The 72,089-nt window shown below is 34.5% G+C and overlaps 2 protein-coding genes and 3 pseudogenes across 4 annotated transcripts; 2 read left to right on the forward strand and 3 right to left on the reverse strand.

The window, feature by feature from the left end:
• Positions 1 to 5,141: 5,141 nt before the first annotated feature.
• LOC138336838 (uncharacterized) lies at positions 5,142 to 39,319 on the forward strand. 3 transcript variants are annotated; one of them, XM_069286432.1, is made up of 5 exons: positions 5,142 to 5,443; positions 13,404 to 13,531; positions 13,852 to 13,932; positions 18,048 to 18,161; positions 29,776 to 39,319. In XM_069286432.1, exon 5 carries the CDS (start codon positions 29,833 to 29,835, stop codon positions 30,919 to 30,921), a length of 1,089 nt encoding a protein of 362 aa, XP_069142533.1. In that variant the 5' UTR covers positions 5,142 to 5,443; positions 13,404 to 13,531; positions 13,852 to 13,932; positions 18,048 to 18,161; positions 29,776 to 29,832; the 3' UTR covers positions 30,922 to 39,319. The 3 variants fall into 3 exon arrangements, with proteins under 3 accessions (XP_069142533.1, XP_069142534.1, XP_069142532.1); XM_069286433.1 differs by lacking the exons at positions 5,142 to 5,443; positions 13,404 to 13,531; positions 13,852 to 13,932 and adding an exon at positions 17,691 to 17,763; XM_069286431.1 differs by lacking the exons at positions 5,142 to 5,443; positions 13,404 to 13,531; positions 13,852 to 13,932; positions 18,048 to 18,161 and adding an exon at positions 27,760 to 27,895.
• Positions 7,322 to 8,333, reverse strand: LOC138336893 (uncharacterized; annotated as a pseudogene).
• Positions 39,320 to 42,385: 3,066 nt separating the features above from the next.
• On the reverse strand, positions 42,386 to 46,553 carry LOC138305039 (uncharacterized; annotated as a pseudogene).
• Positions 46,554 to 48,908: 2,355 nt separating this feature from the next.
• LOC138336840 (uncharacterized) lies at positions 48,909 to 53,087 on the reverse strand (annotated as a pseudogene).
• Positions 53,088 to 58,730: 5,643 nt separating this feature from the next.
• LOC138336841 (uncharacterized) lies at positions 58,731 to 60,858 on the forward strand. Its single transcript, XM_069286434.1, has one exon. It carries the CDS (start codon positions 58,817 to 58,819, stop codon positions 60,026 to 60,028), a length of 1,212 nt encoding a protein of 403 aa, XP_069142535.1. The 5' UTR covers positions 58,731 to 58,816; the 3' UTR covers positions 60,029 to 60,858.
• Positions 60,859 to 72,089: the final 11,231 nt, after the last annotated feature.

A 72,089-nucleotide genomic window follows, 5' to 3' on the forward strand; every position in this document is an offset into this window, starting at 1 on the left:
TCCAGTGATATTGTTGTGTGTGACGTGTCGATGACTAGTGCGATGCGTACACTAGCAACAAGTGATATTGTTGTGTGTGACTGGTCGATGACTAGTACGATGTGTACATTAGCAACCAGTGATCATGTTGTGTGTGACTGGTCGATGACTAGTACGATATGTACACTAGCAACCAGTGATAACGTTGTGTGTGACTGGTCGATGACTAGTACGATATGTACACTAGCAACCAGTGATAATGTTGTGTGTGACTGGTCGATGACTAGTACGATATGTACACTAGCAACCAGTGATAATGTTGTGTGTGACTGGTCGATGACTAGTACGATATGTACACTAGCAACCAGTGATAATGTTGTGCGTGACTGGTCGATGACTAGTACGATGTGTACATTAGCAACCAGTGATAATGTTGTGTGTGACTGGTCGATGACTAGTACGATATGTACACTAGCAACCAGTGATAATGTTGTGTGTGACGTGTCCATGACTAGTACGATGTGTACACTGTCAACCAGTGATAATGTTGTGTGTGACGTTGACAAGTACGATGTGTACACTGTCACTGTCATCAGGCAAATGACCAGGTCAGCAGCGTAAGCATACAATAGTGTTAAAAGTGTAACTGTTGTCATTTATAGTATAGTATAGTACTCAATAGTGACGACATCGACATAGCAACATCGATCTTCGAGTTTTAATTTCAAACGCTGGTTGGTCATTTGTCTGAAAAAGGTAACTGTGTACACATCGCACTTCTAACCGTAACATCACATCTCCACTTGTTGTGTTACAACAACATTATAGAAACAGCATCGTACTAGTTACCGAAACATCACATCTCTACTTGATGTGTTCCAACAACATTATAGAAACAGCATCGTAATAGTTACCGAAATATCACATCTCCACTTGTTGTGTTACAACAACATTACAAAAACAGCATCGTACTTGTTACCGAAAAATCACATTTCCACTTTTTGTGTTACAAAAGTTTTACAGAAACAGCATCGTACTTGTTATCGAAACATCACATCTTCACTTGTTGTGTAACAACATTATAACAGAAACAGTACGTACTTGTTACCGAAACATCACATCTCCACTTGTTGTGTAGCAAATTTATTACAGAAACAGTACATGTACGTACTTGTTACCGAAACAACACATCTCCACTTGTTGTGTAACAACATTATTACAGAAACAGTACGTACTTGTTACCGAAACATCACATCTCCACTTGTTGTGTAACAAATTTATTACAGAAACAGTACATGTACGTACTTGTTACCGAAACATCACATCTCCACTTTTTGTGTAACAACATTAATATTGAAACAGTACGTACTTGTTACCGAAACATCACATCTCCACTTGTTGTGTTACAACGCCATTACAGAAACAGCATCTTACCAGTTACCGAAACATCACATCTCCACTTGTTGTGTTACGACATTATTACAGAAGCAGCATCTTACCAGTTACCGAAACATCACATCTCCACTTGTTGTTTTACAACAACATTATATAAACAGTATCGTACCAGTTACCGAAACATCACATCTCCACTTGTTGTGTTACAATATTATTACATAAACAGTACGTAATTGTTACCGAAACATCACATCTCCACTTGTTATGTTACAACATTATTACAGAAACAGTATGTACTTATTACATCTCATCTCCGCTTGTTGTGTTACAACAATATTACAAATACAAAATCGTACTAGCTACCGAAACATCACATCTCCACTTGTTGTGTAACAAATGTATTACAGAAACAGTACGTACTTGTTACCGAAACATCACATCTCCACTTGTTGTGTAACAAATTTATTACAGAAACGGTACGTACTTGTTACCGAAACATCACATCTCCACTTGTTGTGTTACAACACCATAATAGAAACAGTTCGTACCAGTTACCGAAACATCACATCTCCACTTGTTGTGTAACAACAATATTACAGAAACAGCATCGTACTTTTTACCGATACATCGCATCTTCATTTGTTGTATTACATCAGTATAGAAAGAGCATCATACTACTAACTGAAACATCACATCTCCACTTGTTGTGTTACAACGCCATTACAGAAACAGCATCTTACCAGTTACCGAAACATCACATCTCCACCTGTTGTGTTACTACATTATTACAGAAACAGCATCTTACCAGTTACCGAAACATCACATCTCCACCTGTTGTGTTACTACATTATTACAGAAGCAGCATCTTACCAGTTACCGAAACATCACATCTCCACTTGTTGTTTTACAACAACATTATATAAACAGTATCGTACCAGTTACCGAAACATTACATCTCCGCTTGTTGTGTTACAACATTATTACATAAACAGTACGTAATTTTTACCGAAACATCACATCTCCACTTGTTGTTTTACAACAACATTATATAAACAGTATCGTACCAGTTACCGAAACATTACATCTCCACTTGTTGTGTTACAACATTATTACATAAACAGTACGTAATTTTTACCGAAACATCACATCTCCACTTGTTGTGTTACAACATTATTACATAAACAGTATCGTACCAGTTACCGAAACATCACATCTCCACTTGTTGTATTACAACATTATTACAGAAACAGCATCATAATTGTTACCGAAATATCAAACCTCCACTTGTTGTGTTACATCATTATAGAAAGAACATCATACTGCTTACCGAAACATCACATCTCCACTTGTAGTGTTACAACGCCATAACAGAAACAGTATCTTACTTGTTACCGAAAATCACATCTCCACTTGTTGTGTTACAATATTATCACTTGTTGTGTTACAACATTATTACAGAAACAGAACGTACTTGTTACCGAAACATCACATCTCCACTTGTTGTGTTACAATATTATCACTTGTTGTGTTACAACATTATTACAGAAACAGTACGTACTTGTTACGTAAAACATCACATCTCCACTTGTTGTGTTACAACTTCATAATAGAAAAAGCATCATAGTAGTTAGCAACACACCACACCTCCACTTGTTGTGTTACGACATTATTACAGAAACAGCATCGTACTAGTTACCGAAATATCACATCTCCACTTGTTGTGTTACAACAACATTATAGAAACAGCATCGTACTAGTTACCGAAACATCACATCTCCACTTGTTGTGTTACAACTTCATAATAGAAAAAGCATCATAGTAGTTAGCAACACACCACACCTCCACTTGTTGTGTTACGACATTATTACAGAAACAGCATCGTACTAGTTACCGAAATATCACATCTCCACTTGTTGTGTTACAAAAACATTACAGAAACAGCATCATACTAGTTACCGAAACATCACATCTCCACTTGTTGTGTTACAACAACATTACAGAAACAGCATCGTACTTGTTACGTAAACATCATATCTCCACTTGTTGTTTTACAACAACATTATTACAGAAACAGCATCGTACTTGTTACGTAAACATCATATCTCCACTTGTTGTATTGCAACTTCATAACAGAAACAGCAACGTATTTGTTACGTAAACATCATATCTCCACTTGTTGTATTGCAACATCACATTACAGAAACAGCATCGTACTTGTTACCGAAACATCAAACCTCCACTTGTTGTGTTACATCATTATAGAAAGAACATCATACTGCTTACCGAAACATCACATCTCCACTTGTAGTGTTACAACGCCATAACAGAAACAGTATCTTACTTGTTACCGAAAATCACATCTCCACTTGTTGTGTTACAATATTATCACTTGTTGTGTTACAACATTATTACAGAAACAGAACGTACTTGTTACCGAAACATCACATCTCCACTTGTTATTATCACTTGTTGTGTTACAACATTATTACAGAAACATTACGTACTTGTTACGTAAACATCACATCTCCACTTGTTGTGTTACAACTTCATAACAGAAACAGCAACGTATTTGTTACGTAAACATTACATTTCCACTTGTTGTATTGCAACATCACATTACAGAAACAGCATCGTGCTTGTTACCGAAACATCAAACCTCCACTTGTTGTGTTACATCATTATAGAAAGAACATCATACTGCTTACCGAAACATCACATCTCCACTTGTAGTGTTACAACGCCATAACAGAAACAGTATCTTACTTGTTACCGAAAATCACATCTCCACTTGTTGTGTTACAATATTATCACTTGTTGTGTTACAACATTATTACAGAAACATTACGTACTTGTTACGTAAACATCACATCTCCACTTGTTGTGTTACAACTTCATAATAGAAAAAGCATCATAGTAGTTAGCAACACACCACACCTCCACTTGTTGTGTTACGACATTATTACAGAAACAGCATCATACTAGTTACCGAAATATCACATCTCCACTTGTTGTGTTACAACAACATTATAGAAACAGCATCGTACTAGTTACCGAAACATCGCATCTCCACTTGTTGTGTTACAAGTTCATAATAGAAAAAGCATCATAGTAGTTAGCAACACACCACACCTCCACTTGTTGTGTTACGACATTATTACAGAAACAGCATCGTACTAGTTACCGAAATATCACATCTCCACTTGTTGTGTTACAAAAACATTACAGAAACAGCATCATACTAGTTACCGAAACATCACATCTCCACTTGTTGTGTTACAACAACATTACAGAAACAGCATCGTACTTGTTACGTAAACATCATATCTCCACTTGTTGTTTTACAACAACATTATTACAGAAACAGCATCGTACTTGTTACGTAAACATCATATCTCCACTTGTTGTATTGCAACTTCATAACAGAAACAGCATGGAGAGATGTGAATATGTATGCAACACTTAATCATACCTTTTGTGATTAATAATTAGTTATCAGTTAATATCAGTTAATAATTTGATAATTTAAATGTTGTAAGATATGATAGATTATAAATAGTTGTAATGATGCGTACTATAATCATACAAAGTTAGAGCAAGGCTTTAATAATTTATCTGGAAATAGATTGCATGGAATGCTGATGAAACGCCACTTTGGCTTATGTCAGATACAAAAAGTTTTCCTCAAAAACAACTTTACACACATTTGGATTATTCAAAATTTCAATTGATGAAAGCAAAAACTAAGAAAACTTAAGTATAATTTATGCTTGCTCCACATAGGACTCAAAGACAATATAAAGATGGCCATTTATTAAAAAGAACCAAATTATTATATTCTTCAAAAATTTATCATGTGGAAATACAACATTTACAGTTTACATCCTGTGGTGGGGATTCCACAGAATTACGCCACACAGCGAGCTAGATGAAAACAAGTTCGCTGCCCCACCAAAGGAGGACAAAATGGCGCTGCTGATTTTTTTTTCTCGCATAGACTAACCAGCCAATCAGAGAGCAGCTAAACTGGCTACTGAAGGGGCCCTCAACAGGATATGTAGGCCCAATAAAGGTATACGAGATAAATAAATAAAATTATATAAAATAGTTGTGTCGCAGCATAAAATAAGCTATGCATATAGCTTGCATATATTGGAGAAAAACATTTTTTTTTGTAATTAAGCTTTTTTGTTGTTACATTCATTCTCCATGTTACAAAACAAAGTAAGAAGCAAAACAGTATACATGTACTAAAAGTTCAGGAATTTGTCATTTATAAATACATACATAAGCTATGTAAATTTAATTAGTATATTTTCTTCCACTTATCTCCAAAAAAATGGCCACAAAAGATTTTGATTTTTGGGTGTTAATTTCAACTTAATTGGATTGATCACGATTGAAAACAAAGGGTAGTAACTCTTCAAAATGATAATATAAATATGAAAATCGAGATTTTAAGTAACTGATTAACTCAGACACATAAAAGTATTAAATGAAGCCATATTCAGTATCCATAGAAATAGCTAAACAAGAATGACATAGAATATACAAGACAAACAACAAGTACACAACGTTATCATTTTCCTATAATGTCCAGTTCTGGTTTTCACAATTATTTCAAAAACCCCAAAAATATTGAGAATACTAATTAAATGGAAAAAACCCTGTTGTCTACTGCTTATCGTTAGCAAAAAAAATCAAATTAAGATGATTTTATTTGCAATAAAGGACACGAAGGTATGGTAGAAACATATACATGTATACAAGTACATAATTGTTATGTTTAACATAAGATGTCATGTATTCATATTTATATTACAGACAGCTCAGGCAGTTGAAAAAAGAACATTACAAAAATGTAAATGATAAAATGTAAATCTAATAATAAAAATCAAGCGTGACTTAGATAAAAGCCACTATATATCAAATTCAGATTGATAATTTACTGTATACGACGGAGGTAATTATTTGGACTAGAAACATAGATAACATAATTGTGCAGAAATTAGCAAGATTTCTGATAACTCTGATGTCACCACTTGCAAAAAGTGTATGCAGCTCGTACAAAAATGGGTATCTTGTAAAGTAAACATTGTTTCCTGTTCAGCATTGAAAGAGGGGACATACAATGATATTGGGACATTCATCTCCCACATTGTCGCCATTGCATAGTGGACAGATACTACTACTTTAAGGATGATACTTGTTCATACAAAAGACCCGTCTATGCTGCCAAGAAATATTATTCAAATAACTTTCAAATTCACATTTATACTTTATGCATCTATTATTTTTTATATAAATTCATTTAAGATATATGTATTATCTAAGCTAGCTGGTTTATTGTTTTTCAGACGCTTACAGCTTCCATCACCTTCTCCTTAATGAAATCACTATTGATAAATTCATTTTCAGACGAGTTCAGAATATGATTGACATCATCATCATCTGACCCCTGATCTAACTTCAGCTGGTAACTCTCTGGTCCACAAAGTTATTACTCGGGCAGCCGAACACGCATGGTTCTTACTCTAGTATACTATACACAGATTTTATGCGGAAGGCGAAGGTCGTTTTCAATACCCTCGTAATTTGGAAAGTTTGATCGGAGTTAAAATGGCGGAACGAGGCTGGCCATTTTCATTTATTTCGGAACATCCGGTTCGACCGTTTGTGAAAGTGATTATTTCAAGTGTAAATCCTGACTCAACTGCAGTTTTGAAACAAGCTTATACGGGCTATGTCAAGACTCGTTTGAAATAATATAAAATCATCATATCCGTCTTTTATTCACAAACGAACAACTAGAGCTCCAACCAGTCTAACCATATAAACGAAAACGGTCTTACTCTCGGAGTGAAGCATTCGGCTGACAGAGAGTTCGACATTTTTATAAATAACCTCATACATACTCGAGAGTTGCCAGCAACCCTGCTGAACCTCGAAAGCAACCCTGCTGGAACCGAATCGACCCTACTTAAACTAAAGTCCTGAATGAAGAACTCGAACGATGTGAAATCTATACACCTATTTATCGATCCGGACATTGACATGACTGCACGGAGAATACCAATATCACAAGGATGAAATGAAAATAAAAGTGTGACAAAATGACGAAATACAACAGACACAAATAAAAATATGGAAATAGATAATGCATATCTTGTTTTAAAAGTGCAGTATTATTTGTGTGCAAGGAGCGGACCAGGGAAATTATTGTGGATTGTATATCGAGAACATGGAACTAGCTCTTGTTTGGTCAGACAGTACATTTCAGTAGCATTAGTGTTTAAATAAGCGGACATTATTCCGAATCCACTGAGTGACAACATAAGAACATCACATTTTGCGAGAACAAAAAAGTCAACCACTACTTTTCTGTAGCCCTCGTCCAAATTACCCCCGGTTGTTTTCCAGTCGATATGAATGATTCGTCCTTCCACCTCTATCAGGTGGGGGAATAACTCCTTTGCTCGATTTCTGACAAATTGTGCGTCTGCTGCAATAAAGATGCTATAATTTCTGTTTTCAAATCTCTTTAGTAGATCCCAGATAAATTTAAGCTGTGATTTGTCCGTGTGTTTATCGTCTCCTGGTATGGTTTTACTTCCACCCATACGAATATGACCACAGGCAAGTTTTTTTGCATTTTCGACAATGTCATTAACTGCTTCAGTGATTAGTTTTGTTGGTTTGAAAAATTTATGAAAGAAGGTGGAATAAATATCAGCATTATGTAATTCGAACTCCTGAAATATAATTAATATAATTTTAATTAAATTCGTATATCCCCATTATCTCCCCTTCAGAAGGGAAGAATTGTATCGCCAGTCAAGGGAGTTATGACTGAGATAGTCAATTAAGTTTCCAGAAATTGTATATTTGAAAAGAAAATGCTTACTTAAAATCACGGAAATGACGTACGCACTGTACATACCGGACATCCGGTCTGACCACCCTCCGCAACCTCCCGCATGTTCCTTGTCACATTCGTAAACAATGTAGCCTTTTAAAGGGAAAGTTTTGGTGGGATTTACGCATGTTTCTGCCATAGTTTTCTTTACTGCAGTTTTGGAAGTTATCTTGGGTACAATGTGGAGAGATAAATCCTTTCCAGATACCAATGTCTCATTTTTCTTGAATGGATCTTTGACAACTAACATTGTCCCATTTTGACTGATAATGTTCTTGGTTGCAGATGTTGTCGAGTTTTGCTCGGAAACAGTTCTGATGGAGGGTACTGCCTCTGGTTGATGATGTACGGTGTTTACAGAAAAGACTGTCATTTGAATGTTTCTACTCGTTTACATATATCCTGTCAGTAATTCTTAATAGAAACACGCAAAACTACAGACGAGAATGATCCACCTGTTCTTACTCTGTTCCAAAAAAAGAACATGAGACTATCTGTATCTACTTACATGTTAATATATATATTAATAATGTAACAATATTACAGTAGACATGTGATATTAGTTGAGATGGTAAAAATATCATAGCATGGACCTGCGAATAGGTATCGATAAGAAATCCATGGACTACTCTCTATTTTATTTGCGCTATATTTGGTTAAATTGACTAGCTCCCTACTTTTTTCCAAAACCCTCGCTCAGCTGTGTGCTAGTCTTTTCGAACTAACAAACACCTGGAAGCGAGCACACACCCGGACTCTGTTATTTTCGTTTAACCAATCAGATTCGAGTTGGGCGGGACTTGTTTCCGATCACGCCATCTGTTGCCAGCCGACGTAACAATTGGGCGGAGCTAGTTTCGAATCACGCCATCTCCGTTGACGTAATTAAAAGACGTTAGTATCGATCGGAAATTGTTACCGAACACGTCGTTATGCTTATCTTGTAAGTGAGAGGTTTGTGAAAAATGAAATGGGTCTTAGGACAATACCTTTTATATGTACATGTACGCACAGTTGTCGTGTATATTTTTAGGCTACCTATAAGTGGTTAAAGTCTCGGAATTTCAACAATATACATGTATGTGTATAATTTTTGTATAATGCCTTGTGATATAAAATGTTGAAATATTGAGAAATCATAGCGGAATCAAATTATAACTTGTGGTTTGAATAAAAGGAAAATAAAACGGACATGGAATCACAATTATCATCTCCTAATAATTTGAATGTTTGAAGCTAAGATTATGTAGATCTTTTACAATGTGAAAGTCTCTAAATCTCTAATGACCGTGGCCGTACGCGACAGTAATATAGCGTATGAGAGACGTCACAGCGTCAACAAAATTACTATTTTCTAGGCACAATTTTAACAATTTTTTATTGAAATCAATCTGGATTTACTTCAAAAGATACAAACAACGGGATCGGCGTTGAAAATATCAAGCATTTTTTCTGTATGGAGATTTGACTTGCAGTCGCGTTTTTCGAATTTATTACAAAATGGCGAAAATGAATAGAAGTAAACTTGCAAGATAACGTCGAGGTATGAGAGAGAAAAAACTCGGGATCACAAAATGTTGTTACATCCTCGGCAAGCCTCGGGTTTTATATTTTGTGACCCTCAGGTAGAATATCCCTATCCATCATGTTCACGTATGAAGGAGTTTTATACTATGTCTAATCACAGCTTTTGTATATATCGGTATATCAAAAGAGTTTAAGTATGGGATTGAGCGATATAGCAAGTTTATGGTTTCCCCCAAACTTGCCTATATCTCTCGGCTTCGATTCGGGAAATAGACAACTCTTAAGAAACCAGAAACTTGCTTTATCTCTCAACCGCATACTTTAACTGGATGATAATATATTTTTATATGTTTATGGACGGAATAGTACCAAAGTGGACGTTGACTAGTTTGCATGGTCTATACTCTATATCTGGTAATATTCGCGGGGATGACATTTTCGCGTTTTCATGATCGTCAAAAATTAATCTGCAAATTATTGGGATATGATTCACTCACAAATGCCAAGAAATCCAGATCGCAAAATTCTAAAACCACTAAAATGTAATATAATTTGATTTTTCATTTGAAATGGCGAAAACGCCGATTCGCGGAAGTAGCCGGCTATATGATATTTGCGACAGTTTACGGGCTCTGTACAACAAAAGGGTTATACATGTGGTCAAGCAAATTTGCAATACAGGTTAAAACCAAAGGAATCAGTTGTATTGAATCTGTTGTGCAATGTAGAATTTTGGATCTCTATTTAGTTCATTGTTCTTAATTTGAGGATACTGCCATGAATACTAAAAATGGTAGATAAATAGTTTTATAACCCCTTACACATTGGCTCCGTTAATAGTCGTCACATTACATTGAACCTTGCTATTCATCTGGTCACGGGGCAAGGATTGACCTTAGTCTTACATGTGCACCAGTACTGAATATTATTTACCCTGTGTTACTTTGATTTTTGTTTGATCATTCAAATTAAGCCAAACAATTACTATATAGGTATTCAATATGTTATCGTGTGGTTAAGATGTTCCGATATTTTACCACAAGCACTCCACCTCTGGGTTCCAAGTTCGAATCCCACGTGGGCCAGTTGCCAGGTACTGACCGCTGGTCGGTGGTTTTTTTCCCGGTTACTCCGGCTTTCCTCCACCAACAAACCTGGCACGCCCTTAAACGACCCTTGCTGTTAAATAATAGGACGTTAAACTAATAAAAAAGATATTATTTGTTCAAAGTGTTACATAAAAACTATATCGATACATTCAGGTCAACCCCTAAAGCTGCTCTCAATTACATTCAGGTCAACCCCTAAAGCTGCTCTCAATTACATTCAGGTCAACCCCTAAAGCTGCTCTCAATAGATAAATTTAGTATATACTAACCACTAACGTGCCAACGTATCGAATAGTATAACATTTGTATTTGCTGTTTCATGAAAGATAAAGAAGCCTTTTCAAACTTTCATTAATTACGCATGTTTTATTCATGTCTGTTCTGAACACAGTGTAATCGTATTGCTAGCCGGAACACTTACTAACATTTTCAAGATTAGGAAATACCTTTTATGCTCTTAACCTAATACCTCCGGAACACAAATTAATTTATGGAAAAATCGGGGAAAATATTTTCCCGTGAGGAAAATAAGGCTTAGAAATATTTCTTGTAAATATAGTTTTTTTCAGTCTGCCGTTTCAGTCTGTTCGCTTTCATGGTTCATTGCCTCTGCCTGCATACTCGATCCGATTAATGGACAGATGCATCGTTATGTAGTTTGGATGATTGCGGTTAGACACTACTAAAATTCGGATGGCATGTACATTGTATTTGCATATCTAAACAAAAATGCGGACTTCCCTTTTCATGATATTTTATTGGAAAATATGTGTTATACATTTTGAATATAATTGAACAAAACCCAATGTTTTTAAAATCATTATGAAACAATGAACAATAAAGTTTTCGATCGAAATGGTTTTTAAATGGTTGTACAATGATTACTAGAACATTATAAAGCAAGCTGGTCTCACAAGTCACAATAAAGTATTTAGACTAAATGCAACTTTGTCCTTGTGATTATGAAAACCACTTTCATTGATTCGGAGAATTTCCTAATATGATTTATCAAGATAAAAGAATGTTGATAACATACCAGGGATTAAAGATATCGCATTGAATGTAAATCGTCCAATATGTCAATATCTCAATAGAAAACAATAGAATGGTGATCCCATATAAAGGGGCTGAAACTATAACAATATTTAACTTGAACCTTCCAAATGTATACATCTACTTACATCTGGTAACGTAAGAAATACGCCACAAAATCGCAACAGAAAACAAACATATTATGGTGAAATTTAAAACGACTTCAAATGAATCAAACAACTCTACAGTTATGTCAAAAGATGGGAGAAAATTGAAAATGCTACTGTCGATATAAAAAGTGGGGACAAGTTCCTCAGGACAAATATTGACTGTTTGATACATGAATAATAGAAACAGGAGAATTGTAATCATGGTCTATTTGAGTCAGGTTTAATTTCTATCCCTTTTAGTTATACAATTCCTGTACTCGTTATGTTCACTTACAACAAAGCATTGAAACAATGTAAACATGCTTTATACATACCATTTTGAACTGTATCCTATGGGCGGATGCTGTGTAAATACCTAAAACTACCATACACAACCTGTTCTACGACATTTATCGGAACATAACGCGTACGCATGCGTCTATGTTAATTGGCTTTTAGGTGTGATGATCGATGACAATCTATTTTTTGGGGTATACAAGCACAAGATGTCTTGAAATAAACTACGAATTATTCCATGTGTAGATTATATAGTGTTCCCAGTTGACAACCATTTGTCAAATTGAAATGGCTGCCTTTCACCCATAGAGTCGTTTGAATATATCTTGATGTATAAAATTATAAATAATTTGTGTCCTGCCTACCTATATTGTAACATCCAAGTCAGTAGTGTGCATCCCATTTAAACAAGATCATCCAAAATAGCGAAATTTGTTTTAACAAGACATAAAACAGTCAAGTTAGGAAATTCTTTTAAATTCAATAGTCCAGTACATTGGAATGGTCTTTGCAAGAGTCAAGGAAAAATCATCCCTGAACACTTTCAAGGTAGAATGCAGAAGGCATTTCTTTGAACATTATAACAATATACATTATTGATGGACTACAACTGGATTTCAATATTGGTATCTTGTTATATGTTAAATTTTAAATCCTTATTGTAGTATTTCATGCTATTACATAACATCTACTTCTTGTTTTAATCTGTGTTATATATATACTCTGTTTAACTATTTCCGATTTGTGTGACCTCTCTAAATTTGACCCAGTTAATGTATTCCGTGCATATCGAAGAATTATTGTCGTTCCGGATTGGTCTCCATTGTGACGTCATTATTTTGTAAGCGAAAATAATTTTCTCTGACACGTATGATGATACCCTTGGAAATACATGACTTCACATTCAATAACTTCCCAAAAGAACAGATAACTTCTATAATGTGCAAATACCACATACGGGGTACTTTGAAATGGAAAATAAAATATATCTGTTGTCCACAGTTTGTCGTCTACACCGGAATCCGAATCGACAACACTAAAGTCCGGAGAGATGAACCCGAATGACGTGATAGCGCATCGACCTATACATCGACCCGGACATTGATATGGACAACACTAGTATCACAAGGGTAAAATGTTGTGGTAAAAATAACGCGTATCATTTTGAGAAAGTGCTTTATAGATGTTGTCAATTGTATATCGAGATCATGTAACATTTCAGTAACATTAGTGGACATAACTCCGAATTCACTGAATGTCAATATCAGAACATCACATTACGTGAGAACAAAAAAAGCCCACCACTACTTTTCTGTAACCTTCATCTAAGTTACCCCCCCCCCCCCCCCCCGATTGTTTTCCAGTCGATATGAATGATTCCACAAACTGTGAGTCTGTTGCAACAAATATTTTGCTATCTTCTTTTTACATCTTTTTCATTTGATTCCAGATATATTTAAGCTGTTATTGGTTCACGAGTGTGTCATCTCCAGGAACAGTTTTACTTCTACCTATACAAATATGATCACAGGCAAGTTTTAGTGTGTTCTATAAAAAGTCGGAATAATGTAAATTAAACACCAATGTATTGATATTTTGTGAATCATGAGTTCTTTGAAAATGTTGAGTGTGGACCCACTTCAAACGCACACAATTAACATACAAACGGTTCATCTGCCTACTGGGATGTTCCTGGTCAAATTAGGTTAATTACATACAGAACTCTATGACTAGTAGCGATTTAAAGGATTTACTCTAATTCGCCTATTGGTCCCCGCCCCTCCTGCCACCGAAGGGTTAGAGCCAAATTCAAACAAACTCTGTTCCCTTCTCCCCAAAAATGTTCCCTTTCCTCCAAGGATCGTTTTTGCCAAGTTGGTTACATTCAATGCAGAATTCTATGACTGGCAGCAAAGTAAATTATTTATTTCTATTTTCCCTATTGGGTCCCGCCCCTTTTGCCCCCGAAGGGTTAGAGCCAAATTCAAACAAACTCTGTTCCCTTCCCCCCAAAAATGGTTCTGGCCAATGCAGAATTATATGACTATCGGTGATTTAAAGGATTTACCTCTATTTCCCCAATTGGGCCTACCCCTCCTGCCACTGGTTGGGGGAGCCAAAATTTATATTAAGATTAACTTCACTCCTTGACGATGTTTCTGGCGAAATTTGGTTAAAATCCATGAATAACTCTATGATAAGTAGCGATTTAAGGAAATGTTGACAGACGGACGACGGACAGACAGACGGACGATGGACACCGCGCCATGTCATAAGCTCACTATAACTATATGCTGTTCAGCATAAATATACAAATTAGCTATGTATTGGAGGAAAGATGAAAGCGTGGGCAAAATATTATAAAAAGTTATTGAACTTTGCTTTGAAAAAGGGATCACTTGATGATATATTATAAAACACTGTTTCCATCATACACACATTAGATATATTTAGCATAGTGATTCAGAAATCTCTTACTTCGATTTCATTTTTTTATCTGAAAACTGTCGTCATACAATTGTAACATGCTGATGTGTGTCGTAGGTTTACCTCTCACGTCAAGAGATACCGAATTACCGGTATTGAATACCATCAACATGTATTGTAAGTTTTTGGTTTGTTTGTGTCACTAAATCAATGTCGTATTAACATCCATGGTCGTTTCAAGATACTACACCGCTAACGAATGGTATATTTCTCTATAAAAACAGGAGCAGATAGATAGGAGTTACACTGTAGCATTTATCTTCAGTTGTAAAAGTTACTTACTTTACACCATTATTGAATGGTGATATTATGTCATAACATCGCAGAAAGTTGTGTGGCCGATATTGAATAGGTTTACCTCGGTCAGTCAGCCAGTCCTCAACAAAACTTGGGGCACTCGTATTCAGACTACACATTCATACTTATTTTCGCCAATTTAATCACTGCAAACAACATGTTTACACCCAATTCAGAAGAAAATTAATTGATTCAATTAATATGATTATTTGCAATTATTTTTACTCAGAGGATTTAAACTTAATACCGGATGAAAATCTATCCCTGTTTTATTAGGTTGCCCCTAGTAGAAAATACCTTAACTTGTTACCAGTGTGAACGCCCCCAGAAAATGATGTCCCCGATATTAAAATCGAATTGGTAAAGTTAATCCTAAAATTGCATGGAAGAATCTATCGACAATGTTCTTCATGTATAACCTGATACCTGATGGGTCATACCGGTTAATTATAGACAAGTAGATGTAGTTATCAGCCTATACAACAAGTCTGTTTGTAGTCGTACCGATAATTCCCAAGGTTAGGATATATAGTCATAATTTCGGTTGTAGGGAATTTTAATGGATATCTCATGGTTATGATTTGATTACTTTGTATTAGGATGAAAGTATTAGCAGTATCAAAATAATTGAAATTTATTTCTTTCTCAAAGCATTTAGTCCGCTAAACCTGCATATAATATTAGTTTTTGTCTTCGTAACATATACATTAGGGAAAAAACTAATAATATTTTGTATTTGCATATTAAAGTGTTATCTGTCCTTGTCGGTAGGTATTAATTATGACGTCATGTGTTTGCGAGCGTAATGTCATACTTTTCACAAAAAACTTTTCACAATGGATACCAACTAGCAAGTATGAAATATGCAAAGACGGAATAGGCAGGTCTACTGCCGGACTACATAATTGTGTATAGGAATGTTGTAGCATCAGGTACGGGCCTGGATAATGCAATTAAGGTACATCTTAACTACAACACAATTTATGTGACTAATTGGCATACATTCGCTTATTTCCAATATGTTTTAGCAATGCTAATAAAAATAACCCTGAGAACTATGATGCTGTAATGGAATGATGTACATGTATATTCAATTGATAGGCTTCTCCTCCGAATGTTATCAAATACATTACAACAAATTAATACTATATGATTGGCTGGGTTTATGGCAATTGTTTTAAAGAGTTGTCCCTGTGAAACTCTATCTGGGATTGAAATCAGAGATCAAACGATTTTGACAAGCCCGACTTGTTTTCCATTTAGTCGATTCGCAGTTAAAATGTAATATTTTAAAATAATTAACTGTTGAATGACGCATACAACGGTCAAGTAGACTTTGATTTTCGGGGTTTTGTTCTGAAAACAAAATCTGTTGCTGTTACAGAGAAAACACTCGTTAAAGGCCCACTACCTTTCCGAAACAAAATTAAAAGTTTCACAAAAACAACGATAACAAAAGAAAATATATATCGATGGCCTAAGAGAAGGTTACATGACCAAACAAATGCTAAGATTACGTGATCTACGTTAACAGGATATATTTCTTTAACTAACGCGCGGTAATTAAGACGATGTCGGTAAAAATAAGGCGACCCGCGTTATGAAAAAATAACATTTTATTCATTTTTATTAAATTGTTTATAAGATGATGGCGAGTGTAGTAATGACGGTAAATTACTCTTGCAACTTTACAACATTCATATATTATTACCATTTTAAAAATTAAAAACCGTTTTGGAAAGGTAGTTGATCTTTAAGAATCAATTATCATTAAACGCTTTGGCAGCCACTAGAGATATAAAATATTTTAAAAGGCTCTTCTTAATTCGTGAGTATGAAAATAACTATAGGTATAATAGTAAAACCCCAAATCTAGTAAACATTGTACCATAAAACAAATATGATGAAGCGTAAGGGGTTCATGATCAGTATGTCTTGAAAAGAATGGAACATTTCAGTGTCTATAAACAGGGGGTCGAACGTGTCTTGGTATGCGAAGGTGTAATTTGGTATGCAAAGCAAATATGGCGTCGAAAATCTATTGAAGAAAAACCATGCGATTGTCACGCTAAAAACAGCACCTGGGCATGGTACAGGACTTTTTTTGGCTGAATAAGAAATTGTAGTTCGTTGGAACAGCCGTATGATAGACAGAATCCTGTAAAATACCCTATCAAACAATGTTTGCCCTGTTTCCACTGTGAAAATGACTGAATTCACAGAATAGGTTCAAAATATCAACTTTGATAATGAATAGGTAAAAGCATTCGCATTTCAGGATTTTTTAGTGCAAAATGCGCCTGATTTCAGTAAAGCTACCCTGGTTGGAGTTTCAGCAGAAGGACCCAAACTTTTTTTTCTATTTAGTGTTATATGAGAACCTAGACTTTAATTATAGAACACAATAGCTAGCTAATATTCCTTTGTTTTAATAATATAGTGCAAAACTTTAACAAAGTTTAACACTGTGGACTATGTAAAATTAAGAAATAAGTCATTCAAGATTTTCCCGAAATATATGTTGGTTGCACAGATTCCAGTCACGGACATATACATGCATCTTTTGTGCTCATTACAGGTTTGATCTTTGTTTAATTTTTTATTTAAATTTGAATATGTAAAAGGTTTGGTATATCTGGTTTTCTTCCAAAATTTTGACATTTTCTATATTATAGGGGTACCTGATTATGTAACTGATTATCTCCCCTTGGCTGGGGACTTTTCCTATTTTTTCATTATATTCAGAAAGTTTGATGATTTAACCAATAATTAACTTAGACAGCATTGATACTTTTTCAATATTTAATACATAATTTGCAATTAATCAACACAGTGTGTAAGTTCAATATTTCATGTTTTCAGAATTACTCCGCGGGTGACTGTCCGAAGGTGAAGCCCTGTCCTGGACAAACCACTTGACCGATTAAGTTCATATTACAGATTTGACATACAGCCGAAATACACTTTACATCATAGGTGAGTACTGGAATTTTGAGCCCAGGATATAATTTTAACCCGGCCGCTGATTGGCTGGCTAATTACGAATTTTAAAAATAAAAATGTTTTCTGACAGGTAATTATTCCTAGATAACCATGATATGAATTTGGAAATTGACATTGAGATTTAGGTTCAAAATATCAACTTTGATAATGAATAGGTAAAAACATTAGAATTTCAGTATTTTTTAGTGCAAAATGCGCCTGATTTCAATAAAGCTACCCTGGTTGGAGTTTGAGCAGAAGGACCCAAACTTTTTTTCTATTTAGTGTTATATGAGAACCTAGACTTTAATTATAGAACACAATAGCTAACTAATATTCCTTTGTTTTAATAATACAGTACAAAACTTTAACAAAGTTTAACACTGTGGTCTATGTAAAATTATTTAGTTGGTTGCTCTCTATTATATTATTGATAATTCTGATACCAAAATTTCAACAAACTTTTAGTAAGGGTAAACAGGGGAATGGCGTCTCAAGTGTTTACCTGTGTGAATGAATACTTATATCATAAAACGGTTAATTATGAGAATGCTGTCGTAGAAAATGGTAGTTAATGTTCTCTGTATGTGCAAAATTTCATCAAACAAAAAATGTTCAATGGCAAAGCGTCCATATATAATATATATGGCGAAGAATACTTGCCCATTGACTGTATAATGATATATAGGAAATCGTTATTATATATCTTGTAATGATTATAATAAACATTAAGAAAAAACAACGTGTTTTATTCACCATCGTCTCGCGAACAATTGATTTGAATTCATGCTTTAAATTATGAATATATATATAAAAAATAAAAACAATAACGACTGACTTACGCTAGCGCTTTCGCTCTAAATGGAGCTCTCCAAAATGTCTGAAGAGCTCCTTTCGATGCAACGAAAGCGCTAACGTTAGTCAGTCGTTATATTGTTTTTATTTTTTTGTGTATATTTTCGGCCGTATGGATTTTTCTATATATGTATACATGATTTACCGATAAAAATCGAAGCTTCGAAAGCGCTTGAGATAGCACACCTGTTTAAATTTATGTTTTAATACATGAACCTGTAAATATAACAATATTAGGTAATACTGTCATATAAGCACGTACTCCAGGATACATCCGATGGGGAAGGAGAGCAGAATTTGTATAAATTCTGGCTCTGACCCCCTTGTGGCAGGGAGGGCGGGCCTAATAGGGGAAACAGTGGTAAATCCTTTAAATCGCTACTAGCCATAGAGTTCTACATGGATTATAACCATTTAGTCAGAAACATCCTCTGGGAAAGTGGAACCGAATTTGTATAAATTTTGGCTCTGACTCCCTGGAGCAGAATGAGTTGGGCCCAATAGGGGAATAAGAGGTAAATAGTTAAATTCCTTCAGAAAAAAACCCGGTGAACCTGTATTCAAAACATTATATGGCATTTTAAACCAGGTGAGGGATAAAAGCCCTCTGGGCCTCTTGTTTTATTAAAAAGGGAACCTTGACTTTGGGCATTATTGTAACCAAAGTTCAGGCCCCTCCGACATTGTTGTTTTAAATGATGTTTTCCCTCTGGAGTGATAACATTAGAATATTGCATAACTCGGAGAAACAATAATTTGAACTTACTGTGATAGTTCGCCAGTTTCACCAGCGTTCCGATTAGGCAACAGGGCCTCGGTGGCCGAGTGGTTAAGATATCCCGACATGTTTCTACAAGCCGTGCGGGTTCGAATCCCTTATGTGGCAGTTGCCAGGTACTGACCGTTAGTCGGTGGTTTTTCGTTTTTCTACTGCTTTTCCTCCACCACCATACCTGACATGTCCTTACATGGCCCTGGTTATCAATGGGACGTTAAACAAAACAAAAAATAACATATAATTATAGCACTTTGATGAGGTCGATGCATGTTTTTATTGACCAAAGAAAAATTATCGACCGAGGACGTAGTTTACATACCGTATTCCTATTAATCCTGATTTCCAGATACATGTACAGTAGAAGATGGCGAACTATTAAATCTTTGTATTTGTAGCTCCGACGGTGTTTAAAATGTTTCACTTCTCATCAAGACTACCGACAGAGAGACAAACCCGTCTGTCTATCATTCGCTGTGTTCGACGAAAATGTGTTACCAACAAAATTGGCATCTTAGAAACGCTTAATTTATCAACGTTATAATGCATGTCATATTCAAACGCTGAAATGACTTCGACGCTTTGATGCACTGAATCGGGAAATTCCTATATATTTATAGACAGATCGGTCAATCAACTTTTTTCAATCAACTTTAAAAATAATAATAAAGATTATGAAACCGGATATAGCATAGTCTTAGTGTTATGTGACTGTCCAGCTACATGTAATACACGTAGTAACCTGACTGCATTCTTCCTAACGTCTGTTTTTACGTCTCCCTTTTATACCGCCTCACATTTGGCTTTCTGTTGAGGAAGACTCTGGATTCTGTCACCTGGCCGAGACATATCAAAGTCTTCATAAGTAGTAATTTATGTTTCTGCAGCGCTCAGCCTAAAGAGAGAAGGGCGACTGGTTCGCCCGTTGTTAGTATAATGTGAGCGGTTGGGGTGTGTTGCGCGGTGTCTTCTGCAGCATGCTTCATTGATGTAGCACTATAAAAAGGGCACCAGTTCCACTATACAAGAGTACACAACACGAACATACCGCAGTCTCCCAAAACATGCACCTCACATTTCACCCACGCTACACACCACATGCATGGAAGAGCGTCCTTATGTGACCGTGGCTGTTAATAGGACGTTCATCAAACAAACAAACAAACACGTATTAACACTAACAAATGCTATTTTTTATCTGCCATTCAGACTGCATTAACATCTCCAATGAATGTAACAATCCTTCAATTGTTAGATAATAATAATTACTACTACGCATGTCGACTGATGTGAGCACAGATCAACCCTAGATAAAGGAGGCTCTGCGTATAAATAGTACGTATTCCCAAAAATGTTCTAACATGCGTTATTTAAAATTATCCGATTACTTTTTCAGAAATAAAGATTGCATTTCAAGGCTGTATTTCAAACGATTACGCAATTTTAAAAGTCCCATGATAATCTAATCTAAATCAATGTTTAAAGCGACTGTTGTGTGAAGTTTCAATTTACCACATTTGATGTGGATTTTTTTTTTGTGTGAGTTTTACGGCCCATCGACAACTAAGGTCATTTAGGGCCAAACTACAAGTCAGGCATTAATATCAGGATAAAAGATCAGGGTAAGAAAAGGCAAGTAAGGACTAAAAAACAGATTGTAAACGTTTATTTGATAAAAAAAGGTTTGCATGGGATAAAATGGTTTTGGCTAAAACACATGAGAAACCTCATGCACAAAGTTGATGAAACGATGAAATGTTGAGTTGATACGATGTATGATGAGAAAACGTTCATATTTTGCTTAAAATACCGATCTCTTTGAGATAATTAAAAATACGATTATGTCTCACGGCATGAAACAAAGTGTACATGTCGGAGACATCATAGTATTTATCTCGTATGTGTTTAAAATCAATACAATGCAATAAAACATGCTCCACTGTGAGAGGAGAATCACATGCATGGCATGTAGGAGGATCCTCCCCTCTCAATAGATAGGAATGTGTAAAATATGTGTGTCCAGTTCGGAGCCGAGAGAGAACAACTTCCTCTCTGCGGTCTCTCCGACTGGACAGTTTAGGATTAAGTGTAGGTTGAATTTTAAACAGTTTATTGTTTGTTTCGGTAGACCACCTTTGTTGCCAATGGTGTTTGATGGCTGACTGAATTGAAGGTTTGATGTCGGTGTATGGTAGTTTCAAATATGTTTGTGCTAGGCGAAGAGCAGTATTAGCTGCTTTATCAGCCTGTTCATTCCCCTTTATACCCACATGACTGGGAATCCAGAGATAAGTCATTTGAGTTTTAGAAGATAATCGAAATGTTCGGAGTAAAAGATTTTGGATTAGAGTATTTCTAGGGCTTCTTGATTTCAAAGCCTGGAGAACCGAAAGAGAGTCTGAACAGATGATTGCCTTTTCAATGCGGTGTTCTTCGATGAGGTCAAGAGCCAGACCGATAGCACAAGCCTCCGCAGAGAAAATGGAGGCAACATTTGGAAGTCGGATAGAGGAACAGTGATTAGATGTACAGCATGCTGCCGCAACTGTATCACCATCTTTTGAGCCGTCAGTGTAGATCTTAACATGGTCAGGGAAAGCCCTGATGCATTCCCGAAAGGAGGATCTGTGTTCTTCGGGTAATGCACTCGACTTTGCTCTCTCATGCAAAGATAAATTGATATCAGGTGTTTGAATGAGCCATGGTGGTACATCCGATATGGTGTACTCGTCAATGGTGTCGAAATTTATATTTAGTTCCTGCAAAAACTTTGAAATTCTGATGCCAAATGTTGGTATGAGCTTTTGATTTTGTGTAAATATTTCTTGATGTTGTGGATTGAATACAGGGATAAATGAGGGATTTTTTGGGTTGGATTTCAGTTGAGCAACATATTGTAAGGATAATTTCTTTCGTCGATCGTCTAGAGATGGCTCATTAGCTTCCACATGGAGACTCTTCACAGGTGTTGTTCGAAAAGCTCCAAGTGCGAGACGCAGTCCCTGATTCTATATAGGGTCAAGCATCTGTAGATAGGAGCTGCGAGCCGATCCATAGACTATAGAGCCGAAGTCAAGTTTTGATCTAATAAGTGCCCGATAGATACGTAGAAGCATTTCACGGTCTGCACCCCAATCAGAATGGGAAAAAACTCGTAGAATGTTCAGCGCCTTCGAGCACTTGTCCTTCAGATGTTTGATATGTGGAACAAAGGACAGTTTCGAATCAAATATTAATCCAAGAAATTTAGTTTGTTCAACTACTGGAATTTTAATTCCATTGAGTGTGAGGTCTGGATCGTTGTGTGGTTTTCGTTTTTGACAGAAGTGCATGCAGACAGTTTTTGATCTTGAAAATCTAAAGCCGTTTTCGTCAGCCCAATTTTGTAAACCAAAATTGCCTAAACATTGTTGTAGTTGTCGTTCTATAGTGTGCATATTCCTTGATCTGTAGCAGATCAAGAAATCATCCACAAATAGAGACCCTTCTGTAGATTGGCCAAGACATTTGGTTATGCTGTTAATTTTTAAGCGAAAAAGTGTGACAGACAGGATACCACCCTGAGGGACACCCATCTCCTGTTTTTGTGTTTCTAAATAAGTTGAACCCGTTCGAACTTTGAAATGCCTGTCAGATATAAAATTTGAAATAAAATTTGGCAAATTACCACGTATACCGATATCATGGAGATCGTTCATGATTCCATATTGCCAAGTTGTGTCGTATGCCTTTTCAAGGTCAAAGAATACGGCCACAAGATGTTCTTTCTTGGCAAAGGCTTCTCGTAAAAAAGTTTCTAGTCTAACTAAATGGTCTACCGTTCCCCCGCGGTTTCTAAAGCCGCTTTGCAAAGGACTTAAAATATTGTTTGATTCCAGGAACTAAACTAATCTAGTATTTATCATACGTTCTAGAGTTTTACAAATACAACTCGTCAATGAAATAGGACGATAGTTATTGGCATCAGTAGCATCTTTCCCGGGCTTCGGAAGGGGTATAATAGTAGATTCCTTCCAAGACTTTTTGCCAGAAGAGTAAACTTGGTTAAATATAGTTAAATGACATTTTAGTGAAGAGTCTGGTAATTAATTTAAAACATATATGGAATTTCGTCTGGTCCAGCTGCCGAGTCCCTAGATTTCTCAAGGGACTCGAGCAATTCTGGTATCTCGAAAGGCCTATTGTAACTTTCACTATTGGAGGATTTAACATTAAGACGTCTCTTTTCCTTCTCTTTTTAAAATTTTTGGAATTTTTTTGGAATGATTTTTGACCGATGAATGTTCAGCAAAATGTTTGGCAAAGGCGTCGACTATTTCGGATTTTGTAGATTTTTTTTTAATTTTTGTTAATGAGGTGGGAGGATGGTGTTGTTTTTTCTTTTCCCACTTATTTTGCAAATCATTTCCCAAACTTTCTTCGAAGATGTATTGGAGTTAATTTTTGAAACGTACTCTTTCCAAGTACTTTTCTTGTCGGACTTTATAGACCTTCGAGCTTTAGCTCTCCATATTTTAAAATTGTTGTAGTTTGAGACGGTTGGCGAAGCCAAGTACCGCCTCAGAGCTGCATTTCTACCAGATCTATTAATAAATGAATCATTTGACAGAAGGAACTATGTATGTTTTGGCACGGATTTTGGTATGGTTTTTGTAGCGATAGAAGTGAGCGCTTCTGTGAAAATTTTAATGGGGGTCATCGAGGTTCAAAAAATCATCCTCGATGAGCTCCTCGGCGCATAAGGTTTTAAACAGAGCTCAATCCGCCTTATGTTAATTCCAACGAGGAATCGGCTCCTCAGGTTTTGGTGACCCTATGTTTTTTAATATAATTGGAAAGTGATCGCTTCCACAAAGATCATCGTTGACCCTCCAATCATAATCCAGAAGAATTGTTGGATGGCATAACGATAGATCAATGTGGGTAAGCGAGCCAGAGGCAGGGTGTAAATATGTTGGGGCATTGGTGTTATAAAGACATAAGCTGTTTTTATCAATAAACTCTTCGATACGTCTACCTCTATCATCAGTACCTGGGGAGCACCAGAGGCTATTATGACCGTTAAAGTCACCCATGATGATATATGGCACTGGTAGTTGTGATACGAGGTTACTTAGTTCATCACAACTAAATGGATTATTTGGAGGTAAGTATATAGAACAGATTGTTATTTTTCTGTGAAGAGTTGCACTTACGGCAACAGCTTGTAGGGTGGTATTTAGCAGCTGGATGTGTCTGTGGGGGACGTTTTATGCACCGCCACCGCCACACCACCTGATGCCCGGCCGCCTGTTGTTGGAGTGTTGGTGTATAATGTAAATTGTCTGAGATTGATGGTGTCTTTCAGCATTATTTCCTGGAGGCAGAATATTGATGGGTTCTTTGAGATGTTTCAGTTCTTCTATGTTCGCTTTAAATCCGCGTATGTTCCATTGTATGATTGTATTGGTCATGTTGCTCCCTGAGGATAGTTTGTCGGACCGACAGGACTACTTGAAGTAGGTTGTTTGGTGGCGATAAATGTGTGACTCGCTGTCGTCCAATAGAACATCATAGATGTTCCGTCCAAGGATAGGGTCATCTGATCCCTTACTGGGTTTGTTGTTTAGTGCAGGGAGCCTCACCAGCTTTACCTTGGTGGTTTTGGTCTGGCGTTGCTCCTGTGGTGGTGTATTAGCTGGTCGCTTGGCTTTATCAGGGAGTTTTTTAACGTCAATAGACGATGAAGATAAAGCACGTCTATGACGAGCGGCGGTAACTTTTTTTCTTATGTTCGGTGTTTGAATTTGGTGTTGTGTAAGTCCTGGAGACGCCGGTGGGATAGGCGTTTTAGCTCCAGGTGGCCCAGCAGGTGATTTTTGTTGTGGTTTGTGTTGTGGCGTAGATGGACCCGACTTGAACCTGTTTGGGTCCCCCATGATTACTTTGCAGGCCTTAGCATCAGCCATATCTGGGACATCATTGTCCCAGTTAGGCTTGTCAACCAAGGCCTGGACCGACGCATGTTTGACGGTGACACTGTCAACAGGCGTCTTTGCGCGGTTGATCTGAACATAGGTTGCCACATTCAGGTCTGAACACTCGACTATCCTCCTAGCCTCGGAGAAAGAGACACCTCGGGTATATTTGACCCGTAATATCTCCATCTCCCGAGTCTAGGCAGGACAGGTGCGAGCAGACGCAGCATGGTCACCCCCGCAATTGACGCAGTGACGGTTGACAATGTCACATTCGTCTTTTTCGTCGTGACCTTCACGGCCACAGTACTGACATACCATTTTCCGTCTACAATTGCTCTCATGATGGCCGTACCTCTGGCAGTTACGGCACCTCAATTGATTTGGAATGTAGACGGTAACAGCATAACGCTGGTAACCAACAGTTACGATCTGCGGTAACGTTGGTGTTGCGAACGTCAATATAAAAGTGTGTGTTGGGACCAAGTTCCCACTCTTTCTGGTCATGATTCTCTTCACGTACGTGACTGGAATGCACTCCTCTTGGAAGTATGACAGTATGTCGGCCTCATTGTCATTGCGCAAGGCTGAAAACCTGATTACCCCATTGCTGCAATTCAATGATGAGTGTGGTTTTACACACACAGTGAGGCCGGCAAAACTGGTGGTTCCAAGGAGGTTCTCCGCTTGTTGCTTGCGGAAAACCTCGATTAGGAGATCACCCGATCCCAAAGGTTTAACAGATTTGACATCGCCGGCAATGCCTTTGATGCCCTTTCGCAGTATTAAGGGTGATAAACCTGCAGTGGTCTTGCCGCTCTGTGTAGAGGACATGACCAGAAACTGTGTGAATGTGTTTGTTGTACCGCTTTTTGTTTGTTGATTTGTGGTTGATTCCTTTTGGAGAGATTTTGGTTGTAGCTCATTTTGTTTGTTTTTGGAAGCCATCTTTTAGAGTTTATTACAATTCGCTAGCTGTGCCCCCACCCACCTCGGAGCCCAACAGGGGGACACTCATGATGACATGGATATCCATGTCAAAGTGTCAGGGATACACAGGTAGTATACTCGGAAGAATATTTTGAACGAACATAATTCAAATCAAGCTTGCGACAACACGCTCACGAGGTTAATAATATATATTAGTCCGGTTAAGTACACCCACAAGATCGATCAGAAACAAGACAATCCAAACTAAACTCACGATTGACCCTAAGCCACCGCCTTCTTGGAAATCTACGCACCAAGGGCTCGGCATGACCAGCCGATTGATAATACAGGGCCCATATTACCTCTCGTCTAACCGGAGTCTGAAGCCAAAGTAGTGTGTAGCAGTAAAAAAGGAAGAAAAAAGAGCACCAGGACCTTCTTCCCCCGGATACGAGATGCAACCCACGGCAAACAGGTTGGCTTAAATTGGAGCTACTGTGAAAGCCTTCAGCTACACTGATATCACGCGGACGCACATCACACCCCCAAAAGTGGTGTGCATCCGCAAGAGTCCAGTGCACCCAATTATCGGGACGTGGACCCAGTTTTCATGGAGACCACATTTGATGTGAAAAATCGAAGAATGTTTAAATTTTTTAGTACACCTGTGACTGTATTTTCGATTGAACATTTGATGTGAAAAATCGAAGAATGTTTAAATTTTCAATCGAAAATACAGCCACAGGTGTACTAATCTACACACAGAACGAGTACTTAAACTCATGAAATCATACCCATGTTTTAATGTGCCTTGGATGTTATAATGACTTCAATATTTTTGAAATGATATTCCACCGTGACAGGCCTGTCTTGTCGTATGGAGAGTTGGGTGAAAGAGCACTATTTAAATAATGGCATCTTTATTTTCGTATAACAATGTACAAAAGGAATGAAAATAGATTGGTCTAGCTTAAACTATTTAACAATATGTCCCTCCACAGTTGTTGCATACAAATATTGAATAATTTGTTATAGATCCATACTATCATACACCAACCATAGGCGTCGATATAGAATGATTTGTATCGGTAAAACATTAACGCATGCGTAGCTCTTATGCTATAATAACTGTAGTAGAGCAGGTTGCGTATCATAGTTTCAGATATTTGAAACATAAATAATTCGTCGTTAACTGGATCTTATTCAAAATGGTATGTATATCTCATTTCTAATATTTCATATAGTTTATGCATATGTTATTTTAAATTATACATTACATCTATACATAAAATGGACCGAGAACATTAATGAATTACCTAACTCTGTCTAAGGTCATGATTACATTTCTCACGTGTCCGTTATTCATTTATTATTGGGGCTTTTCTCATGATAGCGGCAATAGGAATATAAATTTTCTCCCATGCTTTGAAACAACAGTAGTGTTGATTAATTCAATGGACGTCGTTTTAAAATTCACCAGGATAAGGTTTTTTTACATAGTGTTTCGTTAGTTATCTCTTAATGGTGCCAAACCAGAGAAGAAGTATATATTAGCATGCGACTATACATTTAGCCCCACTTTGTGGAATAAACATTCTTCCATTTTGTTAAATTATGACGGAGAATTTAAGTTGTTTTAAATGTGACAAGGAAAGGCTGCTTATGTTTTTAAATGTTATTTAAGACCAGTTTGTTATATTCACATCACATGTATAACCAGTTTAACTCCAGCTAAATAATATTATAATATTGTATGGATTGGCCTGATTAAATGAACCAGACGCTTGTAATGATTGGGTTGCGTGATTAAAAAAACGTTAATTGGCAGATTTATTTATTTTTTGACCGTGGAAAAGATATTCAACTGCATAATGTTTTGTGTCTAATATTAAAAATCTAGTATAGCTGGAAATTTCCGCAGGGCATTAATTTAGTTATTTTCGATAAAAATCGTGAAGTTTGTGATATAAATCTGATATTGAACAGCTACAGTATATGTGTTATAAGTTTTATATTTTACAGTAATTAAAGTATGTAAATATCGTAACTGAGCAAATTAAAAAAAAAAATGGTCCTCAGATGTTAAGCTGGTTTTAAAGCAAAAACCCTTTTGAAGCCGCAAGATACATGTATTTGGAAAAGTGAATCACATAACTTTTTAATACTAAAGGGTTGAATCTGTGAATATTTGAATACGTGGGATTTTGATCTTCACAGATTATGAGAAATGGGTAACATTGGGTTTATAGGGGATACTGTTATTATTTTAAAGAAAATGCTGGCTTTGTTAATGATGCAAACATACTTAAAGTTTTTGTCGTGGATATTGTAAAGTATAACAGCGATGTCCCAGTAAAAGCAAACAAAGTGCAAAGTAGCTACATTTGAATCACAATAGTCCAAAATCAAAGATACCACCGTAAGATTTGTAATCAAAGATACCGCCGTAAGATTTGTAATCAAAGATACCACCGTAAGATTTGTTATCAAAGATACCACCGTAAGATTTGTAATCAAAGATACCACGGTAAGATTTGTAATCAAAGATACCACCGTAAGATTGGTATTCGTTTTCAACTATTATTTCAAACTATATATGATGTAAAGAATATGCTTGATATCTAATAAACTTGATATTTTAAAACAAGGTAAAAAGAATGAGGAGGCCTGCTAATTTGGATCAAATTGTATAACTTTCAAGTCCAATATCGATGTTCAAAACAAATTTCAATATAAGAGTACAACGTTGTGCATTGCACAGGAAAAAATTATGTAATGTTCAATTGAAAAAAAAAGAATCACCGACTAGGGCCCAGTTGTTCAAAAGATGATCAAGCTAATCACAGTTTAACGACAAATTTCAAATAAAGATAAAATTATTTCTCGTTATACCAATTTTTAGAGAAAAAAATGTTGGAGATTTAAGAACTTCATTCTTTACCTTCTTTCTGATTTCAGTGAAGATAAAATCACAAATTTTTGCGGCAAATGAGAGATGAAAAGAATGAGAAGAATTTATACAAAATACGCAATTGAGAAATTTACTATTCTAAAATGAACACGTTTTAAACGTTTTGTTCTCTCTTTACAGAGGAAAAGGACACTGAAACTATGCTTTGCAGGATTTGCAATAGCTTTATTTATAAGGATGTACATCAGAGTAAATGACAGTACTACAAGTGCGTCTGTGAACAGAAAAATTGACAACACACACGTGGAACCACCAAACATCACAGATAATGATATAAAAGCCTTTTTAAACAACACAACGCCTCAGGCACGACCACGTAAAGGATACATTGTTTACGATTGTGGCGAACAACATCCGGGTGAATGCGGAGGATGGTCTGACCGGATGTCCGGTATGTGCAGTGCATATGTCATTTCCATTTTATTACGAAAGCATTTTCTCATCAGATACACGAAATCTGGCAATCTGGATGATTTTCTAAGTCCTAAAACAATTGATTGGCGATATAACACATCCATTCTGGAAGGAAAGTCATGGGGTTATCAAGACTTCTTCATCAAAATTCCTGACGCTATCAAGAAAAGGAATTTAACTGGTCTTCATAACCTTTTCTCCAAAGATGTAAATTTTGTTCGGTTTAATTGGGATTTTACTCGACATTTTCGAAAGTTTACAGAAGCACAAAATTTAATTCCGTGGATACTAGAATTACATTATGCGGACTTATATTCCACGTTTTTTCATACCCTTTTTAAGCCCACAAAGAGCATCGATGAAGAGGTGAAAATGGTTGTAGAAAAAGCGCCCAAACTTGCATGTGCCCAAATTCGTATGGGTGGAAGTGCGACAATACCTGGAGATGATATACATACGACAGAGTCACAATTGAAAGACATTTGGATCATGCTTAAGGTATTGGAAAGTAAAAATTACAACATATTTGTAGCGACAGACTCTAAATATGTGCGGGACCAAGCCAAACTGTTTTTTAATAATTTATTGGAAGCAAAGGGAAGAATCCTCCATATAGACTGGAACCCTAAAGGTGATGGACTAGCTAGTGGCTACAGAAGAGTTGTGGTAGATTTTTTCGTTCTCACAAAATGTGACATTCTGATACTGACGAAGAGTGGGTTTGGTATCATGGCTGCCTACCTGAATACTAACGTTACGGAAATGTACTGTCTAACGAAGGACGGACTGATGCCTTGTTCCAGATATACAATTCATGATTACTACCCTGGCGAATTACTGTCTCCATACTAAGTAATATGGCAAAGCCATTTACTTAAAAATGATATTCCTATCAAGATATGTCAATATTGAATAAGATTTTTTAATCGTATTACGTTTTTATAAGCATGGCTACTCTCGTTCGCTAAAATAACGGCGAACAAAATACTACAAACTCATTTTCTTTTCATGGGGGACTGACTTTCGCGAAATTCGCGATCCAAATTATTTCTTTAAAGCTAATGTTTATTATAACGGATATCATAAATCATGTATATTAATTATATTATAAATATCAAGATTTATAGCGATAAGAATTTACATTCTATTTTTAAATCTATTAAAATTTATGTTGGCAAATTTTGAAATAGATATCGCAAAAATTAGTAACCACGAACGAAAAACAGGGCATTTTTAGGATTTTGACCATAAACGAAGTAATTACATTTTAGCTTATAAAACATGGCTAGGATGGTATAATATGTAGTTCTCTAATTCTCAACGTTTCATGGATTATAGCAATGCCCGATGAGTTTGTGAACATATAATCTCTGTGACAAGAAGCGACTACAAGGTAGTTCATAGTTGTTTACAATGTACATGTAGTGTATTATGACGGTTGCCGATGTTTGAAGCTATACTTGTTTTTTTCTTGTGATGTGAATTTAATTGATACAAATTAGATTGTCATGTTAGAAGTTTTAAAGAATTTTTTTAATTTAAAAAATAAAATTAAAATTGAACCACAGCGGTTACTCTAGCTATGTAATGTGGATAATGTAGGTATATTTTGTCATATGCCTGTCAGTTTTCCTCACAAACTAAATAACAATAAAATCACAAGGTATGAACATATTCGAATCCTAATTAAGATGCATGTGTGTATTTTAATACAAGATTAATGCAGCGAAGAATGGCATATAATATACCGCGTACGATGTTACTAAAATCTGCATAGTATTTCAGTTATTAAAAGCGCAATAAATAGCATACATTTTTTGTATATTTTATTTTAGACAGGGACACATAATATGTAACTGGTAGCCTCAAAACCATTGGCGCTAATACGAATACCTTTATTTATCTTTAAAATGAATTCATAAGATAGTAACATTAGTTTGATGAACTGAAGGGCCCTATCGTATATGCTGAATGTGCCGACGGCTTTTACCAATTACTAATGTTTATGTTTGAATTCAGTAACCGTAAAAATATAGGTATAGAACAGAAATAAGAAGTCTACATCATTCAGTTTTTAAGATATTAGACTTATAATATATTTATGGCGACCACTTTGAAAAATGGCCGCCATGGCCGTCAGCAGCAAGATCTGCTTGGGGCCCGTTATCAAATCTTATATCATTAGTACTAACTATACATAAACCTTGTTATATTTAACTTTGACCACAATATTGGCACCAGATTAGCAATCGCTATAATAACACGTGTCGATTTGTTTTGTAGCAGCATTTTTTCAAGGAAATTACCTACAGTACTGTATTTGAAATAGAACGTTCCCCACGTTACCAGCACGACAGCACTTTGCCTATATCAAGTTCACTTCTGCCGTACATCTCTTTAATAACAGTCGCTGCGAGTATACATTAAACATTGAAGTATGTTAAAGACAATCACTTAAGGTTTTATTTTTTTTCAATATTTCTATTCAGCTGAAATGTTCTGAAAAAGTCCTGAAAATTAACAAATATTGCAATCGTTACCCAAAAATAAATTATGGTAGTTACGCATTTTATGTCGGTTTTAAAAAGAGCAATTTCTGTTTTGTTTATGTTGTATTTGTCTCATATAAATATATTTTCTTCGTTTTCTTACTAAATTCGACTTTATGATTGGCCGATTCTTTTTCTTCATTAATGCATTGATGTCAATATTGTTTAACTTCCTCGGGGTTTGAAAGAATTTTTTTTTTTTGCAAACTGTGTGAATCCGCGTTTCGGATTCTTTCAAAAGACTGGAAACAAAATTGACTTCATAACCCGATGAAGTTAAAAAATATTTACATCAATACTTATAATTCATTTTCCGACTACTTGATAACATGAAATATGTTTAAACGTACGATTGCAATGTTTTTCAATTGATTTTTAGGTAATGACCCAAATGATCAAGATGACCTATTGTCATCGTGCAACGTCCTTCGTGCGCTGTACGCCGTGTGTCGTGCGCCGTGCGCCGTGTGTAAACTTTTCCTTTAAATCGGTATTAGTCAAAAGTTCTCAATGTATTTGAACCAAAGGAGTAGATATGTAGGACCAGTAATTGGCCTTAATTTTTCAGGCCGAAAAAATTGACTCTGATCCCCATCAATTTCATATCAATAAATACTCTCATACTTGCCATTCATCAAAACATATGTTTTCATAACCATGTACACGATGTGTCCCACCTATGACGTCATAAAATTGATGATTTTCCTCTTCTCGCCAAATTTTGCTAGACTTTCATCATCTTTAGGTTAGAAAAGGCTTGAAATAGATTTGGCCGCCACCTTGGAGCAACTTTACATTTTGCATGGATATGCGTAAATACACGATACACAACGTGTGAAAATCTCTTTCTGCTCCACGAAGGCGGCCACATTCATTTTTAGAGAAAACCATTCGAAAAATTTGATTTTTCAAGGATTTTTGTGAAAAATGGCGGGAAACTGCATGTTGATGATGTCATAGTGAACATAATTGGCACATGCGGGATATTTTCGAGATGTAATGTGTTAGCAAATGTATTCAGTTGTTATATGGCAAAATATGTTGTTCTTTAGTGGAGAATTAATTTTTAGGCCATATTCGAGTCTTCTTCGTACCTTCTCCTTTGACCAGAAACACCCTTAAGGGAAGGGGAATAGATTTTTTTATAAATGGTGACTCTGACCCCTTGTGGCATGAGGGGCGGGCCCAATAGGGGATATTTTGGTAATTCTTTAAAATGCTACTTGTCAAAAAGGTTTCAACGGATTTTAATCAAATTTGGCCAGAAACATTCTTAGGGAAAGGGGAACAGATTCTGTATAAATGGTGACTCTGACCCCCTGTGGCCTGAGGGGCGGGGCCCAATAAGGGAAATAGAGGAAAATTCCTTCAAAACGCTACTGGTCATAAAGTTATTTCAAAATTTTCAAAATCTTATGCATCACCTTATTAAATTAATATACATTGACATTAGCACTTATAAATGGAAATAATATGCCTATCATGAGTAATTGAATATCCTTCAACATATCATTCATTACAATGACTTGAGTCTAAATCATGTGAATGACTGAAACAATGGAACACCATGTGCAACACTGGTATGTCAGTTCTAATGTTTGTTTTTAATGTAAATGTTCTCATTGTTATTCTATATATATGTTCTAATCATGTCTGTCTATATTTTTTGTTCATGATCTGTCATCTAGAATCTTTCTGTCTCATTTTCTCTTTTTCTCTTCCTCAACTTCTTACCTTTACCCTTGAGATGTGGAATACATTTTCAGATTTTGATAACGGATGAGTAATATCACTATATTATCTGTAAACTGTCAGGGACTAGGTGACTTTTCGAAAAGAAAAGACATATTTTCATACCTTAAAAGTAAAAATCACAATATCTTTTGTATCCAAGACACACATTTTACTGTAGATTTAGAAAATCAGATAAGGTCTGAATTGGGTTACGAATGTTTTTTCAATTCTTACAAATCCAATGCCAGAGGTGTCGCCATTCTATTTAACATCAATTTTAAATTTAAGTTTAAGAAAATTAAGAAGGATCATACTGGTAATTTTTAGCTTTAGAGATAGAAATTGACTCTGTAAGTATGACTCTGATAACAGTATATGGACCAAATAAAGATGAACAACAAATTTCTATAACACTATATCAGAAACACTTGATGAATTTGGAAATATAATGTCTATTATTTGTGGAGATTTTAATCTGTTTCTCAATCCTCACCTTGATTACGATAAGGATAAGACATATAAAACTGTGAACAATTCACAAGCTCGAGTTAAGGTATTAAATATAATTGATGAATACAATCTTATAGATATTTTCAGGGAATACCATCCAAACCAAAAAAGATATGGAGAAAATTAAACCCTCTGAAACAATCAAGATTAGATTATTTTTTGGTAAGTGAAGGTTTGTTATTTTTTGTCACCTCCTCTTCTGTAGAACCTAGTTACAGATCAGATCACTCTATTGTAAAGATAGTATTGAAATTTAATGAATTTAAAAGAGGAAGGGGTCTTTGGAAGTTCAATAACTCTCTTCTTTATGATACAGAATATGTTCAATTGATTAATAAGGTTATTACAGACACACACAAAAAAATTATTGTCTTCCTGTTTACAATCAAAATGCTATTGATGACATAGATGATTCAATTTTACAGTTTAATTTAGATGAACAATTATTCTTGGAAACTCTGTTAATGAACATTAGAGGCAAAACTATCTCCTTCTCTTTCCATAAAAAAAGCAAAGAAATTTAAAAGAAAATAAACTGATACAGACCATACAATATTTAGAAAATAGTGAAGATACTAATATTCTAGAAATAGAAGACAAAAAGAAAGAATTAGAAGCTATTCTGTCATATAAATTAAAAGGTAGTGTGATAAGATCTAAAGTTAAGTGGGAGGAAGAGGGAGAAAAACCTACCAGATACTTTTTAAACTTAGAAAATAGAAACTTTGTTTCTAAAATAATTCCCAAAATACAAAAAGAAGATGGAACAGAAATAGATAAACAAGTAGACATCTTGGAAAATACCAAACAGTTTTATGAAAATCTCTATAAAGAGAACAAACATGTAAATAATGTTGATCTAGATAATTACCTAAATTTCCCTGATCTACCAAAACTTACAGAGTCAGAGTCACAGTCTCTAGAAGGGGAGATCACTCTCAGAGAAGCAAGCTATTTTTTAAAAACCATGAAGAATAACAAAAGTCCAGGATCAGATGGTTTCACAGTAGAGTTTTTCAAAAAAATTTGGAACAAAATTGGTAAATTTGTAGTTCGATCTTTAAATTTTGGTTTTTCAAAGGAAGAATTATCAGTAACCCAGCGGCAAGGAATTATTATTACATGCATACCAAAAGGTGATAAACCAAGACATTTTTTGAAGAATTGGCGTCCAATCTCTTTGCTGAATATCACATATAAAATTGCCTCTGGGGTGATCTCATACAGAATGAAAAGTATTTTAGATAAACTTATAAGTCACGATCAGACTGGGTTTTTATCTGGGAGATATATTGGTGAAAATACACGTCTACTGTATGATATTATGAAATTCACTGAAGATAATGATATTCCTGGTATGATTCTAATGATCGATTTTGAAAAAGCATTCGACTCCGTGTCTTGGAATTACATTCGGAGTTTTTTAAGTTTTTTTTGGCTTTGGTAGTGATATTTTAAAATGGTTTAATAATCTACATAACAATGTTACATCTGCAATTAATCAAGGTGGAAATCTTTCTCAATTTTTCGATATAAAACGATCTTGTCGTCACGGTGACCCAATAGCTCCCTTTATTTTTATTCTTTGTGCAGAAGTATTAGCAATTCGACTAAGATAAAAATTGAATATAAATGGAATCATAACAGAGAACTTTGATATTCTCACATCACAATATGCTGATGATACCTTTCTCACATTAGATGGGTCTGAGAAATCACTTCGTGAGACTCAAACAGAACTAACTTCTTTTCAAAACATATCTGGTCTAAAAATGAATGTAGACAAAACTGAAATAATTTGGATAGGTAGTATGAAATACAGTAACGAAAGGATGCTTCCGGAATTCAATTTTAATTGAGGAAAAACTAAATTTACGCTACTTGGTATTGACTTTGATATTAATCTGGATAATATACCAAAGCTAAATTTTGACAAAAAAATTGTTAAACTGAAAAGTCTGATCAGCACCTGGTAAAGTTCATATCATAAAATCACTAATGATTTCTCAATTTAACCACTTATTCATATCTCTTCCCAACCCAAGTGAAAAGGTTATAAAAGAAATAAATACAATTTTGTTTGAATTTTTATGGGATAGTAAAACAGACAAAGTTAAAAGAGCCAATATCGTTCAATATATTTTAATGGTGGCTTGAAAATGGTAAATTTAAATGCTTTTATTAATTCCCTTAAATTAGGTTGGATCAGGAGATTATACACCTGCGAAGGGAAATGGAAATCTATCTTAAAGGAACACATTGATTTTGATTTACTTTTAAATGTTGGTGGTGAATATATTTTAAAATGTATTAACCTTTGTACAAATGATTTTTGGAAAGATACTTTTAAAGCCTGGTATAAATTGAACAGTTCCAAAGAATTTACAAAACAAATTCTTCTTAACAGAAAGTATCTGGCATAACAAAAATATAACTGTTGGTGGTAAACCCGTTTTCTACAGGGCTTGGTATAGATTAGGAGTTCACACAATTGCTGATCTTCTGAAAGATCAAATAAACATAAATTTTTACTCTTTTGAAGAATTTTTACAAAAATATGATATTTTACACACCAACTTCCTTCAATTTCAAGGACTAATATCTGCTGTTCGTAAACGTCTGCCTAACCCCCAGCCGCAAAATCTATTACCACTTATACGTCCATATGTTCCCCTAAATATACTGATTTTCTTTTCAAATATAAAAAATTCAAAATTTCTATATGCTATTCTTAATAAGTCAGAAACTGAACCTACAGGTAAGCTGAAATGGCAAGAAGAATTTTTATTAGATGAAGAAGAGTGGAAGCATATTTATAACATTCCTTTTAAAGTAACAAAAACACTAAAATTCAATGGCTTCAGTTTCGTATTTCTCATTATATTCTCACCACCAATTCAAAATTATTTAAGTATAGTATAGTAGCTAGCCCTATGTGTACTTTCTGTTATTCAGAGAGAGAAACAATAATTCATTTAATGTGGGAATGTCGAGAAGTACAAAATCTATTGCAAAACTTTGAAACTCTTTTAGATGCTCTTTATATTCCTTTTTCAATCAACAAACAATCTTTTCTTCTTGGTTTTACAACTAGCAACCTTAATGCACCTGTTGATAATGTTATACTTTTAATCATTAAACAATACATTACAGAACAAGAGGTTTTCATAAAACCTTAAATATAAACACATTGGCAAAAAATATAAAAGAATATTATAATATTCACAGACACATATCAAATGGTCAAAATGATTTTTTGAAAGCCAAATTTATAAAAAGTTGGAGTAAGTGGACACCGTTTATACAATTTGATATATGAGCTCTTTTTACGAAAAAAATTAAGAACCAAGGATAATTAATTTTAAATCCAGACAGCTTACCGGTATTACTTTTACAACAAATTCTCTACCATTAGATAAAAATACATATTTCCACATCTCGACTCTATCCTCCTAAACAACTATTTCCTCTCTAACCTATCTTCTTAACCTCTTATAAATGTCATGTATGTCTGAACGAATGTGGGTGTATGGAAACCTTTGAATGTATATAATAATTTATGTAAAATCTTTGGTATATGTGTGAGGGTGTGTGTGTGTGTGTGTGTGTGTAAAAGTATAAAAGTGAATGTCATGTAAAATTGATACAAATGAAATACTTTTGTTTTTGTACTTATGATGTTAAATTAATTGTCTTTGTCTGTATTGAAAATGAAAATGATTTCAAAAATAAAAAAAATATAAAAAAATAAAGTTATTGTTGGATTTTAAACAAATTTGGCCAGAAAAATGCATTCTTCGGGGAAGGGGAACAGATCTTGTATAAATGGTGACTCTGACCCCCCTTGGGCCTGAGGGGCGGAGCCCAATAGTGGAAACAGAGGAAAGGAAAATTCCTTCAAAACGCTACTAGTCATAAAGCTATTATTTGATTTTGACCAAATTTGGCCAGAAACATCCTTAAGGGAAGGGGAACAAATTTTGTATACGTGGTGACTCTGACCCTCCTGGCGCCTGAGGGGCGTGGCCTAATAAGGACGAGGCCCAATAGGGGAAATAAAGGAAAATGTCTTCAAAATGCTACTCATAAAATTCTCATTGGATTTTGACCAAACTTGGCCTGAAACATTCTTAGGGGAAGGGGAACAGATTTTGTATAAATGGTGACTCTGACCCCTCTGGGGCAGGGCCCAATAGGGGAATTTTTGGTAATTCTTTAAAACGCTATTAGTCATAAAAGTTTGAATGAATTTCAACCAGATTTAGTCTAAAATATCTTTATGGGAAGGAGAACAGATTTTGTATAAACGGTTTACTCTGGAACTCCAGGGGCAAAAGGGGGTGGGTCCAAGAGAGGAAAAATTCCTTCAAAACGCTACTAGCCATAAAGTCCTAATTGAATTTTGACCAAATTTGGTCAGAAAAATCTTTGGGGGAATGTGAACAGATTTTGTATAAATGATGGCTCTGATCCCCTTCCCTCTTTTTATAATTTGTGGAGATGATTTTCATATGAAATAAAATTCATGAAATAAATTTTGTTGGCGAATATTTGTGAGAATCCACTTCATCAATGCTTAAATAAATAGAATTGCGTTATTTTTCCGATATCGAAACTCTTGTCTCGGCTCATGGCAAAGGTATGTATTGTCAAGTAATTCTTTGATGGATAATTATTGATTTTGGGGTATTTCCATATTGTTTCAGTAATATTACATACAAAACCAAAATTACTGGAACTGTTTGCGAAGCGCTTATATATTTCCCGAGGTATCAAAAAGAATTACACTTTCATTCGGTTTATTGAATCAATCTTTTTCCTAAGTCTCGCACCAAAATACCACCTTGTATTGTATTGTATTTTCTATATATATTGCTATCTGGATGAAGCGTACTGCTGATGTTAACGCTAAGCACTCGTCGCCGACCCCTGCTGTTCCATTGCACATGTTACTGCTGATATATGATAAGTTATATGGTGCGTCTGGATCAAATGCAGATAACGTACGGATTAACACGGGCTCTGCCTAATGATGTCAGTGTAGTCGATCACGGAAAGTGAATACATAATGGGAGAGTGATATATCAAATGTACTCGCCTTTTATGATCATAAATAATTAAGTCACTGAACACTTGCCTGGCGCCTTCATGTGAGGTGTAGAAAAGAATTCAATCCAACATATATATCTCTATGTGACGGGACATGACTTTGAAAAGAGGTGAAAGTATTCAGCTTGTCCTTTTAACTAGGACAAAAATTACACAATACCGCTTGCTTATAACCTCTAGATCTCATATCTACCGGTAATACTTGTAAGTCTAGACTCATGTCGCCTGAGCCTATATACTGCTCGAAGGTAATCACGACTGTGTTTTAAAGCAAAGGTAGCTTCTATATGTTTTGAAAATAAGTATAATCAACTTTAAAATTTTATCATATAATAATTAAGATAATTGGAGATAACCAAGACAGAATGACTAAGTATCGTTGTCGGATTATATGATGCGGTCCGAAATGGATCGAACCGCCATATTTGATTTTCAATGATTGTCAATCGAAGAAAGTATGTGCGATATATTGATGGTATGGCTGCTGATGATAACATATTTTGAAAGTATCTCCGAGCTGCTAAATGCATGTCACGAACGCGATCTATATTCGAAAACTAGATTCTTTACAGGAATCAACATTTCATTGTATAGGGGATATACAGGTGTTAATGGTTTACATGGTGTGCATTTTAAATGCTACGACAGAGCCTCGGATGATGCTTTCTGTTTGGTTTTCCAATAAGATATTCCGTTTATTCGGATGCGTCGGTTAACATTCAAGGTTGGGGAAAGCTCCCGGTTGAAAGTATCACAAATAATTTTGTGATAGAATTAAAAGTGCTTGAACTTGTGTGAATAGTTGCTTAATTTTCACATCAGTTATCAATTTATCATGTGTTCATTTCGAAACAATTTGAAATTCGAGATAAAAACCGTTCCTGCATACTTCCAACCTCTCACAAAGGAAAAGTGGCGTCAATAAATCTATTGCCACCACAGTAGAGGTGACATATAATCTCTTTTCATGGCTAATCAAGATTATTACATGGCAATGAAAAGGACTGGACATGTGTGCAGTCAACCATGGTAACAAATGTTATAAGATAAATAGATCAACTAACCAACGCTTACAAAATTTTTAAAAATACAATGCAATAAGAAAATCACATTTATTTAAATGTACATCAAAAAGCTTCATTAATTATTATTTCAATTAATTATTATATGATAGCAACTTCGTATTGTAAGGAAAAGTTTTCATTCCTCACGAAACTTTATATCATCAAATGATGCCTTAGTATTAAGATTGTGACAAAGTGTCAACATTTGTTATAACGCGCTCGTGAAGTGTGCTCATTAACGCAAAACATAACGATAACTCAGTCGTATGAGTTTAAAATCTGTAGTTACAAACATGTATAAAAATGTAACACATAGCCGATATACCATACAATGTGGTGTCACATGGAGACTGGTAAAACCACGTCCGCACATGCCGAGAGTCAGGCTAAGTCTGCCTGGACAAAGGGCGTCAAGGTCACCAAGAAACCTTCGGACGAATTGACCCTAGCTCGGTCCAGACAGATATATTTAAACCAATTTTATTTCGAATTGAAAAAGTGCGTCTCGGCAGCACTTTCGTTCGTCTAGTATTGAACATTTTTTATGGTATAACAAATATGTTATTTCTTAACATTTATCTTTACTGAGAAGTCTGTATGATTTCGTTTAAAACAAACAGTAAGAAATGTGAAGTTTAAGGCGAAATCAAAATGAAATATTAGAAGGAACGTAAGTAATGTAACTACATTGACGAATTTCTGTAAATAATTGACCCTTTCGGCCTCTTTAAGCTGTCAAATTTGATATTGGCACTTCTAATTATATGACAAGTTTTGACTTCTGCCAATCTGACAAGAGTTTTTAGCACGATGAAATATAATTTCTGCAAGACCAGGAAAAGAACGTCGTAATAAGCTTTGTTTTCGAGTTTCAGAGTTAACAGCGTTACCCAATATAATTGTCAAGTTTACTTATGACAAACTTGTAAGTACCTGGTATCTATTATTATCTATTATTACTATTATTTATAGTGACATCACAAAATGAAAATATTTTGTAATGACAACATTGATTTTATATTGTTTTGTATTGTCAAACAAATGTGAATGAATCTTCAGGTATATATCTCCACATGATAAACGCTTCAATGTAATGACCTTCATTTTTCATATATTATGTATGACAACATTTTTAAGGTGATCTTAATGCAATGCGAACACAATCCACTTTACAAATAGGTAGAACACATTCTGTCAATGTATAAATGTATGAAAGAGGATGATTATGAAAATGGAATAACAACAATTTTCAATTTCACTATTGGCTTAAATAGGTTATAAATAAAGAAACAAAAAAGTAAGACTTACCGCAATATCTTTCTTCTGTATCTGGTGTCTTCATGTTTATTATACATGTAGATCGTCTCCCGTTATGTGAAATTAATAAACACGGCGTTATTCTTGGTTATTATAATGGCGTTATAAACATTACCATAATAATTAACATTCCAGTTTCATTCAATGATGTTGATGGTCTTTACTTTAAGTAACATTCTAAATTGCAATCAATGTCTGTTGACACCAATCATAATATTAACAAAGGGTATACATAAATGTAATAATTGTGTAATGATTTTTGCGTTTTGATTCATTTCACGTATTGCATATACCAGGACTTCCTCATTTTTTAGACTATGTAAGATACTTAGTACGTTGAGAAGCCAGGTTAAATATTTCAGATGATTAAGGGAATTCCCTATATTGAAAAATCCATGTATATGATTCTTTCGGACGCATTCAGGATATTGTAGGATATAAGGAATTCGGTACATTGAAAGGTCGTGGATCTTTGCATCTCAATATTCTAGGTGATATAGGGAATTCGCTTCATTGAAACGCACGGTATATGAACCTTTCAGGCGTTTTTAGAAATTCAACAATGTAGGGAATTCCCTACATTGAATGGCCAGACAATGTAGAATAATAAGACATTGTAGGGAATATGCTATATGTGAAGGCAAGGAAAAGGCAAACATATAGCAATATCCTTTCCTCAAAGTATCCCAATTTCGAAAAAAAGTAGGAAATGACTCAAAATCGCTTCTTAATTGCTTAAATGGGAAAGGTGAAATAGTCTCATCTTATTTGGAATCGGGTTATATTTACATCTACAGCGCAGTAAAATGAGTACATAAGGTCAGACCAAAAATCCAAGTTGTGGTCTACAATTTCATTTCACATTTTTGAAATGCTATTAGTAATTATAATGTGATTTCTGCAGGTACGTTTCCATATAAAAATACGTAAGGCATAAAAAACAAGAATTTTCCATTGCATTAATGCTGTGTTGCAACTAATTATTAAAATGCATCAAATATGTTTCTCTGTCCTTTTCAATGATTTTAACAGCTTAATTCATCAAACCTGGTGGTTTGCAATAGATTATTAAAGAAACAAAAGTATGTCAAAATTTTCGCCCAGTTGCGGCACATATCACTTTAATGCTACACCAATTCTTGTGTCTGCAGTTCAGAAATAAGTCACTTAATGATGTGTTGAAGCAATTTTTATAACAATATATCATTTTACAGATATTCGTGTTCACTCTGTTAGTGTTAGTGTATATATGGGACAAGGAAGTAATTCCAACCATGTGGACAAAATGTCGTCAAATTTTCGAGGCGATCTGCCCCTTTATCAAGAAATACAAAACGAACGCGATTACATAATATGCTACGAACAGTAATGCGGAACAAAGTAGACAAATGTTTAACTATACAGCTCATTGGAGCGCATTTTCGTCGGCAAGTGGCAGCCAAAGGCTGGATCTACCAAAATGTTAGTGTATATATATATATATAAGAGGTGCCTTCAGAAGTATAGCTACTATTAAAGACTTCATGACATATCTGTTATATCCCTTAATCAATAACAGTTTGTTTTGAATTCTTATTATTCTTATCATTAAAACACGTTTTATAGCCTTTAATTTATGATCTTATTTGATTGGTGTCACTATCATGCCATTTGTCTTTCATTAAGAATTAGACCTGATGTGATACATACTGTGTTGTATGTCCAAGTTGATATTTCTGTTTTTAAAATTTACTTCAATTCCGCCAAAACTGATTTATAAAACGAATACTAAGGTTAGGCATCATTGGATTGATAGGGCATAGAATGTAGATTTTAATGAATCTACTGGAGATTAGATCATGAATTTCGAAATTTGTTAACAATTTTACTAACAGTAATCATCTGTACGTTTGATTCACTTTTGATTAACGTTACAATCAGTCTTATAATTTTCAGTTCATAGTTTACAGTCATTGACGTACGTCTTTGTCCTGATCGGTATCTGACAATATAAAAGCCGTAATCATTTACCAGTTCGACGTAGCCACAACAACGTCCTAAATTTCTATGAATATAACGGGATAAGGTCAAGAAAATAATCCAATCAAAACAGATGCTTTATCAACATTATGCGAATATTTAGCTAGGTTCCACTCGTTGGACAGCTTGAGATTGCTTTTTTTTAATTGACGCATAGCTATCCCATGAACGTTCACAATCAACATAGAATTAAGTCTCAATGCGGCCATTCGCATCAAGTCTTGTCGATTTCAAAGTTCGTTGAATAGTAAGATAAATATGACATGATATCAGACCGTGATCCCGCTATTTACAATATAGAATTATCGCTTAAAGAACGTGCTATGCTTAATGGTGTTTTTTTTTCAATTATCTAAATTTTATACCACCAAAAGAATTAAAACAATATTGAAATATCATAATAGGAATATGATTTTAAGTGTCGCTTTGCCACATTAAATGGAATCGGTAACTCGCCAGGGCAGCAATCATACGTGAAATAACCATCTTATTAACTAGTATGGAGACAGTAAGTCACCAGGGTAGTAGTCATCAATTTTATATCTGGAACAAGGCATCAGTCCGTCCTTTGTTAGACAGTACATTTTCGTAACGTTATATATAATTAGTATACAGGTAGGCAGCCATGATACCAAACCCACTCTTCGTCAGTATAAGAACGTCACATTTTGTGAGAATAAAAAAATCTACCACAACTCTCCTGTAGCCACTAGCTAGTCCATCACCTTTAGGGTTCCAGTCTATATGGAGGATTCTTCCCTTTGCTTCCAATAAATTATTCAAAAACAGTTTGGCTTGGTCCCGCACATATTTAGTGTCTGTCGCTACAAATATGTTGAAATTTTTACTTTCCAATACCTTAAGCATGATCCAAATGTCTTTCAATTGTGACATTGTCGTATGTATATCATCTCCAGGTATTGTCGCACTTCCACTCATACGAATTTGGGTACATGCAAGTTTGGGCGCTTTTTCTACAACTATTTTCACTTCTTCATCGATGCTCTTTGTGGGCTTAAAAAGGGTATGGAAAAACGTGGAATATAAGACCGAATAATGTAACTTTAATATCCACGGAATTACATTTGTGCTTCCGTAAACTTTCGAAATTGTCGAGTAAAATCCCAATTAAACCGAACAAAATTCAGATCTTTGGAGAAAAGGTTATGAAGACCAGTTAAATTCCTTTTCTTGATAGCGTCAGGAACTTTGATGAAGAAGTCTTGATAACCCAATGACTTTCCTTCCAGAATGGAGGAATCATATTGCCGATCTGTTGTGGTAGGACTTAGAAATCTTCCAGATTGCCAGTTTTCGTGTATCTGATGAGAAAATGCTTTCGTAGAAGAACGGAAATGACGTAGGCACTGAACATACCTGACATCCGGTCTGACTAACCTCCGCAATCCCATGGATTTTGCTCGTCACAATCGTAAACAATGTATCATTTACGTGGTTGTGCCTGAGGCGTTGTGTTCATAAAGGCTTTTATATCATTATCTGTTATGGTTGGTGGTTTCACGGGTGGTTTGTCAATTCTTCTGCTCATAGACGCATTAGTAGCACTGTCATTTACTCTGCTGTATATCATTTTAAGTAAAGCTATTGCAAACCCTGCACTGCATAGGTGATTTGTTCTTTTCTTTCGTTAAGAAAAAACCGAGGTATAAGATAGTTTTATGAAATGTCTATTTTATCAATTGTAAAGATTCTTCTGGTATTTTATAATCAGCCTCGGATACAGCCTTTGCGAGATGGTATTCATGACAACAAGAACGTTCATGAATGATTCATGAACTTTCAACATTATTTACTGATTGTGGTTCATAAAAACTGTTCATGAATATTCATTTCTCATGACTTTCATGAACTTTTCATGAAGTTTTATGAATCCATGAAATATTAAAGAATTACCATGATCAATAAATCAAGAATAATTCATGAAGTTTTATGCATAACTGATATTCATTCAAATTCTTTAAAATAAATGAAAATTTTTCATTTATCTTTTTTAAAAAGAATTTTAATGAATTATTCTTGACATGATATTTCATTCATTTTGATGAATTAAAAGAGTATCCAATGAAGTCAGATGTCTTCGATATATATTTCCCACCAAAACAGTCACCATCCAAAATTGCTGCTGTATCTGCTGCAGTGTGGAAGGGGAAACATTATTCATCTTAAAATGGAGGTTTTGGCATATTAGTGAAAGGATTATCCCATTTGTATTTATATGCAGTACCTTTTCAACATGAAATTGTTGCACACTGATATTGCTATAGTGTTTATGCATAGATATTGGTTTGTGAAATGCTGTCAAATTGTCCATATAAACTATCATGCTTTACAACTACAGGTGGCTTTTTTTTGGGTTTTTTTTCTAGATTTATTTTGGACAATGTATTATGACATTGTTTGCTGCATATCCCTGAAAACAGAATTTTCCCAGCATTTATGATATCTGTGGCATTATGAAAATAAAATGAACACCGTAAACTGTTGGTGATTTCATGTTAAACTCTTCTGATGTTATATATTGATATATGGATGATACATATTGTCTTAAGAATTTGTTTCGTCAAATGTTGAATTGATTCCAATAGAATTTCCATTGGTTTGGTAGTAAATTTCAATCCTGGCAATTATGGGCCAGTAGAGTTGTTCATATGTTGCTGACTCTAACCAACTTGCATTCATGAAACTTCATGAACACAACACTGACGTGGCTCGATTCAAGAATATTCATGAATTGTTCCAGTTCATGAATATTGATGAATTACTTGCGCATACTTCTGCGAGTTGTAGTTCATAACAAATTCATGAATTATCACAAATAAATATTCGTGATTATTCATGATGGTTTTAAGTTCATGAATATTCTTCAAATATTCATGAACTTATTATGAATTTTCATGGATTGGTTGTTCATGAATGTTCATAGTTTTATATATAAAAGCAGTTCATGAATGTTCTTAATTTCATGAATAAACGAGATTGATGAATGTTCATGAATTCATGAATGGATTGATTTTTGAATGTTCATGAAATATTTTTTCCTAAATTATTCTTGAAGTGTCAAGTTCATGAATTTCATGGACATATTCATGAAGAATCAAAGAGTATTCATAAATGATTTATGAAGTATTCATCAACGTCTCGTAGGGGAAATGAACTGGCTTTCTCGCCCTTCCTTGTTAATTTGTTTCAAAACAGCAAGGGTATCAAAATGGCATTATTCTTCGAATTATATATCGTACAAAGATAGGTGAATTGGTCATAATTTGCTCACGAACCTTCCCAACATTACATTTTGGTCGACAGTCATTTTTTGGTTATTTCTTTAAAGTTCTTTTTATAGTAATTTTCCTCGAGAAACATGCACGGTTAAAAGAAATATATGGCAAATTTATATTTCATATTCAATGTGTTTTGTAGCTTGAAATGAACGAAAAACTTGTTTAAACTATAAGACAACAGAGTTCATCATAAAATTTAATGAAAGGCAACGTTCATTATTACTTCTAATGATTACATTTTTCAGTTATCTTGCTGTTTTAAAAAGGTTGTTGTTTGTTCATAACTGTCTGTTCATAAATCAGTGTCATAACATTTTTTTTTATGTTTGTTATAAAAAAAGTGGTAGAAATTTACAAAAAATACCAGACGTTTATTAATTTCAAAATTTTTCACAAAAAAATACAACTGAAAAGAACATGATGTTTTAAGATTTTGAAGTACAAACATTAATTTCTCATGTTTTCAAAACAAAAGAGGCAGCTCTTTTCAAAACAGCAGCAAAACTGTTAATTTCTTAATCTTTATGTATATTTTTACAGAAAACAGAAGTCTACGGGTTTTAGGCCTTCCTACCCTGGAATACAGAAAATTATTGGTGGAAATGGTCGAGATATACAATTAATTAAATAGAACTTGTCAACAGTGACACAATATGTACCCCAATGGCTCATACAAGGACCAGAGGACATGTAAGAAACTATTCAAAAAACTGTTCCGTCTAAATATTACCAAAAATGTATTTAAAAAAACAGAATTATAGAGGTATGGAATGCCCTCCCGGAGCATGTGGTCAACTCTGGAAATATTAACATTTTTAAACATAGACTAAATAACCACTGGAAGAACTACGTTATAAAATTTCTATTATCTACTTAGCCTAGGACAACTATGTATCCAAGCAGTGCATATTTATACAATCAATATGTATAAACGGGCGCTATGACTATTTATCTGCCAACCACATTGCATTTATATCTCCAATAATTGCAATCGAACAAGCCTTTAGTTGTTATATTTACATTTATTTCTATTTCACAATGAAATCGTATTTTTAGATCGAATTTACATTTTGAAAATCCCGCGTCAACCATCTAAACCGAACAGCCAAGTTCAAGGTGATAAAAATAGTCACTATAAATCAATGTAAAAAGATAACAAGAAATCACAATTAATCAATAACTTTTAATTTCTTAGTGATATTGTAAACTTTTTAAGCGTTGTTTTCATTATTTGAAAAAAAAAATATGTTAATTTAACGAAAGTGCCGATTTTCACGCGCGGATTTTTCTCTGTGTAAACAAAACTCCCATCAACTCAAGCCTAAGGTAGCAGCATGACACTCGCCTCACACAGCGACCATCAGTTATCAACAGGATTTCCGTATATGCTGCGTTGTTAAGAGAATAAACTCGGAGTCGCTAAGTTTGTTTGGACATTGATGTTTGTGTTTCGTCCTAGTAGTTGTTTATCGAGATGTGTTGCACGCTGCGACAGTAAGCGATGGGGATATAGAAACTGTACTAGACGGCCGCGACTAGGCAACAGTGGGAGATCTAGATGGGGATCTAGAAACCGTCGGGTGTGCTACAGTTGACAGGAACGCACTGTGATTTCTTATGGGTAGTTCACATGGCCATGTATAGTTTCTATATGAAAAAATAGCCAGAAATACATATAAAATAACAAGGGATTCATCAATCGCTTGCCTGAAATCTGACCTATTTTTTTGTAACTCGGTATTTTCATACTTAATCGTCATTTACCTACGTATTTATTACACCGATATCTTCATAAAGGTTCAATCTTTTCATCCATACCAATGTTCACACGTCTCTTTTTCTCTACAAGCTGTAATACTACAGTACTTTAATCGGGACGTGCATTGCTCATTTCGTGCCATTTTGATTTGGGTCGCCAGCGACCTTGACACTTTTCGGAGCTCCTCTGCTCTCGTGAATGCAGGTAAGTGTAAAATACAAAAAGTTCCGTAGTTTAGCAATCGTTACTTTTTGTTTTAACCCTGTGGTTAGTTGACACGGTACGGTTATAGGACCTCAGAGAGCTTTCCGACTTGTGCGAGCTCATAAACATAATGTGTCTTGCCACGAATCCTTCGTCATTAAGGAACTGAATCGAAGTTGCAAGTAAACAATGCGGAGTGTAAGATTTTGCAACCGAAGCTGCTTTGCATATTTCTGACAGGAAGTTAGAAAATGTGCACTTTGCCAACTGCTTGCTTGTAAACCAGACATCGTTTGAATATGGAGCAGTGACTGCAGCCTTCCTGTGCTGGTTGAAAAGGTGAGTGGCACTTTTGTCAGTTTTTTCAATAAGTAGTTTTAACATTTTTACGGGACAACATGGAGAGCCTGTTGCATACATTCGCTTGTCAGAGGGTGCTGACCCTGAATCAATGCCACCTTGGTGATTTTTCTGCTGCGTTTCGACATTAAGGGTGACATTTTCACCACTCTCGTCATTTTCAAAGGTAAATTAGTTAGGTTTAAGTTGATGGTGGAACTCCATCCCTCTGGAAACAAAGTGGATTGACAGATTGTACCAATTACAGTGTCTCAGTATAATTGGACAACTTGTAGCGCCTTCAAGTTTGCTTATCTTTGATAAATCTGATTAACTGATTACCTCCTTATGTTTAGTTGTCTTTGAAAGGCCCGTTTTGTTCTCTCTTTCAACATACCATCTATAACGCCGTTGGCCGTTTTAAACTCCTTGTCTCGCGCTATGTCAATATTCCTGTGGATGTCCGACAGGAAACGATTGATTCCAGCACGAATACTCAAAAAGCTATTCCTGTGGTAAAGGTCTTGATCAGCTGTGTTACTGGGTTTCGGTCGTACTTCAACATAGAATTTGTCAAGTGACAGAGCTAGTTCTTCAGGTGCAACTTTCCCCATGTCTATTTCAAATCCATTTCTTTCAATGCTCCATTCTGTAATGTATTCAAGAAAATATTTTAATTGTGTTAATTTTGATATTCTTGTGAATCTTTACGAAGGGCCGTTTCCCCCCCCCCCCCCCCCCCCCCCGAAGTTTTTTGAAAATAATTTATGGTCCATGGTTTATATAATAACCAGAATTGAATTAATAGAGAAAACATCATGTTGTGTAAATATTGGGACGGTATGTGATTGTTTGTGTTAAAAAAAAACAATTCATCTGTTTCAATTACTTTTGTAGTTTGTTTACACAATGTGAATTAATCAACATCATCAGATTCAACAGACAATTTAAGTTTATAAAAAGTAAGAAATACCTTGATACATTTTCATTGCCCGTTTTGTGCTGCTCTTCGTTGACTTGGATTAACGGGATTGAAATAGAGTTTTAACCTCTTCCTCTGTTGCAACTTTAAATGGAAATCGTTTTAATGGAGGCTGATCAAGGTATTTTTTGGTATCTTCCTTTAATATTCCATCTATGTTCACTGTTGCTAAATTCACAGTTGAAATTGGATCATCAACTGGCATTTCTGAAGGTGGAAGTTCCTCAAAAGCAGCCTTTGTAAAATCAGGCAATTCCAGTGCTTGCAGTTATTGCTTCCGCATATTCAGAGATTTCTTCCATGCTTAGAAGTATTTCTTCATCACTTTCTGTCACTGCCATGATAGGCCTACCAATATCTGGAATTTCCTCATCATTTTCGAGTTCTTGAGGCAGTCCAATACTAAAATTGATGCCAAGGCTGTCAAGATCATGCAGATCAGGGCTGTCCATTGTGACTATAACAGTTGCAGACGACACAGTCTGAGACTGATCATGATTTCCATGAGAATTCTGGGAATATTTGATTATTTTTTATTTTATTTTAATCATATAAACATTCCTAAAATCATTTATTATTATTGGTATTTTTTTAAATATGTTTTTTTTTCAATGCCTAGTTCTCTTGTTGGTAAGCTGAGCCAAACACAGGAAGTTTCCTGGAATGTGGCGGCCATATTGGTTTGGTTTGTTTACATTGGTTGCACATAATGTATTACTACACCAAGTCTTGGCTGCATTTATACACTGATAATGCAGATCAAGATAATTATTAGAGTAATGGGGGTCTCTATGACAAAATGTAAATATATGTGTGATAGAGTTCTAGAAAGTACCATTAACGATTGTATATGCAATCACACTTTGTAATTGGTAACTATGTAAATATTACCATACACCTGGACAAGCCAATAGGCTTTCTATTGATGTTGGACTGTAAAGATTTCTGGTGTGATATGGCAACTTGTTACAAATAGAGACAATTATTTTTTTGAAAATAACAAAAAATAAATGACATTTATCAAGTTTGATTTTAACAAGCATAGAAGCATAAACTAAATCTCTATATAAACTGTTTTCATTTAATTAACTGCTGGTTGCTAAGGCAAATTATTTTGGATGAAATTTTCGCTAATGAAAGATTTCAGTATTTAAAACATTAATGCCATTTTACAAAATTGATGTACTTAATTACTATGTACTACAACATACTAGTAATAATGAATTAGAAATATAATAATAAAACATAATTATATCATCATCTTAAACATATTCAATGGTTATTTAAGAATAGAACTAGTGTCTCATGAATAAGCATCCGAAATCACAGAATATCATACATACCATCTCTGTTGATATCTATGCGAAAGTGTTGTGTGTGTTTCTGTCAGTCAGTGTGTAACGGCGGTAGACACGTTTCAAACGTTCTGTAGTACCAGTAAATGTTTTGTTGGTGGAAATACTATGTATCGAACATTTAACGGAACTAATCCCGTGTAAACCCCTGTCATAATTATATTTAAATCTCTGTAAATGTCCTTTTCCTATTTAAATACTACCTTTAGTTTTTTTGTTTATATAAATTTCTTGTATACATACTCATTGAAATGAACCTTTTTAATTACGTTTCAATTCATATCTCTCTTTCCTCCAAAAGGAACAGAAAATCTAGTGGGACAATAATAATTTGGTATAATAGTGGATACTTTTATCTTTTATAAAATTTACAAGTCAATGTTGAAAAACATATATCACATTGGATAAATCACGAAAGATGACGTGGATCACTAAATCCTTTGATATATGTATTTATTTAAGGTTTCGGTACAAGGACAATCTTGATTTCGATGACATTCCCCTTACTTGATATAATTACTCGATGTCTATTTAAACTTTCCTTGTCAGTAACACAAACAACCCGTTGTCCACCTTGGTAAAGTTGTGTATTTTAATTCTGTTATATAATAAATTGATGTTAGGCAATTATATAAGATAAATATCAGGCTTTTATAGCCCTTTGCGATCATAGGGTTCCGAGATATCAGTGGTAGATAATTTGGTTACGTTTGCTTTAAAATTGTGTTCCTTCTTACTCAAAAATTGATACAATTTATAGTTTATTTCTAGGTCATAACTTACAATAAAAACAACCATTTAAGATAATAAATAGGTGTAAACCTATAGTATTACAGTTTCATAAATACAAATGTGCAGTGTTGTGCCTTACTAAACTAAAGGCAAGAGTTCCACTACACAAGAAGACAACACGAAAATTCACAGATGTATGCTAAGGTTATTCCATTGGCTCATTAATGTCTTGTATATGTTCCGTACTCCCATCGTTATATAGGCTGTTGTCCCACCTGAAATATTGTTTTGTGAAGATGTATTCGTAGGGTGTGTATATAGAATTGTCGATTTGTCGAGTGTTTCCTAAAAACGAAAATAAACATAGACAAACGTTTCAAAAACTTGGCCAGGTTTCGCAAATTTTACCTTCATATTTTCATTCAGTATAGTGTATCTTCGATATGGTACCTTCATACTATTTGGTTTCTTAAAAAGCTGCCAAAATAAATTGTGATTTAATTCGTCAGATTTATCAGTGTCTTTATTTTTGTCTTCGTATATATATGTATACATATGTATACAATTGTTTCTGACCCCGATTAATTTTGTTGGTTAGTTACTGTTAGATCCATTGATAATAAAGGTAATTATTCATTCATGAAATACAAAAATGTATAAATGCTATATACAAAAGAGTATACATATCTAAAAAAGGGGCAAACCGAAATAAAAAGGATCAGATATGGATACGAAAATAAATGATCGGAAAATTAAAGAAAAGTAATAAAAAGGGAAATTGACATATAAACAGGAAATTAATGTAATCCATGTTTGTCAATTGATGGGATATAATAGAATCAAGAAGGATTGATGTATATAATGAAATGAGATGTAATCTGATAAAAGTAAATTTCCCAGCGAAAATTGGCATATAAGTACATATTTAAATAATGAACATTTCTATCGATATTTTGGAACAAACACGATTTTAGCATTTATTAAATATTGGAAATATTATAATTAGAAAGTCGTGTTATAGGGTTAGTTATTTAGATGTGTTGAGTGGTAAAAAACTTGTTTTTTTTCAAGCGGGACTTTGACTTTCTTCTAATGAATATAAACTAATGAAGATTTAATCTCACCATTTTGATCTAATTTGTTGCATTTTAATAGTATTGATTTGTTAATTTGTTTCAGTATTGGGTATTTAAAGACACATTTGGCAAAAACTTAAAATTAGAAATAAGGCCAAATCTTCATTTAACAAAATTAATATTTAAAAGTATTATTGTGTTTTATATGTTGGTTCAGTCGGTATATGGTGTTATTTGACATACAAATTTTGCAATAAAATTACCCTATTTAGGCAAAATATCATTCAAAATACAAAAGAAAAAAATGACAAAAAGAGTGTTAATTACATTAATTTATATGTAGTATTGGACATTTAGTCGTTGTGTATTGGGTAATTTCCGGGCGATATTTGGCTTTAAAACACATTTTTACACAAAACTCATTTTATAAGACAAATTTTATTTTAAAGATGCTCCACCGCCGACAGAGCATAAATGATATTAATCATTTAAACAATAATTGGTGTTTAATCGTGTATATATATGCCTAATTAACACAAAAAATAATATAAAATAGTTTATTTCGCCTTTTGTGCATGCGCAATCAGTACTTCATTCCATATAGGATATAGTGCCACGGAATTTTTTCGGGATGCAATTAATTATTTTTCATATTTTGAACTTGAAGTAAAATTAGAAGCTCAAACTTTTCAATGGTGGTAATGGTGTAAAGTAAGTATCTTTTTTAACTGAAGAAAAATACTAAATCGTCTGCTACTGTTTTTGATAGTGAAAAAATACCATTTGTCAGCGGTGGAGCATCTTTAATTTAACATAAGTAAACAGATTATGTCCTAAACGTGTGGTTAATAAGTTATTTGTATGTAGTATTTGGTAGTATTGGGTATTTAGTCGTTTTGTTGGCCAGTATTGGGCGATATTTGGCTTTAAAACACTCATTTTTACACGAAAGTCATTTTAAAGGCTAAACAGAGTTTAATAAATTTAATAAAGAGGATATCGTTTTAATTGTGACAGTGGCATCATCCGCATGTCCCAAGCGGGTGCTGCTGGCGATAGGGACCTCGGGGCTAATTCGGCATGACCTATTCCTGGAATTCAAAAGCGGAGCAGTACTAAAATGTACCAGTCCCAAAACTCATATCAACATCGGTCTGACAAAAACTGTCAGATGTGTGTGCACGCTTCTCTAAATGTGCTCTCACATTACCCAAATCAGTTTTGAGCCTGAATGTTTGTTCATTTAGAAATTAAACTTCCTTTCTAATGTTAACCAGCTCACCAATAAGATATGTGTTAGTTTCTAACACTTCATTGAAAACGGTTCTTTTCTCTATTTGAAGGTCCCCCATTAAACTAGGCATGGGATCTTTATGTTTGTTCAACAAGCTTTGTAACAATTGTAACCTTTACATGTGTGTGATAATTGTGTATACCCTCTGGCAATTTACTTCGATAACTTTTATGAAAGTTTTTATTATCCATTCTATTACGTAACTAGATTAATGTTCTGGACACTCCGGAATATTCCTCCGTCAAGTCAAAGTTACCATTATTAAATTACAAAGTTAAACTTCAAAAATTCTTAAGTCATCTTATATACTTGACAAAACGTGCGGAAGTTTCCGTGTGTTAATGGCCTCGACCAGCGATTCATTTTGTTGTTTATTACTGTAACACACATATTCTGTTTTGATGTCAAATACATGATTATTACGTGAAAACATTCCATTGTAAAATCTTAACGTGCATTGTCTGTGCCGCCTAAGAATCAGTCTATAGGCTCCTTAAGACCTAAAACGTCTAAAGATAAACTGTAAGCAAAAACACGGTTAGATGAGCATATTATGCAATATCTTATCGAGCGTGAAGTTATCCGGTCTGGCTTCTTGACTGTACAGGCACATGTGTAATTTTATGTAAAGTATGATTATGTTGTATTAATTCCAATTATATCTAATATCTCAACAATATTTTTATTTCTTGATCTCATTGAAAGAGTAATGTAATTACTGGGCTACATTGTCAAGATTTTAATTGTTTCTCTCAAACCCATGAAAATGTGTTACATACATGTGATATACATACACATATACATGACAAGATGGATACAATATTTACATGTACAAGGTATAGAAATACAGAAATTTATGAATTGTATAGTGTTTAATTTAAAGTAATATCATTACCTTTCTTAGAAAAATTGCAAATTTGTTCATAACTTGGATACTGCAGACATTCAATAGACGCTCTAATTGTTAAAAAGTAGGATATTTGGTGTAGTACTGAGCAAAATATTTTTCTATAATAGTTTTTATTTTGCTTTTTTGACATTTGAAAAAATAGTGAAATTCATCTCCGATATCAACATGACATGATTTAAAATACGTACAATATTCTATTTTCTTTTGGTATACCAAGCCATTCCCATTCTCCACAAGAAAAGGTTTAGATAAAAATGTGTCAGCAATTATTTATTTCGTTTTGCAAAACAATTCAATGTCTTAAATAGAAAGTATAACTATAAAATAAAAGACTTGCTTTATATCCTCAGTTGACTTTCATACTGGTATGATGAATATTTCACAATATCCTCGGAAGTGAAAAACTTAAAACATGCATTCAACATTGATACATTCAAAATTGCAAATCAAATAAAAAACTTTAAGTATTCCATATGATTAACGTTTATACTCTCATTCATCATTCTTTGATATTTTCTTGCTTCCTTCCAAAACAAATCAAATATTTTTATATATTTTTGCTGAAATACAAAATACGATTCACTAAATGTAATTGCGTTCTAGAAAGAAGGCAATACTCAAATCATACTTCTTATACATTTTATAGTATCATGCAAATCTATAGATGTCAGTAATTTTGTACCTATAGTACTTTTATGTAGTTTTTGTGTGTGTTTGGTTTGTTTGTAGTCGGTCTTTATAGCTGTAGTTGGTTCCGTAAAAATAGTCAAACTATCAATAAGTTTCAGAGGATTATAGGTAAATAAATACAGTCGAAAGCAATAAATCATAATTTATATTGTAGTAGTTCGAATACGAGTTATTTTCCAAAATATTGAAGTGATTACAATATTGAATAAAAAATTATTTTTGTTTTGGGGAAATACTCATAAAATGGAGGGGAAATGGTTATTTTACGGTAGAGTACATAATATACGCTTTGCGTAAAAGAAGCCGACGGGTAAATTAACAATAGTAAAATCTTAATTATAAGTAATTCAATAAATTGACCAACTACAGATTATCGTAAAATAAGAAAATTTCCTAATATGAAATAATCTAAGCAATAGCAATGAGCACGTTGTGACGTTACCTCCGATGATGACAACATCACCGATGCTCTTAATTATTATAAAATACAGAGAGATTTATGAGTAAACATGCAAATTCTAAAGACTATTATCTAGTTGTGGCTAACAATTCCATGACTACAACATCTAATAATTTCATATTTACAAGTGTTAAAGGCAAATGGTATGCGACTATTGTCTCAAAATATATCCTGTCTGTTCAATAGGATTCATTACCTAAATCCTTATGATCTATATTCCTACAATAATCAACATATGCCGATAGCATTATAATTAAAATGATGCTGTATACAAAGGTAAACCATTATAATTAACCTGTAAAGTTGTTAACATCACATAGTGCAATGTAAAGGGACGTAACTCAATAAGTTTAAATACGATATGTCGGTCTCCGCTTTGCGAGACCTTATCAAAGTTGGCTAATTTCAATTATAATATCGACGTCCATAATTAAGATAGATTTCTACCATATAAGTAACTTTGGCGGAAAATGAAATTAATTAACATCGATTCCAATTATTTACTACTTGTATTTATAAACTACACATTGAGTTTGAAATACATAGTACAATTACAGTACGTGATAAATCGCATGGTGTTATTAAGTACAAATACAATAATTAAATTACTGAACAATTTACAATTTGAAGATACACAATTAATAAGTAATCATAATTATAGTAAAAATAGGTTACAAAGAAATGTATTCAATAACAGAAATAATAGTCAAGCCACCCGATTAGATTCAGAGGTATATTGGTAATGACCAGTTAAACCTCTAGACTTATATAGACATTGGATTGCTACAGGTGATAATCATAAGCAAACCGGCTTTCTCAGTTCAATTTTTGACAGCCGACACGAATACAATGGTTACACACACCGTGACCGCCGTACGGTGCCAAAGGGTAAAAAAAATATATTTTAGGACAATATGATAGTTTCCGATATCACTTAAGTAATCTTCTTATATAACGCGTGACTTCTTTTGATTAACAATTTCAAGATGACCGAAACATCCGGAAGTTAATCTTCCTTTTGAATTCATACGTGTCACACATTTTTCTCATATCAATATCTAAATGAAATGTGCTACACACACTGATAAAAATATATACACAATATAACTTTAATATAGCTTTAAAATTTTACTTTTGAAAGCTCAATGTATTTACAAATAATCTTTAGTTTCATAAGGGTAAAATATCCCTTATGGTAAATTATTATTAAAAACTGTTATAGAAATTTTGCCTTTAATGATATATACCTTATGACATTCAATGTCCTTCCTTCAAATGTTTTTCTTTCTTTTTTAAGAAAAGAAGGAGGTGGTCTCTTTGCCGTGCAGGTATTGCAATTTGCTTAATGTTAATTGCATTCCAATACATGAACAGAGAGGATAGTTCATCTGTCATGCCCCCGGACAAGTCCCCAGAAACTAAAAGAACGGATATAAAGACAAGAATAAAAATTCACGACATTCCTTATACAAAAGCTAACGACATTCCTTATACAAAAGCTAACGACATTCCTTATACAAAAGTAAAAAATATTCTCCATACAAAAGTTGACAACATTTCTAGTACAAAAGTTAAACTAGACCACTCACCATTACGGGCTCTACCACTGAAAGGATACATCGTTTATGATTGTGACGTGCAACATCCAGGGGACTGCGGAGGGTGGTCAGACCGAATGTCCGGTATGTACAGTGCCTACGTCATTTCCGTTATTGTGCGAAAACATTTTCTCATTAGATACTCAAAATCTGGCAATCTGGAGGATTATCTGAGTCCGATTTCATTTGATTGGAGATACAACTCGTCCATTCTGGAAGGAAAATCGTGGAGCTATCAGGACCTATTCAGCACGGTCCCTAAGGTTATTGGAAGAGGCGATTTAGCAGGTCTACGTAATCTTTTTTCCAGAGATGTTAATTTTGTCCGCTTTAACTGGGACTATACTAATCACTTCAGAAAGTTTAGAAATATCCAGAATGTCATTCCATGGATGCTTCAGTTACATTACGCAGACATTTATTATGAATTTTTCCACACTCTTTTCAAGCCTACAAAGAGTGTCAATGATGAAGTGGAATTGCTTGTAGGAAGTGCTTCCAAACTTGCCTGTGCTCATATTCGTATGGGTGGAAGTGCGACAATACCCGGGGATGATATACACACGAAAAAGACACAACTGAAAGACATTTGGAATATGCTTAAAACGTTAGAAAATAAAAACTACAGTATTTTTGTTGCGACAGATTCTGAAGATGTACGTAATCAGACTAAATCGTTATTCGCTCATCTACTTGAAGCAAAAGGAAGAATCCTCCATATAGACTGGAAAGTTAAAGGCGGCGGTCTAGCTAGCGGCTACAGGAGAGTTGTGGTAGATTTTTTCGCTCTTACGAAATGTGATGTGATGATATTGACAAAAAGTGGATTTGGAATGATGGCTGTCTATCTGAATACCAATGTTTCTAGCATCTACTGTCTGACAGAAGAAGAGCTTGTGCCCTGTTCACGATATACTATTAACGATTACTATCCGGGCGAGGTACTCTCCCCACGCTAATAGATTGCTAAGAATGGCTATGTCAAAACTGGAGGATGTCTCAGAAAAGATTTTAGAACAAATGGTTTTTTTTGTATCATTTTAATTTCAAATGTATGTTTTTTCATAACTTGCATAGTCAGCTGTAAGTGCGTTATACTATACGGTAACCACACTTTCCCTATGTCTATATAAGTTTTACACGAACATCTACCAGAGCTAGAGCTACTAATTCTTTGTTAAAATGTTACCGTTATGCACAAGCGATCACGCTTTAGTTTGATATCATTGGTATTGAATGCTATGCTGTTTCAGATTTGTGAAGTGTGTAATTGGATAAATTAGTATGGCATCCACGAATATTCTCGAAATATCTATATTTGAATATTATATTTAAAACAGCGAGTTGATAAATCGATAAACATGTATGGTTCTATTCCAATTAGTGTACTTGGAGAATTTCATCGTTAATAGCATAGTGTGTAGAGGTATGGATGGCATATGAACGCTATAATCTTTATATGTTGAGTAGATCGAGCTCATATCATCAAAAAGGCATACTATCGATTATATTTAGAATTAATATCACGTTTTTGGGGAAACACACACTGTCACGTGTTCATTTAGAAATGTTGATAGAGTTACAGTTACATGTATTAAGGACAATGTATACATATGTCCTGAACGGTGTGCTACATCCCCTGACCCTTTCATAAAACTGATCTTGTGTATACATGTTTCATATTTATTTTGTTCGTATCAGTTATATTAGGGAAGATGTAAGGCTATGTCTGATGTCTAATCCTCTACTGACATAAATCGTCGTTTGCAAATAAAATATTTGAAAATGATTTCATGTTTTTCTATTCTATTAAACATCGATGATTCCACGTCCTTTAATTCTAACAAATATCATTGGTTTCATGTTACCCAATTAGGATAAACATCGATGGTTTCATGTTTGCCAATTAGGATAAACATCGATGGTTTCATGTTCCCCAATTAGAATAAACATCGATGGTTTCATGTTCCCCAAATTAGGATAAACATCGATGGTTTCATGTTCCCCAATTAGGATAAACATCATTGGTTTCATGTTACCCAATTAGGATAAACATCGATGGTTTCATGTTTGCCAATTAGGATAAACATCGATGGTTTCATGTTCCCCAATTAGGATAAACATCGATGGTTTCATGTTTGCCAATTAGGATAAACATCGATGGTTTCATGTTCCCCAATTAGAATAAACATCGATGGTTTCATGTTCCCCAAATCTACCTTACTTCCTTCTTCCTTCCATAATTTTGATTAACAATATGACCGGGTAGCCATATAGTAAATTCACATAGACTCTAGAATTACTTGTATAATTAAAATAGATGCTTTCATGTTCACAAATTTTTCTTTACCGCAGCAATTTCATCTTCAGTAATTTTGACTAAGAATATGATCGGTAGTGATACAGTAAAATATAGACTCTAGAATTCCATGTTTCTCAATTCTAATAAACATCGACGGTACTATATTCCTAAATTCTTATTAGTATTGAGGAGTTCATCTCTGTAATTCTTATAAATAATATGACCGGGCCGCGATGCTTTAAATTGCCATAGACAATTTTGGCAACACTTCAGTTTTCAATACATCCACAGGTTGAAATATTGTTATTTATTGACAGCATATCGATACCTGAATATACCTGGAGTGTTACAACGATAACAGTCGCGAAGTCATATTCATATATCATATACTGGTTTATAAAAGAATGAAACTGAGTTGAAATAATGAATTATAGATCAACCATAACTTGTCAAAGATAAAATCAGAAAAAATAGATGTCCTGTAGTAGCCTAGCGAACACTGTACAATTTTTACAATAAACCATCGGTGAATTTCATTGTTATTGTTGTAACTATTATTGTAGCCTTAAACGAAAGCAACCCTGTTTTAAGTTTTAACTTCAACTTCAAATTCTGAAACTAGAATGTGGTGCAATACAGATGCTAGTGTGTTAAAAACGATTTTTTGAATGCAGCTTTGGATTTTCATTATCAGAACATGTGATTTCAAAATAATGACAAATATATGAATATCAGCTTTAAAAATTTATAAACCGTATGATATACGTATTGACCCCGGGGAAAATATACCTGTTAGTCTTCTGACAACTGGAGAGGGATTCTATAACTTTCACCATGTTTTTCCACAGGACTATCGCACGAGCGATCACGGCTGGAGATTTAATTTATGCACGTTTTTATTGATACGATAGCTGTTATTGGTCAGGTCACCGATAGACGTTTCGTTTCAGATGACGTCATCAGAAAGAGGCTAAAACGAACTGGATCCACAGAGATTCACTGACGTAATGATATAGAGACCAACCATATAAATGCTTTAACTTAGACCACAGTGTTATAGTTTGCTAATATAATACTAATTAATGTGCAGGTATCAATGCAGCACGAAGAGGTACAACATTACAAAGTATTTTGATGTGTGGTTATGAAGGATAGGGATATTCTACCCGAGGGTCACAAAATGTAGTAAAACCCGAGGCTTGCCGAGGGTTTTGCAACATTTTTTGATCCCGAGGGTAGAATATCCCTAACCTTCATATCCACTTATGAAAGAGTATTTTTCTTTCATACCTCAACGTTTTATTGCAATTTTACAAACTATGATATCCCGTCATTTTGAAAATTCGAAGAAATCTACGGCTGAAAGTCAATTTTTCTTACATGAAAAATTACATGATATTTTCAACAAAAATTCCGTTGTTTGCATTTTTATAGTAAAACCAGTCAAGTTTGTGAAAAAAAAATGATAAAAACTACAGAGGAAATAGAAATTTTGTTGACGCTGTGACGTCACGAGGCTTTATTCCATGGGTAGCCATGCAATACAGCCTCAGTCGGCATGAGTGTATTGCCCTAGACCAGCCAGTATTACACCCGTAGGTATGAAAGAAATCAAAGTATTTTGCTGTGCTTTGTTCTGTGTTTTTCACATACCTGAGTCACTGAAGGACATTATCTACAATCAGACCGATCATATTTAATCACCTGCTTTAACGTGCTGAATAACTTGTTCAGATAGGACAGGAAATGATCGGTTTCTCAGGTAGATTATGTTTCCTTTAAACCAGGACAATACAGTTTATTTTTATAATTATCATCCTGTTGCTGACCTGACATTTTTTGGGTAGACTACCTTTTCACCTTAATACAAAGACTTGAGAAAAACTCACTGATAAAAGTTAGCTACCATTGACGCAAAGACGCAATTGCGTGCACATCAATCAATTCTAAAAAAAATGTTCGACTTGGGACCCCCCAAAACACAAAAATGATCGCGCCTTCGGCGACATTTACAATTCGAATTTCTAAATATGAAATGAAGAGATAGAACGACAACTCTGTTACAACAGAGTTTTCGTTCTAGAACGAAATGTTAACACGGCTAAATAAACCTATCAACCCGCTTATTTTCGCGATTTGGGTAATAAGGAAACTAACCGATATATTTTGCTGAAATTTTGAATGTAAGTTAATCTCAGCGTGATCTATCGATTGAAATAATCGTGTCAGCTACGAAAATTCATTAAAGGTGATATTTTTTAGGTCAAACAGGCAAAAATCGGCATTTTGATCACTGGTTTCTGTTTAATTCGTCCTAGTGAAATAATTAAAAAACTTAACAATCTGAGACTCTACATTTAAATAGTCCTTGTAATTCTGAACAAAACGGTATGTCTGATTTTTGGAAATGTTACATACAACGACCCCAATACAGTCTTGAATAATGGTGGTATTTCGCAGGTTCTCGGTAAATTTCCACAACAGACGAGATATTTCGGGGTCCCAGGCGCCTTCCTTCGGAGCTATTCTGAACGATTGGACCGGCAAATGTACCATTTAAAAATGAGTGATATTTATGAAATTTTCTGTGGAACTAACTAAAAATCTTAAAAATGCGTAAATAATTTATGCACTGATCATCACATTAATGTTACAAAATGCGCTCAAAAAGTGCAACAATGAAATGGAGCTGTGTGCACCGTCTCGAATGCACAAAATCATGGCGCAGACTATCGCGCCCCCTGTGAGGAATGTGTATTGTTTGTATCCGGTTGAGTAAAAACGTTGAAGCCGCCTTGATGTTCAAGTTAAATCCGGCATTATCAGGTAAGTAATTGTTCATTTTACTTGTTATAGACATCAATATCGTTATCGGTGGATATTAGTATTATCAGATATATTTGATTGTTTTTGTAGGCCTGAAATATAACGTTAGGTAGGCTACTGTTTACAATCTGTTTATGATCATCATCGCGAGTGACTGTCTGACAACAGGACCATGCATGCGTTCTAAATCGTGGCTTAACAGCACGTAAACTGACATTTGTACTGCCTTTGAGGCATATGCCGTTTGAATATATGTATCTCCTAATATATTGTTTGATCATATGATTAAATTGCTAGTAGTTAAACCATAAAGTAATGCACATGTCGTTTCGTTAGTGCGTAGGCTCACATGTAGCGTACACACACACACACACACACACACACACACACACACACACACACACACACACACACACAGTAGCTTCGTTACATGTCATTTCGGTACATGCGGAAGTCTTTTCGGTATCATAAAGTAAACATGGCGAAATGACTTTCAGAAGGTACCGAAACGCCTTTAAGTAATCTGAATATTAGACAACTAAAGAAAACAAACCAGAAAAAATAGTAACAATGAAGTTTGACAATGGATATGATCAACATTATTACATGTAGATACATGTACATTTGTATGCACTGCAGTTTTACATGACACATAATAATTGCTTAGGCTTAAGTTACTGTACAGACTGGGTGGGTGAGGTCAATAATGTTAACAATGAAAATTCATTTCACAATTTTGCTGTGTTGTGTATAGTGATAGTCAACTACTGCGTAATAATTAGGATGCCGACAGGAATCTTCAGATTGACCCGCGTTGTGAAAATTAGCATACCCCGGTACATGTATAATATCACACTGACCCATTTAGCAATGTTATATACGGTCATGTCATAAATTTTGTAAGACGAACACTATTGTGGCGTCGTAGATATTAATGACGTCTGTGATGTTGTATGATTATCTCGGTTGAATTCAAGCCTGATTTCGCCACTCTTACATAAAACAGAATTGAAAGTAATCCAAATTTTGACCCAGAGCTTAAGCCCTGGCTATTCTCTCAAGGATTCAATAGGTCTAGAGTTAAATCAACAATGTTCAAGAAAATTTGTAAGATTTTTCCTTGTAAAGGAAGTTGTTGATATCTTCTTGGTGCCCCCTGTACTCTGATCTGGTGGTCATTTAATACATTTATTGAGGTCAAGGTGCGCTTTAAACTAAGCACCATGGATGCCCTTTTTTCCTGTCAGAATTACTGAAATTTTGACTATGTTTTGATTAATACTAGTTATGTGATAAAAAGAATCTTACACTCATGGCTACATCATTTGAAATTTATGAAATTTAAATTGATAAAATTTGATATACCACGAGCCTTTAAGGATATTTTGACATTTTATTTCCAAGATAACAACAGTTTTTCTGGGTTTTTTTAATATCATACAGTATCTAGGTAAAAGGCGACCTAGTTATAACACTCACTATACAGTAGTGAATGTCAAACTTGTAACAGCCTCATCAGTTTTAAGCATTTTAGAAACAGATAAATTTTGAATTTGAGAAATTTTTTCAAATTTTTTCTAAATCAAAAAATTTTTTTTTTTAAATTAATAAATTGAAAGCTATTTCGGTTAAGGTATAGACTTTTAAATATATGTATATGATTTGCTTGCTCTTGACATTTTTTTCATCTGTAATGAATAACACTTGGAAACAGTAACTATTTTAAATACTAGTACCTACATGTATATACAAAAAAATGTGTGTATATATAGGTAATCTTCCTCAATATAAAAAATAAATATGCTGTGTTATCTATTCATGTAAATGATTAATAAAACAAAAGAGAAGCATGAAAGGTATACCAGGTAATTCATTTCTGCGTATGTATAAAAGCTACAAAAAGATCCTTAATGTGATGATTTATTTAACTGATTTTCATATCCTTCAGCAGTATCAAGGATTTAAAATAATTTAATTACCTGGTACCATATGTGTTTCCAATTCGGATGTAGAATAGAGTTCTCTTTTTTATTAGTTTAACGTCCTATTAACAGCCAGGGTCATTTAAGGACGTGCCAGGTTTGATGGTGGAGGAAAGCCGGAGAACCCGGAGAAAAATCACCGACCAGCTGTCAGTACCTGGCAAATTCTCCACATCGGATTCGAACTTGTGACCCAGAGGTGGGCGGCTTGTGGTAATATGTCGGGACATCTTTACCACTTGGCCACTGTGGCCCCACGAATAGAGTTCATATAAAAGGTCTCATAAATGTTATGATAATTAGAAAGATTGGCACTTATTAAGTTATATAACCCATTACCCTAATTGCCAAACATGAAATTCCAATTAGCATTATACATTTCCAAGGCATTTGTTGATTAAAGCATATTATATTGTTAAATATCTTATGTAAGTATGATCAGATGCATGTACATTTGTATACCATCAAGGGTTGAAAATGACAACTGACTTAAAAGGGTACGTGGGTTTTTAATTAAAAACTTTATATTCTTTAAATATTCACATGAACAGTTTTCATTTGGATTGGATAAAGGGAGGTAATTGGCTTATTTGTTTATTTTTTAAGGTATTTTTTCTAGCAAAATGCTCAATATCACTAAAAGAATTTGCGAAAACAGAGAAATGTATGTTTTGTTATGGATTGAGTATTCGGTCAGACCAATATTGTCTATATTATGACAATTTTTTTTATCTACATGAGGAAAAACAGTTTCTTATTGATAAAATGGGGGTAGCAGAGACTTTTACATGATTATTCGTGTATATACATGTATACATGTAAGTACATGATATTTTTCAAATCTTTGATGCCATGTCATTATGAAACGAAATAGTCCATATTAAATGAATTCTGGTTATTTTAGCTTGATTATAGCAGTAGTTTTATTTTGTTTTTTTTTCTCTGTAAAAAACTGTTTAACATTTCTTGTTCTCTAAAATGTATGTGTTTGTAAGAGAATGAGTGTCCAGCTAGGCGATATTGTCTATTATTACCAATTTTTTTACTTATTTTTCGATAAAATGGGAGTAGCTAGCAGAGACTTTTACATGATTATTCATGAAAATGCATATTCCAGGCAGCAATAGCAATTATGATGAACTCCTTGCTTAATTGTATGTCATAGGGACAATTATAAAATGCCACATTCTTTTATTTAAGAAATACCTTTACTTAAGAAAAGAGCCTGCTCAGAGTAATAGCCTAATCCTTCTCCATACGCCAGGGGTTACTATCACTGACATACTATCTATCCCTGCACTATTTCATATTAAACTGATCGCCAGCTGTCAATCAAACCGCATTGTTTGTTTCGACATTGAATAGAAACACAAGTGTTTGCGGGTAGAGGCGTGGCTATATTACACCTGACAAATCGGTCAATGAAACTGCAGGCAACAGAAGACACAGGTAATCAGATCATTTAACGTACATCAAAGAAATTGTATAATGTGGTTCACTGTACATATGTGTTGGTTTGAAGTTGGGTGCCACTTTCTCTGTAATCTTGAAAGGAAGTCTATGCAGGACTCAGTTTTGAAGTCACCTGAGATGAAGTCTCCAGTGACCTAATCTAATTTTGCAGAGATCTTTCATTGCCAAAGGTCAATCAAATTTTGAATTATATGGTCTCCTAGGGACCTGAGGGTTGGGGCCAAAAGGGGTCAATTAGGCTAAAACTTCAACAATCTTCTAAAATTCCGGAAATAGTGGACTCAAATACTCGTCACAGATGGATTCACGTTTCCCCCTGGGGAGGGGGTCAAGTTTACCCCCTAGGTAAAACACATTTTTGAGCATTATTTGGTCATTTGTAATAGAAAATGAGTCAAATGTTGTCAGAATTATCAGTATGAGATGGTCACACGGGTCAAATAGACTAAAATCCTGATATGACTTCAAACTCTGGTATATTTTCCATTACCTAATGAAATTGGTCCCTTTTAAGAATAACAACAAGAGTTATCTCCCATTTCTCTTCTCTTCATTTCATCCGCGACACTCCTTCAGGTGTCGCCCAACTAGTATAGGTAATTGTCAATCTGCAATATGGATTAATCCGTTTCAGTGTTATTTTTTCTTCGCAAAATTACTACGTTAAAAACGCTTTAAAATCATAAAAATATGAAATGAAGAGATAGAACGAAAACTCTGTTATAACAGAGTTTTCGTTATAGAACGAAATGTTAACACGGCTAAATAAACCTATCAACCCGCTTATTTTCGCGATTTGGGTAATAAGGAAACTAACCGATATATTTTGCTGATATTTTGAATGTAATTTAATCTCAGCGTGATCTATCGATTGAATTAATCGTGTCAGCTACGAAAATTCATTAAAGGTGATATTTTTTAGGTCAAACAGGCAAAAATCGGCATTTTGACCACTGGTTTCTGTTTAATTCGTCGTAGTGAAATAATTAATAAACTTAACAATCTGAGACTCTACATAGAAATAGTCCTTGTAATTCTGAACAAAACGGTATTTCTGGTTTTTGGAAATGTTACATACAACGACCACAATACAGCTTTGAATAATGGTGGTATTTCGCAGGTTCTCGGTAAATTTCCACAACAGACGAGATATTTCGGGGTCCCAGGCGCCTTCCTTCGGAGCTATTCTGAACGATTGGACCGGCAAATGTACCATTTAAAAATGAGTGATATTTTTGAAATTTTCTGTAGAAGTGACTAAACATTATAAAATGAGTAAATAATGTATGCACTAATCATCAAATTTATGTTACAAAATGCACCCAAAATGTGCAACAGTGAAATTAATCTATTTGTACTGTCTCGAACGCACAAAACCATGGCGCAGACTATCGCGCCCCCTATGAGGAATGTGTATTGTTTGTATCCGGTTGAGTAAAAACGTTGAAGCCGCCTCGATGTTCAAGTTAAATCCGGCATTATCAAGTAAGTAATTGTTCATTTTACTTGTTATAGACATCAATATCATTATCGGTGGATATTAGTATTATCAGATATATTTGATTGTTTTTGTAGGCCTGCAAATATAACGTTAGGTACTGTTTACAGTCTGTTTATGATCACCTTCGCGAGTGACTGTCTGACAACAGAACCATGCATGTGTTCTAAATCGTGGTTTAACAGCACGTAAACTGACAACTGTACCGCCTTTGAGGCAGATGCCGTTTGAATATATGTATCTCCTAATATATTGTTTGAGCATATGATTAAATTGCTAGTAGTTAAACCATAAAGTCATGCACATATCGTTTCGGTAGTGGGTAGGCTCACATGTAACGTACGTAGCTTCGTTATATGTCATTTCGGTACATGCGGAAGTCTTTTCGGTATCATAAATTGAACATGGCGAAATGACTTATAGAAGGTACCTAAATGACTTTAAGTAGTCTGAATATTAGACAACTAAAGAAAACAAACTAGAAAAAATGGTAAGAATGTACATTGTAGTTTGACAATGGATATGATCAACATTGTTAGATACATTTGTATGCACTGCAGTTTTACATGACACATAATAATTGCTTAGGCTTAAGTTACTGTACAGACTGGGTGGGTGAGGTCAATAATGTTAAAGCCACACTATATACGTAAATATCAACAAAAATTCAAGTTAAATTCGAGTCCGATATTGTTAGTATTTGTAGATGTAGTTGAAATTAAGATATATTAAAGAATATTTATAGCTTTCTTTTAATAACTTTGGTACAGCAGTTGTTGAAAGTCGATACATGTAAACATGCCTTCATTTTAAACTGGTCGCCATAGAAGTTACGATTATTGCCGAACGGAAGTCGGAAAGTTCAGGACCCGTTTTCGGAAGAGTTCGGACAGACGTTCCGTAGTTACGGTAGTCACATGACGTTCTCGGCAACCACGTTACAATGTCTGCTAACTTTGGCTTGTTTGACTAAGTGGGACCCACCTACAGATGTTTAATATTTATTTGATTTTTACCAAAATATTCCGAATCATAATTCCTCATCTTGACTTCGATTTAGTCCTGTCTCTGCATGATTTTCAACAGATTTTTTTTTCAACATTCTTCTAAATCATGAAAAAAATAAGAAAGATACGGATATTGGGCTTTTAACAATGAAAATTCATTTCACAATTTTGCTGTGTTGTGTTATAGTGATAGTCAACTACTGCGTAATAATTAGGATGCCGACAGGAATCATCAGATTGACCCGCGTTGTGAAAATTAGCATACATGTATAATATCACACTGACCCATTTAGCAATGGTCATGTCATAAATTTTGTAAGACGAACACTATTGTGGCTTCGTAGTTATTAATGACGTCTGTGATGTTGTAACTTGTATGATTATCTCGGTTGACACGTCGAATCCAAGCCTGATTTCGCCACTCTTACATAAAACAGAATTGATAGTAATCCAAATTTTGACCCAGAGCTTAAGCCCTGGCTATTCTCTCAAGGATTCAATAGATCTAGAATTAAATAAACAATGTTCAAGAAAATTTGTAAGATTTTTCCTTGTAAAGGAAGTTGTTGATATCTTCTTGGTGCCCTTGGACTCTGATCTGGTGGTCATTTATTGAGGTCAAGGTGCACTTTAAACTAAGTATCATGGATGCCCTTTTTTCCTGTTAGAATCACTGAAGTTTTGACTATGTTTTGATTAATACTAGTTATGTGATGAATAGAATCTTACACTCATGGCTACATTATTTGAAATTTATAAAACTTAAATTTATAAAATTTGACATACCACGAGCCTTTAAGGTTATTTTGACATTTTATTTTCAAAATAACAACAGTTTTTCTGTTGTTTTTTTTTAAAAATCATACAGTATCTAGGTAAAAGGAGACCTAGTTATAACACTCACTATACAGTAGTGAATGTCAAACTTGGAACAGCCTCATCAGTTTTAAGCATTTTAGAAACCAGATAAATTATGAATTTGAGAAATGTTTTCAAAATTTTTCTAAATCAAAAATAAAATCTAAAAAAAATCATAAATTGAAAGCCATTTCGGTTAAGGTATAGACTTTTAAATATATGATTTGCTTGCTCTTGACATTTTTTTCATCTGTAATGAATAACACTTGGAAACAGTAACTATTTTGAATACTAGTTCATGTACCTGTATATATATATATATATATAGGTAATCTTCCTCAATATAAAAATTAAATATGCTGTGTTATCTATTCATGTAAATGATTAATAAAACAAAAGAGAAGCATGAACTTGGTATACCAGGTAATTCATTTCTGCATATGTATAAAAGCTACAAATAGATCCTTAATGTGATGATTTATTTAACTGATTTTCATATCCTTCAGCAGTATCAAGGATTTAAAGTGATTTAATTACCTGGTACCATGTGTGTTTCCAATTCCGATGTAGAATATTATAAGTTCTCTTTTTTTATTAGTTTAACGTCTTATTACATGTAACAGCCAGGGTCATTTAAGGACGTGCCAGGTTTGATGGTGGAGGAAAGCCGGAGAACCTTGAGAAAAACCACAGACCAGCTGTAAGTACCTGGCAACTGCTCCACATTGGATTCGAACTTGTGACCGAAAGGTGGACGGCTTGTGGTAATATGTCGGGACATCTTTACCACTCAGCCACCGTGGCCCCACGAATAGAGTTCTCATAAAAGGTCTCATAAATGTTATGATAATTAGAAAGATTGGCACCTAATATAACCCATTACCCTCATTGCCCAACATGAAATTCCGATTAGCATTATCCATTAAGGCATTTCTTGATTAAAGCATTATATTGTTAAATATCTTATGTAAGTATGATCAGATGCATGTATACCATCAAGGGTTGAAAATGACAACTGACTTACTTGTAAAAGGGTACGTGGGTTTTAAATTAAAAACTTTATATTCTTTAAAT

This window comes from Argopecten irradians, chromosome 12 (genome assembly GCF_041381155.1).
Source record: "Argopecten irradians isolate NY chromosome 12, Ai_NY, whole genome shotgun sequence".
Taxonomy (NCBI): domain Eukaryota; kingdom Metazoa; phylum Mollusca; class Bivalvia; order Pectinida; family Pectinidae; genus Argopecten; species Argopecten irradians.

What these genes read in the sequence shown, in the direction of transcription:
- LOC138336841 (XM_069286434.1), top strand. Translation starts at nt 58,817, where the DNA reads ATGTTAATTGCATTCCAATACATGAACAGAGAGGATAGTTCATCTGTC.